At 36.7% G+C, this 53,871-nt stretch overlaps 3 protein-coding genes across 4 annotated transcripts; 1 reads left to right on the forward strand and 2 right to left on the reverse strand.

Annotated features, from left to right (window-relative positions):
* Window positions 1-6,367: 6,367 nt before the first annotated feature.
* On the reverse strand, window positions 6,368-11,832 carry ghrhr2 (growth hormone releasing hormone receptor 2; the record flags this gene model as incomplete). The annotated part of the gene is made up of 13 exons (XM_079389089.1): window positions 6,368-6,460; window positions 6,552-6,593; window positions 6,945-7,074; window positions 7,198-7,289; window positions 8,330-8,396; window positions 9,028-9,088; window positions 9,185-9,338; window positions 9,453-9,585; window positions 9,743-9,840; window positions 10,473-10,582; window positions 10,706-10,804; window positions 11,537-11,654; window positions 11,779-11,832. 13 exons carry the CDS (start codon window positions 11,830-11,832, stop codon window positions 6,368-6,370), a joined length of 1,251 nt encoding a protein of 416 aa, XP_079245215.1.
* Window positions 11,833-18,512: 6,680 nt separating this feature from the next.
* Window positions 18,513-21,391, forward strand: LOC306852345 (myosin light chain 3, skeletal muscle isoform; the record flags this gene model as incomplete). Its single annotated transcript, XM_079389090.1, has 6 exons — window positions 18,513-18,803; window positions 19,914-19,941; window positions 20,021-20,170; window positions 20,887-21,060; window positions 21,194-21,271; window positions 21,363-21,391. The coding sequence occupies 6 exons, from the start codon at window positions 18,513-18,515 to the stop codon at window positions 21,389-21,391; spliced, it is 750 nt and encodes a 249-aa protein (XP_079245216.1).
* A 14,956-nt stretch (window positions 21,392-36,347) lies between these two features.
* LOC306851953 (macrophage-capping protein-like) lies at window positions 36,348-49,953 on the reverse strand. Of its 2 annotated transcripts, XM_079388496.1 has the most exons (10): window positions 49,927-49,953; window positions 49,453-49,476; window positions 43,276-43,469; window positions 39,814-39,968; window positions 38,991-39,152; window positions 38,731-38,880; window positions 38,193-38,279; window positions 37,870-38,002; window positions 37,071-37,162; window positions 36,348-36,871 (listed from the first exon to the last, which is right to left on the reverse strand). In XM_079388496.1, the coding sequence occupies exons 3-10, from the start codon at window positions 43,466-43,468 to the stop codon at window positions 36,806-36,808; spliced, it is 1,038 nt and encodes a 345-aa protein (XP_079244622.1). In that variant the 5' UTR covers window position 43,469; window positions 49,453-49,476; window positions 49,927-49,953; the 3' UTR covers window positions 36,348-36,805. The 2 variants fall into 2 exon arrangements, with proteins under 2 accessions (XP_079244622.1, XP_079244621.1); XM_079388495.1 differs by lacking the exon at window positions 49,927-49,953 and having other exon boundaries at window positions 49,453-49,539.
* Window positions 49,954-53,871: the final 3,918 nt, after the last annotated feature.

The raw sequence follows: 53,871 nt of genomic DNA on the forward strand, positions 1-53,871 counted from the left end.
CACACTTCTCTTCATTTGAGTGATCCATGCAGTGCTTTTTCAGATAAATGATACTCAGTGGCTGGTTTGGCTGCAAAACACAGATGCAAGAGACAATAATCCATACCGTCTTTTCATGTACAATTCCCTTGAAAAATATCTGGACACCTAAGCCATTCTTAAAATTGCACAGATTAAAAAAAAAGGTAACAGAAGCACACCATCAAGTAAAATAATTTAAACAAATTTGTTATGGTATTTATGGCTTATATTTATGAAAACAAAATACCCTAACACTAGCGTTCTTTATTCCTTTTCTATTCTATCTACTTGTTTTTTTATTTATTATAAAAAATGACCCTCTAACACTGGCGTTCTCTGTTCTTATTTAGTGTATCTACTTGTTTTCTTTTTATTATTATGAAAATTTCTTCAGTCAAGCAGTGGTTTTAATCTCGCATTTGCTTTTTTGTTGACTGTTTGTTGATCTTCACAGTGTGTGGACCTTTTTGTAGCTTTTCCCCAAAATGAAAAATATGAACATGAGAGGAGTTAACTTCATTTTAGACATCTTTTAAGATCTAGCCTATACCAGACCTAAACTGACCTGAATCACTTCTTTCCCAAACCATTCCAATGAAAAAATGAATTTTCTTTAAAAACAAAAATAAAGAAAACCCACCCTGAGACAGACCTGTTAAAATTAGACTTGAATCAATCTCATCGGCAACTATTTCTGAACTCGACTTAAACCTCGCGTTCAAAGTGAAGACCCCTATACACACATTTTTGCCTAACTGCAAAAATTGCTCAATTTTTTTGTTTGCAATAACACTTTGTTTTACACTTCATACATATTTAGAGCAGCTTAAGTGTCCAAATACTGTACATGGGCAACCGCTTGAGGTTTTAACACATGATCAGCGTTGGCTCATAAAGCAATGTGTTACTGACTGACATCCAAAGGGAAAATAAAAGCCTATTTTTACTTTGCATCAGAGCACATGCATTGACATTCAGCTAAAAAGGTGAATAGGTTCAGATGAATTACTTTATACTCTTAAAACTATATAATACATCTTAAAACTATATAACTATGCTGACACAACTGACAGACATTCAACATTGCAAAACACCTCTTTATTTCACTTTAACATAATCCGCAGTAGCTTGACTATATACATTCATGACTTCTTGACCCCCTATACTTATGCGGTAAGTTGTAAACAAATGATCAGCAGTACAAACAAGGGATTTTATGAATATAGTGTGATGACATGAGGCGTGCTCTGGGCCTATGTCTTCTTAAAGGGTTGTAAACCATGCCTCTCTTTAACACTGCCATGTCCACTTAACCTTTCTCTCTGGTCTCTGTAAGGCCTCGTGTATACAGCCCTAACGTATGCTGGAGCCTTACTTGCAAAGATCCACTGCTATCAACAGAAATAACTATGTAAGATTTAAAAGGTAAATCATTTCATTCCAAATATAAAAATTATTCATCTTCTAGAAAGGCAATGTACGAGTATTCACTAAAATGTGGAACTGTCAAAAGCATCTTTGTACGTTTTGAGGAAATAGTAAAAGGTCTATAGCAGAAAGCCTCAGCATGTCATGCATACGAGCAGATATCATTTACTCCCGCTCATGCCATTTGAAACCAGTACAATCCCCTGTCTTCTGTCCAACTCTAAAGGAGATATTTTGTCTAATGTATAAGCTGCTTATTTATTTACAGTGGACAGTGACCAGCGGCTGTCAAGCTCCAAACAATACAAAAAAAGCATACTCCATATGAATCATTCATAATATTTGAAGTATTCTGAAGCCATAGCTTTCTGTGAGAAACAGACTAACATTTAATTGTTATTAGCTGAAAGTCCTCCCTCCCCTGTAGCTCTCAAATCACATTTACACCTGTATCCTTCAAGACACAGCAACTTTGAATTTATATTTGAATGTATTGAACAACGTGATACAGAGGAGAGGTAAATAAATATATGAGCCGTAATTAAATTCAGGTTGACTCTATAAACCACATCTCTGATTTTGATTGTGCTTTTTTGCCCTTTTTGACTGGCATTCAGTTTGCATCACAGCAATAAGAGCAGTGTGGACATTCTGTAAAACAGCTTCTTTTGTGTTCCACAGAAGAAAGAAGTTATAGCACTACAGACTTGAAACAACACTGAGTTTTCTTTTTTAAATGAACTAGTAAATAAAATGAAAATTCATTGAGACCAGGGGTGTTACTATAGACCCATTTTCTGGAGTTTACCTAATACTAATCTGAGAATCATTTTCTCTAAAAATACTTCAGGAGTCATGTTGTGTCTTTTCTATCCGTTGTTTCGAATCAGAACTAAATGCCAGATTTGTGAATAAATTCCTTTTTTGATCTAATCTTATTAGGTTTGCAAAATTTGTTTGTGATTCGGTTGGATTCATTCACACTGAATCGTTTTCAGGAATTTCTCACTCTGAAATAGCAATAAGATATTTTCAAAATCAAAAACATAAAAGCAATAGATAAGATATTTACCTACAATCCATTGCAGGAAAAGAAACCTGCAAATATCTTTTAACATTTGTCAGCAATGAAGCAGCTTGACTGCAAAGCCAATTTACATAATTATACCTGTAACAGTATCCAATGGGAAAATAAAAGATATTGGGACAATTTTTGGATGGGGGCTACTAACAGCCCTAATCAACACATCTCATGTGCAAAGATATCAACCATCACGACGCTACAAACTCCGGATGCACAGAAGTGTGTGGTGTCAATGAAACGGGTCAAATTTATGTTTGCACCTTCAACACTGATTCCCCTTTTGCACACATTAGGAGAGTGCTGGTAGGGGGATCGCCAGAACATCACATGGTTCCACCGGTGAAAGAAACCTAAAACCAACACCTTCTCAAGAACATGTGATACCCAGTTCTCACTCATAGAGATGCACACACTCTAGACAACACATCCTCTAATTCAACAAAATCCACACCAAATACCTAGTATGTCGCTGAATGATGGCGTGGATAGTTGCTCCATCCATATACCCAAGATCATATCATATACATGATGGCGTCACCATTTAACTCCAAGCATCCTTCCTCACAAGGTCCGACCTCATGTCTCAATCTTGCCCTTAGAGATCAAACTAAAAACAAGCATCTCCTTTTATTTCAGTCTCAAGCAATAGCTAGCATTAAACCTTAAATTTAGCTAGCTGGCTCCTCTGTGAAACAGTGCTATCTACATGAGACAAAATCTACTTCCACCACCTCTGTGAAAGGCAAGAGCATAAAACTGAAGGGGGGTTAAGCAAAATCCGATCTGACTGAGTGCTTTTGACAAGCATCTTGGGAGCAACAGTCCAAAAATCTCCATCATCCTACACCTCTGATCAGGGCAACATGGATTAACAGGGGAGGAATGGTAGGGTACAACTGAGCACTACGAGCATCATAAGCCGAGCCCTGAAATGAAGACACAAGCTATATTTAACTCTGACTCCATACGCTGTTGGGATGGGAAAAAGTGTACGGCTACATGGTCAGCATCTGCTGGAACAATAGACCTGACACATTAGACATAAAGAAATGTTTTGCGTACAGTTCAACTTTACATTTGGAGGGTAAATGTGCATGACAGTGATAAAGATAAGACTGGAAAATGCGGCAACACTGCCAATATCATTTAGAAATCAAATCTTATACCTTTTTATTACACAAATGCTTACAAAATATATAAAACAGGCATGTATTTTGAATTGAGTTTATTTATTTTTGAATTATTTCATTTTTTTAAAAGAAAAGCCAGAGCGTGATTTTGGGAAACAGGAAACAGTTTGCCTGAGACTATGGTCAATTATACAATTAGGCTATTATATATTTAGTGGTCATTATACAAAAAGATTTGCCAGCTGAATGACTGACCAATCAGAATCAAGTATTTTAGAGAGAAATGTTTTCAAATCTTTCTCACTTCCCATTTTACTGACTTTGTGAAATCCTAATTTGAATTTTCTGATAATCTAATGGACCGAGGCTGCAACCTAAATTTTAAATCAAGACAAATTAATATTTGTGACCCTGGAAAACAAAAGCAGTCTTAAGTCGCTGGGGTATATTTGTAGCAATAGCCAAAAATACATTGTATGGGTCAAAATGATTGATTTTTCTTTTATGCCAAAAATCATTAGGATATTAAGTAAAGATCATGTTCCATGAAGATATTTTGTAAATTTTCTACTGTAAATATATCAAAACTGAATTTTTGATATGTAATATGCATTCCTAAGAACTTCATTTGGACAACTTTAAAGGTGATTTTCTCAATATTTAGATTTTTTTGCACCCTCTGATTCCAGATTTTCAAATAGTTTTATCTCAAATATTGTCCAATCCTAATACACCAAGACCATACAACAATGGAAAGCTTATTTCATCAGCTTTCAGATGATGTATACATCTCAATTTCGAAAAATTTACCCTTATGACTGGTTTTGTGGACCACACAAAATTTTAAATCATAATTCCTCAACATTCTATTTTATATTCTATTCATATCAAGCTTCTTATAAAGCTAGAAACTTATGTCAAGACATGCTCAACAGCATATAAAATCAACTGTGAAATCAAAACATTTGGGGGCCAAAATGAATCCTGCAGCTTTCCAGATACAGACACAGCATTGCCTTTAACCCACGGACCTATTCGTCATGCAGTGCTCTAGATCACAGCTTTACCTGTCACAGTGAGGTAAATATTTCCACAAAACCCTCAGTCTTTGGTCTTTCTTCGAGCTGAAGTCTGTCTATCTTACCCGGGGCCAGCGCGAGCTCCAGGACAGCTGTTGCTGACGCAGAAACGTCTTGAATGAAACCTGAGATTGAGCCGCAGGTATAGAGGATCATCACTGGAAAACTCTTACATACGAGGGTCCTGAAACATTAAAACTCTATTTCTACTTTACCATTCCTGGACAGATGCTTTTATTGATTGTTTTACTGTATAATAATTTCTGTTTCGCCTATGGAGAAGGGTTTTCCCACATACGAGTATTTAAAGCTTTTAACATATCCTAATGTAGCTGGAATACGAATGAGTATATAAGCAGTTTGTTTTCTTTATTTCATTTAAATTATTATCGATTTTACATGCTAAATAATTAGTTATGACTAAAATAGGGCTAATAAATAGTTTTAAGCTTCAGGCCCTCGAATACTTTATATTCATACACAAAACATATTTTATAGGCTATAAAATAAATATAGCCTATATAACTCTTTCTCTCTCACACACACACACACACACACACACCGACCGTTTAAATTAGGCAGCTGAGCAGAAATCTAATATACTTGATCACTCCCACTGATAATGTTGCAGATGCTTGGAAGGAACACTCCACACACTAACAACAATATTATTTTCATAAAAAAAAAAAAAACTTTACATCATGATTTTCACACTGTTTAATACTGAATGTTTAATATTTACAGCATGTTACTGTACGTGCTGACTGCAAAAGAGCTCATATTTGAAAACTGATAGCCTATTGATGATGCAATACATCATGTTGAATATATTGAACATGTGGCGCCATCCTCTGGTGTCATATGTGACCCTGGACCACAAAACCAGTCATATAAGGGTCAATTTTTCGAAATTGAGATCATCTGGAAGGTGAATAATCTTACGATGTATATGGTTTGTTAGGATAGGACAATATTTGGCCGAGATACAACTATTTGAAAATCTGGAATCTGAGGGTGCAAAAAAATCTAAATATTGAGTAAATCGCCTTTAAAGTTGTTCAAATGAAGTTCTTAGCAATGCATGTTACTAATCAAAACATTTATGGTAGGAAATTTACAAAATATCTTCATGGAACATGATCTTTACTTAATATCCTAATGATTTTTGGTATAAAAGAAATATCAATCATTTTGACCCATACAGTGTATTTTTGGCTATTGCTACAAATATACCCCAGCGACTTAAGACTGGTTTTGTGCTCCAGGGTCACATATATTTCAAAAAACAAAAAATAAATAAAAGTCAGCATTATTTTCTATTTTAAAATGACAGATATATGCAAATAAGATATTAACATCTGTCAACATGCCAAAACATTTCGTCACATGTTAGACAAGTGCTGCAGTGAAATAAAATACAGTGAGCCATGGATGTCATTGCATCAGACAAAATATCAAACTAGGAGGCAAAATATGAACCAAGTGCCATTTCTCACACCTTTTTTTTTTTTTTTGTGATGTGTGATATTAACACAATTATTCATATTTAACACAAAATATTAACACAATTATCATCACAGTGGTTATAACAGTATAAAGTGCAGTTGTGATACAACATACTCAAGTTATGCAGTGAAATCTTGGGTTGCCATTTGAAAAGTGTTGTTGTCAGTTCGGAACTTATATTTCCCAATTTCTTTTCTTATTTCATTCTGGACCTATAAAAACAATTAATTAATTCTAATCTTATCGGATCATAAAATGCTACTTTATATTTTCATATGCAATTAAAAGTTTATTAGATCTTACCTCACAGTTCAAGAAGCAGTATAACAACGCCACAATCAAACCCTTCAAAGAAATATCGCAGTTAATATTTTGAAATCCGCATTAGCGAATTCAGTCAAGTCTTTAATGAAACTTTATGGATTTGTTTTAGTACTTGATTAGTATATTTCTGAATTTAAGATAAAATTATTATTTTTACTATTATTAATAAAGGTGACAATATGTCCAGATAGCTTTTGTATTCCAAGTATATTTACAGTAGAGGGCAGAGTTTCACTTATGAACAGGCTCCATAGACGCATCTCTTAAACTTCATACCTCTCAAATTAGAGAGATAGGATAATACAGTTCATTTATTAGACGAGCATATGATTTCATGTTCTGTATTGTACAGTGTATAATAACAGTTGTTACCTGGAAGGAACCTAGCACGAGTTCAAAGAAGAGTCTCGCTTCTAGACCCACATGTTCAGGAAACAGAGCAAATATGATATAATGCACTCCGAAAAGAGGGATGAGCAGAAGAGTTGACTTTGCCAGTCTCCTGAATGGTAGATAAAAGAGATCAGGGCACCGTTTGTATGCAAAATGATGTATTTGTAATACTGAAAAGACACCAAAAATAGCCATAAAGTTTGATTGTACAATTTGTAATAACAGATCTCACCTGTAAGGTTTCCTGTCTCCTCCATTTGATTCTGGGGTTTTTGTCTTGACAACGATAATCCTGCTTATGTTAACAAACACCAGAAAGTTCACCTGTAAAATTTAAAAGCACATTATTTTGGTCCATAATCAATCATGCTAAGAAATTTAATAGGGGAAAAGTGACTTTAGCTGGTTTTATTCAAGTAATATAATAGCAGAGCTGGGTAGATTACTTACAAATTGTAGTCCGTTACAGATTCCAAATTACATTTATAAGAAAAATTGTAGTTAGTAACGTAGTGCATTACGTTACACATTTTAGGTAATATGATGATCAGACTACTTTTTGGTTACTTCTATATTACTTTTCACCTAACTCGTTTAACACATTGATTTTAAAATATAATCTTGTACCAAATCGATATAAAAAAATGAAATATATTCCATTCGCTGTCATTAACAAAATTAAGTGCATTAAACATTACATCAAGGTTTCCCAAACTGTGGTTTGTGAAGGACCTGCAGGAGGTTTGTGATAATTATCATAACAATACAACATTAAAATAAATCATTTTAAAATAACATCAATAAAAATAAAACACTTACTAAAAAAATGAAATCTGTATTATTTGTTTACCTGCATGTCACGTGAGCATTAACTAACATCAGAGAACTGTGAACTTCCAAATGCATTACTTAATTATCACCTTAAAATATCAAGGGTACTTCAAGAAAATATAGATGAAAGATTTTCAGCTGATGAATAAATTTGGGAATCCCTGCATTACATGTAAATAAGAAATGACGTGAATTTGTGCATTTTAATGTGTTTGAAAGACAAAAGCCTTCAAAAGACACATGTAAAGCGCTTTGGGTGTACGGCAATACACAATAAATGCGCTATATAAATGCATCATTCATTCATTCATTCATTCAATTGAATAAAAATGGCATGTCTTATAGTGTAAAACAATAGCCACAGATTTTTCAGGCAAATGCTCCAATTCCTTATAGTTTTCATTGCATATACTGACATAGGAGAAAGTATTTTAACAGGAATGAATGAATCAACGAATGAAGACATCCACAATACATCAATAAACACATAGTCTGTCTTGAACAAACAGGTATTGTATTCTGCATTTACATACAAATACAGAAAGCAAAATGGGAATTTTGATGATCCACCAGTAGCCACTGTCCAGGTCATCCCAGCACCTACCAACACATATAAACACTGTCGTTTGTGATACACTCATGCACATAGATACCTTTATTGTAACTGTTAGCTCCATATCTTGTTACTGTGCTTCCCATATAGAGTTATGTCATGACACCTTTGAGAGTTTTTGCATGGTAATATACATGGCAATGTTAATGTGTTTGGTCTTGGAGGAATAGATCTGCTATGCTGCTATGGCATGAGCAAGTATAAGACTTGCTACTGCCATTAAAATCCACAGACATATTGCTATGAGCATGTAAGAAATACTGCTGCTGTACATATAAAATTATATTATAACCCTGCATACATACGTGAAATTACTCAGAAGCAGAACTATACAGGTGGAGCTGGGGAAGGTGGAGGGTTTCTGAAGCGTGCTGCAACAGAAGCAGAACTATACAGGTGGAGCTGGGGAAGGTGGAGGGTTTCTGAAGCGTGCTGCAACTGCTACAGCAAGCACTAGACAAGTATTTGAATCTTGAGCAGCAAGCTCATTGGCTACTGATGTGTAAGAAACCAATCAGCTGTGCCATGTGAATAATCATATGATTATTTCATCTAGAGTTTCATGACAGAACTTTATATCAATTGTCCAACTGCACTCCACAATAATCTCATCCTCACCCATGATTGTCATATTTATGTTTGAGGAATGTCCAGATTACTACTGTGACAGATGGCATTCCTGTAATACAGAGAAAACAATCTATGAGCATTTAAGAATAAGTTATATAATCAACAGTTAATGTTAACTTTCTGTAAATGCAAAATGTTGTTTTACCCCAGCCAATAAGAATATAGCACCAGAAAAATGTTCTTGTGTGGGTAAAGGTGAATGATAGCAGCGTCTGAAGATAAAGTCCCTCAACGAGCAGCCAGTAGAAATTTGATAACACACAATATTGGAAAAATGTCACCACAGCCTTGCACAAACCCTGGCAGATGAAAAACAGCAATCAATTACAGAGGTGCAGATGATTACTTTAAAATATGATTCATGCTATGGCATTTTTGTTGATCTTATCAGTCATTTCTTTGGTGTAATGAACCGTGGAGACTGTGCAGTGATTGACAGTCTCATCGGCGAATAGCACTGCATCCTTTACAAACACAGCCAAAGCCCGCATGATGAATGAGGAGAAGAGGTTGAGGTGGATGTAGGTCCGTGTACACAGAAGCTTCCTGTGGGATTAAGGAAAATCTGCCAGTATTATATGATACAGTATAAGCATTCTTTGATGCAAATGTTAAAAAATGTCTCCACAATTGAGTTCCAGCATGCATCGGAAACAGTGAATGAGTAAAGGCATTGAAACAAGTAGAGAATGTTTAATCTTACCTAAACGTGCAGAAGATGATGATTGCAACACAGAGAGAGCCAATAGACACGCCGTACCCAACTGTGTATATTAACTTCACCTTGGCAAAGTACTCTCGCTACCACAGTAAAATAGAAAATATCAAGTTTAGATACCACTCGATTCATCTGGGGGCAATTTCATTCAGTAAATTAAAGGTGAGGTGTGTAAAAAAAAAAAATCAATATTTAAATTCGTTGCTTTAACCAATGGTTTGAGTAGGAACATGTAGCACCATTTGGTGTCAAGTATTTGTTGTTTTAATATTAACAGGATCATTTAAAATGGTTAAGTATAGGATATTAAAATGTGTCAACATGTCAAAACACTTTGCCACAGAGTAAACACAAAAAGTTTGGAAAAAGGTATACAATGAACCCCAAAAATTATTTGGACACATATGCACTGCATAAAATGGTGTATGGTTGTGAGATAAAATATCAAACCAAGTGGAAAAATATCAACCCATAAGCATTTCTCGAGCCGCACTTTTTTAAGTGAACTGGACAAAGGGGAAGTGTTGAGGAAACCTGTTTGATAACAGATCATTTTTACATTTGGTAACACTGGTGGCGCAAAAACTATAAACATCATTTCCGACAAGACAATACAATACAGGAACCTAAAACCAATCCAGAAACACTGGCATTATTGTCCTTTATTTTCAAATAATATCAAATATTGCCATAAGATTTCTTCAAGGTTGCTTACTCTGTGTCCAGTCTCTTCCTGCTCTGTGCTGTTGTCCTGAAAGCAGGCATTATAATAAGACACACTCAGCCTACTCCATCCCTCACTAGTGCAGGTGCGGGTGATCAGCTCTAAAGATGTCAAGCAAAAACACTTCTTTTATATTTATGACATAGCATTGAACTTCTATGGCCACATTAGTAAAAAAAAGAGTAGGAATTATTTTGTTACGATACTGTTGCGGTTGAAGTTACCATGGGACTTGAAGACAGGAGGTGGGCAAGACACTGACACTCTCTCTCCTACACTGACTGATGGCCAGCAGTTCACACCGTCCCACTCAACCAGACAACCTGAAGACATCCATAGTGGTACAATTAAAGGTTACAGAATCTTCTTCTTAGTCAAACTATTGATTACAATAAATTGATAGTAACAAACTTCATCAAATTATGACAAAGCAAAATTCTGCACTAAAGCAGCTACAAAAAGGCAAACGTATCATTATTCACTCCTAGTCAGAAATATATGTTTGAACCTGTGAACTCTTCTAAGGTTAAAAATGCAAAAAACATTATGTAGTCTTATAGTTATATATCTGTACGGATGTCACATTTAAAAATAAATGATGAAAATGAATGGACTATGGCAGTCAAGCAGGATTTAGAGTAATGACTTGAATTTTAGTCTGTTCTTAACACACTGTTCTTATTTATTTTTAGTCGGTCCCATATTTGCATTTTATTTGCAACGGAAAGAGATAGTTTAAAACTAATAATAGAAAAATGCCCTCATTTACTCACCCTCTGCTGAACACAAAATAAGATATTTTGAAGAAAGTCGGTAACCATTTTGGATATACTGACCTCTATTGTATGGAAAAAATCAACACATTTCTCAAATTATATTCATGTTCCACAGAAGAAAGTCAGTCACACAGTGTTGGAATGGCATTATAGGGTGAGTAAATGACAGAATTGGCTGAACTATATCATTAAATAATCAAATCAAAGGTGTGCAATGACATCTGGGTGAAATGTAATTTCTAAGGTATTGAGTATTAGTGCTTATTTGACTAAGCTCACCTGTATTTGTAGCACTATAGTTGAACAAAGACTGAGCTAAACTAATTTTGAGCTGACATTCAGCTTCTTTCTCTTGTAAATGCAACACTATAGAACATTCAGGATGAACTGTCTTCACCTGGAAAACATATAAAAGTGCATCAAAACTTCTGCAAACATTGATCTTTTGCAATGCTCTAGTTTTTTTCCATGCCTTCAATGAAAATAGCACCAACAACCAAAAAAGCATGCGCATAACATACCTCTTCACATGTAACCATAAGAATCCAGATGATGAAGCCATGAATAAGATCCATGATGTTTGTTCTTACATTTACAACATTCACATCACAGGTGCAAACAATTCTCAGTCAAAAGTGTTCACAAAAAGTGTAGCTCTATGTCTTGTTGTTTGTCAGAACAAATATGCTCATTCACAGTATTTATCATCTTTCTCTCCAACCTGTTTAATGCAGCATATGGTAAGGTGTACCCTGATGGTACAGCCCATTTTTCAGGGTGTGCAGGGACCTCATCTCACACCAGTATAGTGTCATTGTTACTTTAAACAAAATTTATAATAGTTATTGAAATAAGATTTATTTTATTTATCTTTACAATAATAACATTCTGCGTCTAATAGAACCTTGATTTTGAAATGATGTCCTATGTTGATTCTGAAAAAGAGCTGTGTGTGTGTGTGTCTGTTTGTTTTGACCTGCTTACTCCATCAGGGAGGTTAAATGAGTCTTTTATCCAGCACTATTTACTGCATGAGTGAACATAAATCACTTTTTCTGAGTTAAAAGGATGTCATTACTTCAGAGGTATGCAAATGACTGTCACTCCAACCACAGATGTTTTTTGTTGTAACTAAACATATTTTGAAAAGGGTTAATTAACAAACAATTATGATTTTAATGCAGCTTATTGTGCATTTTACAAGGTTTTGGAATTAAAATATTAATTTGTCTCTTATGTGGACAGTAATGTTTATTCTATATGGTGCATATGGACCATGCCACCCCATCCATCCATTTTTAAAGCCTGTCCTTCCCCTGAGGAGCTGAGGTTGGTGTAGACTAAAATCAGACAATCTCAAGCAGAATGATGCATTCAATATTCAGTGATGTTTAAAGGAATGAAAGTGAGAATTTGAAAATATTTTCATAACAGAAAAGTTTGAGGCCACAATTTGATTAAACAGTCTTTGTATGACAAGCCATCAATTAACCGCAAAACTGTTTTGACTGAATAAATCTGACAAATGTTGATATTCAGATGACAATTAAAAATAGTGTAGCCATTCATCAAAAGTGCTGAGATGAGATTTTGTGCCATCTATGGTCAAGAGAAAAAAATAAGATGGGGAGTCACCTTACCCCTGTTTTAATTACTGTATTTTTGTGGTTTCGGTAGAATTGGTGGATTGTAGATTACTTGGTCAATAACTATTTGTACGTTTTTTATAGTTGTACATGTCTGTCCTGCACGTGTCAGTCCTCTGTCGTGTGTGTCGTGTTCCTGCCTCTTGTGTCCATATTTGGTTTGTTTCCTGTCCTTGTTAAATGTAATGATTAGTTAATTCTTGTCCAGCTGTGTTTGTCTCGTTATCTATGATTTACCTGTGTATTTATAGTCCTGTCTGTTCAGTTAGATTTCTGAAGTGCGATATCAGTCCTCTATGAGGAAGTATTGGCATAACTGTCTTTTTTAGTGTGTTTGTATTGTCTGTTTCTTGCTAATGGACCTTGAGTCTGAAAATAAAGTTGGAGTAATATCACCAACAGCTCAAAGTTGCATTTATGTTTATACTGGTAACTTTTACACCTTAAGGACTAGAAATTAAATTAAAAACTTATTACTGTACACAATTAAAATATTACTGTTTTTACTGTAATACTGTAATGCAACCTTACTAAACTTTTGACAAGTTTTTTTTTCCATTTATTTATTTTTTTTACTTTGTTAAATATTTTTCTAATGAGCTGCGTCAGTATCCATAAAGCGTCAGTATCCATAAAGTCAGTATCCATAAAGGTTTGCTTTTAATTAATTCAATGAATCAATTAAAGTAATTAGCTCAATAATAATTAATAATAAAATACAGAAGTGAATAATTGCTATAAAATCTTAAGTGTTAGAACTTGTGTTCTGAAGTGTTAGAGCTGTTTCATTGCTTGTGGTACTGGGCGATATCACTCGATTGAATGGCCGTTATCAGTGGTTATCAGGTCATACACAGATATGGGCCAGAAGAGCCCTACTGCTCCTACTGGTAGGCTGAGAAGGCTGGCATCATCGATCCACAAGGTTAATCCCCGCACGCATGTATGAAGGTGAAGTTACCACTGGAGTACCAGCAGAGGCGATCGTTTCCCCAACGCCAACAACTGCACACGGACCAAAGACCAGCGAAATAGTGCATTAAAAGATGGATTTAGATGACTTCAGGACACATATACAGGTACAGTCTCGTAAAATACTCAATTGTTCCGTTTATGAAAGAAGTTATTCATTTAAAATGTGCTTATGGTGGGAAAAGGATCATGTAAAAAGTCCACACATTTACCATATTTTTACCATAGTAACTGTCGCTCGACCATGTCATGTGTAGTCAATGCACAGTAACCACAAATATACCATGCTTCTCCCACCGTAAACGTGGTTTTACTGTGGTATTTGTAGTTAAAGCAGAATAACCTCAATATTTACTATGGGTTTACCTCAGTAACCGCAGTTTTACTGTGGTATTTGTAGTTAAAGCAGAATAACCTCAATATTTACTATGGGTTTACCTCAGTAACCGAAGTTTTACTGTGGTATTTGTAGTTAAAGCACAATAACCTTGATATTTACTATGAGTTTACCTCAGTAACCGTAGTTTTACTGTGGTATTTGTAGTTAAAGCAGAATAACCTCAATATTTACTATGGGTTTACCTCAGTAACCGTAGTTTTACTGTGGTAGTTGTAGTTAAAGCAGAATAACCTCAATATTTACTATGGGTTTACCTCAGTAACTGTGGTATTTGTAGTTAAAGCACAATAACCTCGATATTTACTATGAGTTTACCTCAGTAACCGCAGTTTTACTGTGGTATTTGTAATTAAAGCACAATAACCTTGATATTTACTATGAGTTTACCTCAGTAAGCACAGTTTTACTGTGGTATTTGTAATTAAAGCAGAATAACCTCAATATTTACTATGGGTTTACCTCAGAAACCGCAGTTTTACTGTGGTATTTGTAGTTAAAGCACAATAATCTCAATATTTAATGCTATGAGTTTACCTCAGTAACCACAGTTTTACTGTGGTATTTGTAGTTAAAGCAAAATAATCTCAATATTTGCTATGAGTTTACCTCAGTAACCACAGTTTTACTGTGGTATTTGTAGTTAAAGCACAATAATCTCAATATTTAATGCTATGAGTTTACCTCAGTAACCACAGTTTTACTGTGGTATTTGTAGTTAAAGCAAAATAATCTCAATATTTGCTATGAGTTTACCTCAGTAACCATAGTTTTACTGTGGTATTTGTAGTTGAAGCACAGTAACAATACTTATGTTTTTACCACAGTAACTGTTTTTACTGTATACTATTTTTAAAGCACAGTAACCACAACGCTTTCCACGCCTTTAATATGTTTTTTTTAAGTAATTGTAATTTAATATTTTTTATTCAACTCTTTTGAATATTAATTAATAGCGGATATTGTCCTAATTCAGCTCTGCATGAGTTGTTTGGGGTCGTTCTGTGATTTTTAAGATGTTTGTACAAATTTGGGTGTGCATAATTTAAATTTCTTCTTTTTCCCATTTAGAGAAAAATTGGGTTTTTAGAGGTCCCCATATCTCACTGCCATATAGTGCAATTGGTTCGATTATTGCTTTTAGGATTTTTAGCCAGGTTTGAATTGGAATTTCATACTGAATTGTATTTTTGATCATATAGAAGACTCTCAGTGCCTTTGCTTTCAGTGCATTCACAGCCAGATTGAAGTTTCCTGTTGAGCCGATTTTTAGTCCCAGATAGGATAGTGTTGGAGGACCTGGTTTCCTGCTCTGAAAGTGTATTTATTTTCCTTACACTTGGTTCTCGTTTGAAAAATCATGATTTTTGTTTTTGTTCGATTTATTCTAAGAGCCCATGTTTGACTGAATGTCTCTATGATGTCGAGGAGCTGTTGTAGTCCCTCTTTTGTTTTTGACAGAATGACTAAATCATCTGCAAAGAGGTGACATTTGATTTCTGATTCAGTTAGGGTTGGGCCAGGGGCAGTCGAATTGTTTAATTCTTTGGCTAATTCATTTATATAAATGTTAAACAGAGTGGGGCTCAATGGGCAACCTTGTCTAACTCCTCGTCGTTGAGAGAACAATTCTGTTTGGTTGTTCCCTATTTTTACAGCACATGTATTGTTTTTATACATGGTACTGATTAGATCGAAAGTTTACCCTCCAATCCCGTTTTCCAGTAGTTTTAGAAAGAGTCCTTCATGCCAGATTGAATCAAAAGCTTTTTCAAAGTCAATAAAGCAAGCAAAGATACACACTCTCTATCTTTCTCTCTCTCACACGCACTCTCTCTATCTCTCTCTCTCACACACACACTCTCTCACTCTCTCTCTCCTATTTTTCCAAACTGTAATCCGTAATTCATTTACACATATTTTGCTCTCTCTCTTTCTGTGGTTCATCATGACATATTTTTTAAAAGTTGTGACCAGTTCTTTCAGAAAGCTGCTGGAATTAACAGGGAACTTGAAAAAAAGTCTGAGACATTTCTCAAATTACCTTTTTTCATATTTCACAGAAGAATGTAAGTCATAAGGTTGTAATGAGTAAACCATCCCTTTAAATGACAAAACCAAAGGTATAAAAGTGTGTGTTGACATCTTGATGAAATGTGATTTCAGTGCTTATTTGTGACTAGGCTCACCTGTATTGGTACCAACAAACACTGCATTGACTTCACTGACAGTCAGATTCTTTCTTTTGTAGATGCAACAGAACATTCAGGATGAACTGGAAACATAAGTATTGTACATGTGCATCAATGCAAAGAATTTTTTCTTCAAATGTTCTTTAGTTTTGTTTTGTTTTTCTTTTTCATGTCATTTAATTGTGTTATGTGGTAAAGACATAGATGTAAATAATTCCCGGTCTAAAGTAGGTCAGTTATGTTGACCAACATAAAGTGTACCCCATTGCCTTTTGTTTTTGTGAGTACACACATACTATATCCCAGTGATCATTCACATTTATTCTCATCTGTCTCTCCAATCTGTTTAATGCAGCAGATGGTGAGAAGTACCATAAAGCCCATTTTTCAGAGTATAGTGTCATTGTTACTTTAAAAAATATATATAAAAAAAAGTTATTTATTGGTTTCTTTCCATTATCTTTACAACAATAACATTCTGCATCAAGCAGAACCTTGAAATGGGCTGTTTGTGTGTGTGTGTGTGCGTGCGTGCGTGCATGCATGCGCGTGTGCGTGTGCGTGCGTGTGTGTGTGTGTGTGTGTGCATGCGTGTGTGTCTACATTTGCATTCATTCTACTTGCCTGCTCTATCACACTAGGGAGGTTAAATGAGTCTTTTATCCAGAACTATTTACTGCATGAGTGAATTTAAATAACTTTTTCTGAGTTAAAAGGATAACATTACTTCAGAGATATGCAAATGTCCAAACCACAGGCTGTTTTTTGTAATTGTTTATTTTTTATTTTTTTGTAGTTGTAATTAAACATATATTGAAAAGGGATCAATGATTAACAAACAATTATTCTAATGCAGCTCATTGTGTATTTTACAGGTTTTGGGAATTAAATAGTTAATTTGTCTGTTATTATGTGCACAGTAGTTATGTTTACTCTATATGGTGCAGATGGACCATGCCACCCCATCCATCCATTTTTAAAGCCTGCCCTTCCCCTGAGGAGTTGGAGTACACCAAAAGCAGACAATTTTGAAAGATAAATTCATATAGTATTCAGAGATAGAGATATGTCTGAAGGGATGAAAGTGATTTGAAAATGACAAAATGAATGTGTGTTTATGCGTTGTTGTGTCTAGAAACTGTTGGGGCAGCAATGTCAGTCATAGATTCACAAGTGTGTGGGTCTTTCTTCAACTTCAGGCACTATATCCCATGGATTGATTTTTATTGAAATGTACAGAAAAAAAAAATTATATATATATATATATATATATACATAAACTAGATAGATAGATAGATAGATAGATAGATAGATAGATGATAGATAGATAGATAGATAGATAGATAGATAGATAGATAGATAGATAGATAGATAGATAGATAGATAGATAGATAGATAGATAGATAGATAGATAGATAGATAGATAGATAGATAGATTTACCTTAACTGAGTTTCTATCAAACTCAGTTAAGGTGTAATTTCCTCTTAGCACCAGTAAAGTTTTATTAAACATTACTGTAGTTTTTAATGGATAATTTGTGAAAAGAGGGTGAATATATTTTCTAAAAGATCTCCGGGCCAAAAATGTCCATAACTGAAAAAAATATGCATATGTTTTGGAAAAGCAGAGCAGGTGTGAATGAGGTGTCATTGTTTGGGGGAACAGTTAAGCTGCAGCATTAGCCCCGTACAGTATCCCTACTATCCATACTGCTTTAAATGTCAGGATGATGTCAAGTAGCAGAACACAAAATGTCAAATCCATCTACCCATTTATAGTGCCTAATGCAAAATATTCACAGGAGAGATGTGTATGATGGTGCTGTGAACAGAAAAGGTGACCATATTTGTATGCTGTGAAGTACAGTAGACCCACTGGAGTCACAGCATTCTTTCCTTTTTTAGAAATGTGAGTAATATTGGGGAGGTGCAGCAAATTTAGGGAGATGGAGGAGGGTATATAACTCCAATCCATACCAATTAACAGCAGTCAAACATTTGAATAAGGTTTTCACTTTTGCCAATTCACTTGTTGTGATTGCACCACTATGGCTTCACAAAAGCCAGTGCCCAAAAAAGAAGGAAAGCCAGCCCCAGCTGCAAAAGAAGAACCAGCTCCTGAAGCAGCAGGACCAGCGTCAACAGCCGATCCTAAACCAAAAGCGCCAGCACTGGAAAAGGCTGCTTCTGCCCCAACTACAACACCAGAGTCAGCTACAAAACCTCCTGAAAAAGCCAGCCCTGCACCTGGAGCAGCCCCGGTGGCAGCAGCCCCAGAACCAGCTATAGCACAGGCTTCTCCTCCAAATCCAGCTTTTAAGTATGATCTTGCCGCTGCAGTAAGTCTCTGAGTAATGTAATTTAATGCTTTATGTTATATGTTATATAATAATGGTTGACGTGACGACGTCTATATTAAAATGTGTACGTACAGTAAAAAGACTAAATTATAGATTCTAAATCAAGATTATCACTTTATTGACAAGCATTTGGTAATCAAGTTCAAATGAGGCACAATGATAAAATGTTTTCAAAATGAAAAGTCCACGTTTAAAATTGAGATGTACTTACACTGGAATTCATAGGGGAAAAAACACTTCACTAAAGCTTAAATAAATATTACATTATGATATACAGCAAGATTAATACAAGTTGGCCTCTTTTAAGAAACTCACTCGTATGCTTTTAAAGAGAAAGCGCACTTAAATCACTATTCAATTAATGCCGGATGAACTTTTAAAAGAAGGAAACAGTTAAATATCTAATATTGGTCTATAAATGTTCAATATCAGCCAATACAGAAAAAAAAAATCCTTGTCAATAACCAAAATGGTACAGACACAGCACAAATCCGCAATACAAAAGCTATTTCATTTCAAATATTTTCATTGCTGGATCATTTCTATTGATTAAACGGCACATTTTGTAATTGCTTGGACATGTACTGTACAATACACTGCTTCATGGCTGAATTCCAGTTATTTTCATGGCTCTACACACACCTGCTACTGAGCTATGAGGTCTTCCTTCTCACCACTGTATTCATATACTTCCTAAGTTAGACTCCCCAGGGAGAGAGATATGGATGATATGATCTCATAAACAGACTGTGCGCTTTGAGAGGAGATTATTCGTGGTGCCTGGAAAAATGATGGCAGAACAACTGCCAGACTGTTATTAAACACATGACGCTAACATCTTTGCAGTAGTACATGGTAGAAGATCATGAATGATCAAAAATGAATGAATGATCAAAAATGCATTTCATGTGTGAGTCAGCACTAAATGACTATGTTTAATTTTTATATATTTTACTGATGACTGCAAATCTCATGTAATGGACACTCATGTATAGTGGACATACTTGGCCGTATGTCACTTCGCTCACTTTAATAAATGTCTACAAAAATCTAAAAAAAAAAAACAACTACTCTTGTTCTGGGTTTCAGGGTAATCTCAGTGCTGAACAGATTGAAGGTAAGGAACAGCCTAAAAAGATCATCTGATCAACTTTTATTGAAAATGAACTCACTTATTGTCATTTCATGTTATACAGAGTTCAAAGAAGCTTTCCTGTTGTTTGCCAGGACTCCCTCGGGGGAGATGAAGATTTCACTAGCTCAGTGTGGAGATGTGATGAGAGCTTTGGGTCAGAATCCAACCAATGCTGAAGTTTTGAATGTTCTTGGGAAACCAAAGCCTGAAGGTAGTCTCATAGTTGGGGAAAACCCAGCTGTTGTGACTTTTAAACTCAAAAGGTCTGAAACGGTTTTGTCAAACAAGGAGACATGCAAAATGTGCAGTGTTTGGAACTCTAGGAACATGGTTGAGATCCACAGGTCTGTAAAACGGCCCAACTATTGCTTTCCCAAGTCCCACTGGATCCTACAGGAGCAAATCAAGGGAAAGACTTAACACATAAGTCACAGAGATTACTGGGGTGTTGATTGTCACAAATGTCAAACATGTCAGTGGCAGTTAAGTTCTCTGGGACATTTGCAAGCCATTCTCTGAATATTGAGTTCCAGTTAATTCTCATTATAATGGCTCACAAAGTCAAAGTGCCATTCTAACCACAGTAATGCATTAGGACACCTCAACACAACATAACATAAACAAATTCTCATGTTGACAAAGCACACTAACTAAATATAACATTTACTTTTTGCAACTGTGTGCTATTGAAGCTTAAAGGGATAGTTTACATTCATTTTCATGTTATCCCAAAACCTTTATTTCTTCCGTGGAACCCAAAAGAAGAAGTGTTTTTTTCCCCCTCCATACAATGACAGTCAATGGAGGCCATTTGGATTTTTCAGTTTTGGGTGAACTATCCCTTTAAAGAATTAAAGAAAAAAATTATTTATAATTACTATAATTTAGTAAAATTATTTACTAAACTATTTAAATTGTGTCATTCAGATATGGAATCCAAACTGATCGACTTTGAGACTTTCCTGCCTATGTTTCAACAAGTTTCAAAGTTTACTGAAAGGGGCACATTTGAAGATTTTGTGGAAGGCCTTCGGGTCTTCGACAAAGAAGGCAATGGAACAGTCATGGGGGCTGAACTCCGCCATGTGCTCGCTACTTTGGGTATGGAATTAGGGAGAGAAAATGTGGCAAATCCAAAAATAGATATATTTGACCACTGGTTGTGGTCAAATGTTGAAAAAAGTATATTTTTTTAATTTTCATTTTGCTCATTGGAACCCTTGCTCAATTTCAGGTGAGAGATTGTCTGAGGGTGAAGTGGATCAGTTGCTGGCAGGGCAAGAGGACACAAATGGTTGCATTAACTATGAAGGTAAGAGCAGTTACTCAAGACTTCCCTCTACTGACAGAATTAATGACACGAAGGTTCTCATTGAAATTAATCTTGACCTTCTTTATCCAAGCTTTTATAAAACATGTCATGACTGGCTGAGGGGACTCTTCTGGTAAGTTCATCTAAATCAGGGCTTTTGCTACATTTTGCTAGTACATTTTAAACTTCAATTTACAATACCTATATCTTTTCTGTTGGCCTAGGTACAGTAGCAGCCTCACATGCATGTCAGCGGTGGTTCGCTGAAGGTCATGTGTGAGAATTGTCATCAGTGATTCATGATGTCATCAATGAATCATAAATAATGCAACATTTTTTTTTTGTCAAAATTATACAAATGATTAAAATCAGTCTGTTCTTCAACCAACACTGAGAAGCTGTTTTATATCAAGAAAAATCATCTGTGCAACAAGAGGAGGCAAAATGCTAATTCAAACTCTGTATAAGTCACAACGCAGTGCTCGGCTGAAAAATTTAGTCTGTTCCAAGAGAGGATCAACACAGCTGTCAGCAGATAAAACTTTGACTTTGGTTTAGCTAGTGTACCCGGTTTGCTCTAATCCCCAAATGTCAGGAACTTTTACCAGGCACATGATAAACCCAGACTCTTTGTCACTAGACCTCTCTCAAAGGACTTTACTAAGAAAAACCTTGTGCTCTTGCCAAGTGTTACATTCACTAAAAGGATGCAACATTGAGCTGAGCTGATTTACAGCACCTCACACTGAACAAAAGTATTGAGTGTCCAGTCAAGTAATTACTGGAAAGATATGAATCAAGTCAAAAAGTTATTTGTGAGTATGTTGTAGGGAAAATACCAAAAATTGTGTTGTGGGGATGTTACGCCCCGTCCAGGGGTAAAGGACGCAACATGAAAAAAGAGATTGGAAGCAAGGAACCTTTTTGGGAGTTTTAATGGTATAAACAAAAGGAAAATCCATCACGCAAATATAGGGAAATTTCTTCAGGAGCTGACACAGACAAAACAACTTTCTTTTTTAATAGCCACTTTCCTAAACCCTCACAACAGAAAATAAAAATACAGTATACTACACTAATAATAAAAAAGAAAAATATATATATATATATATATATAAATAAAACTACCACACAAAAACATTTGTTTATTCAATACAAACAGGTGTTTACTATATTTCTCTCTCTATATTCTCAAAACACTTCAGCATTCTCACTGCTACCCAGACTCACCAGAGCAGCATGTCTCTTAGTACAACTGAATAAAATTAAAATTATATGTCCAGACTCCAGGGTATATGTAAAGTATACTGGCGAACCAGGAAGAACCATCTCCATCTACAGTGGTGGCCAAAATTATTAGAATAGTATTTTCACCAGCTGAAAATGGTTTTGAGTCAGTTATTTCTATCTTTTGCTGTAGTGTGTCAGGAGGAAATATCAGTTTACATTTCCAAACATTAATTTTGCCATTAATTGCAATAATCCAGTGAGATTTTTGTCTTGACAACAGCCAGTGGTCCACACAGAGATCTGATCTGATCATCATCCAGTCTGTCTGGAATGACATGAAGAAACAGAACAAACTGAGACAGAAAAACTCCAGAAGAACTGTGGCAACGTCTCCAAGATTCTTCAAGAAACCTATTGGCAAAACTACAGTACAGTTAACCATTTTAGGCACTTGTGTAAAAATGCTGTAAAATGAGGATGCTGTCATAAATATTGTCATAAATAGATTTTCTTTATCAATTAACTTCTATTAACTAAATTAAATCAGCATTTGGAGTGACCATCCTTTGTGTTTAAAGCAGCCTTTGCCCTAAGTGCACTTGCGCATAGTTTTTCAGGTAGCTTTGCAGGGAGGTCTCTTGAAGCATCTTGGAGAAAATACTAATGTTCTATAATTTTGGCATTGATGGAGCTGAAGTGGAGCACATGGCTAGCTTCAAGTTCTTTGGTGTCCATCTATCCCAATAGCGCCTTTACTTACTTAGGAAACAAAGTCCCCCCACATCCTGCTAAACTTCTACCGCTGTATATTGAAATATGTATATCTGGCCTTATTTCAGTGACATTTTTTTTTCTTTCTGCAAAGCACAAATAAACCTTATTTTCTCAGAAATACAATCTCGTATGCATGCTGATTACATTTTATTGTAGCACAGTTTGTGCTGATTACGGTGTAATCCGGCTTTAGCCATTAATATGTTTAAAAGACACTTAAAAAAAACACACCCCACAAATTTCAGTGCAGGTCAAAACTTCTTCAGGTCCCCCAAACGCCCTCAGACCCCAGAGGGTTAAAATATAATGTATTTATATGGTGCAAAAGCAGAATTTTCATCAGCCCTTGCAACACTCTTCGGTGTCACATGATCCATTCAGAAATCATTGTAAAAATCAGATTTTTTTTCCAAGATTCTTTAATGAATGAATAACTAAAATCATTATTTTTAATAAATGCGTTTCTTTTGAACTTTTTATTAATCAAAGAATCCTCAATAAGCAGGTTCCAAAGTAACATTAAGCAGCACAGCTTTTTCCAGCATTGATAATGAATCAGTAGGCTATATTATAATGATTTCTGAAGGATCATGTGACACTGAAGACTGGAGTAATGGCTGATGAAAATTCAACTTTGTGTTACAGGAATAAATTAAAATAAACGTGTCCAGATCTATCTCTGACACATTTGCTTAAAGTAGCTGTACTTGGCAACAGTATATTTTACACAAAATAGTGTGTAGCCTATTGAGGGTTGCAGAAAGTGTTGTTTACATGAAATAAGGTGTTCATCAATGTTGTTCAACTGATGTTGTTTATTGTCTGTCGGAAGTTTTACCGCACAAGTAGGAATATTGTGGAGGTTATTTTGCACTAGTCTATGGCAATACCACAATTATCAATTAAATCATTTTATAATTTTAAAAATAACCAGAGAAAGTAGCCTGAAATTAAAGAATGTAATATACATAAAAGCCTACTAATATTATAAACTTATTTAAACAACGTGTTTATGGACAACAAAAAAGTAAACAATAATCTCAACTATAACAGCAAATTTAAGTCATCCGTTTTTCATTAAAGATTGGGTTACATGAAAATAGATTATAATTATAGTAGATGAAAATAGATCGACTAATGATGAAAGTCTAACCGGCATGCACTGCGTCGACGCAATCGCCGATTGGTCTGCGTAGCCGATAAATAGGCCCTGCTGTCTTCCTGTACAAGTTTGGCCTTGGTTCTTGTTTGCGCTGGAGGTCTATGAGGCTTGATTTTCTTCTTCTTCTGGCTTCATGACATGTCATTATCTCGCACGGCCCTGAAATGAAGTGGAACATGAGTTTTAAGATAATGATAGCGTTACTGATAAATTGGGAATTTGTAATATTGACATTAGCCCATCTTAACAAAGACGATGCAGACGTCGAGACAAATCGATCAAACGAGTCGCTCAAAGCACAGCAGTCTCCCGCAGACTTGGACAGGCTTTATTTGAGAGCCGCTGATGCTCATGAAGATGACTGTGAGCGATATCTCAACTCTTCAGCGTTATCAAGTGATCCACGCATGTGAGGACCACAGTTTGGTTAATAATGCGGACCAAAACAGAGCGAATGTGAGCGAGATTCTCAGAGGACCTGTGACTTCACGATTTTTGAGTAAGAAGTTAAGCTGCTTATAATACTATTGGTGTTTCAAAATGATTTTTGTTTTACTGACTTATAATAAAATCCGCTTATTCGTTCATCAAGGAGATCAACAGAATTTGAATGGAGTCTTGGTGTCTGACGACTCTCAGCCCGTGTTTACTTGTGGCAAGGAACAGCTTTGGGTCAAGTTTTCCAAGACGCGGCACTCAAATCCACGCTTGATTACCAGTGAGTACTCCTGAATATTTACTCTGAGTTAAAATGAGGCGAAGGGAAATCGATTTGAGATTTGCTGTTTTTATTTATGTATCCTATTTTTAATTCATTTTGGTCTTAAATGGACCCTATATTTCCACTTTCTTCTGTTTGAACACAAAACAAGTTTTTGAATAATGTTACTAAACCTTGATTTCTACTGTATGGACAATTTCTTGAATTTCTCAAATTATGTTCCACAGAAGAAAGAAATTCATACAGGTTTGGAATGACATGTTGAGTAAATGGTGACAATTTTCCTTTTTGGATGAATCTCCCTTTAAGAACTTTATTATTTGTAAATAATTAACACCTACTTTTTTTTTTTATAAGACACTGATATTTATCTTTAATCAGGCCCTTATTGAATTAACATTTTACTTCAATTAAATTAATTGGCACTAAACATTTAAAAAGTTCTTGTTTAGAATCCAGAGTTTAGCTGACTAGTATTATGGTGGTCACAAGAAGTAAAACCATGGCCCTCGTTACCATGGTGTTATGCTTTTTAAAATAAATAAGTAATAACAATTTGTAATAAAAAAACTAAACATGAAGAAACTACAAAACACCTTCTAAAAGTAAAATATTTCCCAATATGTAATAACAGTAACAATATTTGTACATTGTTAATAACGTCAAGTTAAATTACTATGGTGCTGAACTGACGTTTTCCAATATACCTCATTGTCTTGGCTGTTTTCAGCCAACATCACTACAGAACCTTTAATGTTCTCATATCACACGACTGTATAAAAATAATTCTGTCACATCTGAATGGATCAAGCGACTTGCACTGTTTAGCACGTTCGTCAGCGCTGTGTGAGAGACTGCTTTGACGCATGCATCGGGTAGCGTTTTTTCACACTTTTGGAGTATTTGCTTTAAGCGGTTTCGCATGATATTGGGGAGGTCTCCCTCGTGAACGGTGATCGGCCCACTATTCGAATGGAGTGTCCCGGTGCTCCCGATACGTCAGTAGGCGATCGCGGGCCCCCCAGACCTCTGAGTCTGGGCCCTATGCACACTGTCACCCTTTTCCCCCCACTAGCGACGCCCCTGCGGATATCGGTCCGATTTGTTAAAACGTTTCCATTTACACTTGGCCACATAAGTGTCTTTGCAAAATGGATATAAATCCGATCTTCAATTCCCGCACTATATGCAAATTTAATGCAGTTCACGTCAATGAAAGCAATATGTGCTGCATTTGATTCATTATCAGCTAATTTCAATGTGAGAGACAGCAATTGATAGTTTTCAGTCACGTGACCGGCTCGAAGACTTGGAGGGCAAAATGTAAATAGAACTCAGGGCTCTCAAGTTATAGCAAAAGTTTAGCGTGAGATTAGGGGAGGGGCAACGCAAAGGGGAGGAGTCACTCAAAGGGGAGGAAAATCAGACATTCATTTTAAAATCAGACATTGCATTACCATGGAAATGGTACATAAAAATCATGTTACAAAATGTTTTCGTTCATGAAATATAAAAATTTAAGTTTGAATAGTGCTCTATAATGTCTATGTTCAAAACTGTGAGTGACACTTAAGGGGTTAAACATGAGTTTAATTGGATTGACTGTGAACGTCGCTTCAACTGATTAAACTAATGCTAGACCTACCTAAAAAAAAACCTGAAAATCACTGTTTATTTTATTTGTATCTTTACTCTATTGTATTTATTTGTGCTTTTGCTTGTAGTTGGATAGTTTATTCTTATTTTCTTTATTTTTACTGAACCGTACCGAACCGTGAAAGTTGAACCGTTCCTCACCTAGTCTATATATTAAGACTTATTGTACTGCACAGATCTAATATAATGTTACACATCAGAAGTGTTTCCCCAACAGTTCCCTTAACGTTCACTTGAGACATAAGATTGTTTGCGTGAATAGCCTACTGAAATGCTGCAATTCTGTGCATACAGTAGGGGTGGGCGATATAGCCTCAAAAGTATATCACGATATTTCTAGAATATTAGCGATAACGATATTTATGACAATATACAAAAATATGGAACAATATTTTATTGGTCATTGCAGCGGGCAGGCAGCAGCATTTATTAGTGCAAACACAATGAAGGGTATTTTCCATCCTTTTCCAATGAGCTACTGTCATTGATGACATACTACCTAATTCGAAGTGTAAATCTATTGTCATGAGGTGGCAGAAGCAGCGTGTTTGTAACTGTAATCTTGGGGGGTAGACCCGTTTAAAGTAATGTAGTCATCTGGTTTTAGCTAGGTTTCTGTCAAACAAAGCACATCTAGTTTATGGTCAGTGATCATATCATTTACAAAAAGTGCTTTTGTAGAAAGGGATCTAATATTCAATAAGCCAAGCTTTATCATTTGTTTATCTGTATCTAGGTGAAAGAGTCTCTATGTGCTGGGAATTAACTTGTTTCTGTGACGTGAGGCGGCTAGCAGACGGTCGGTTTAGCCAGTCTGTCTGCTTCCTGACCTGGGCCCCAGTTAGTCAAGTACGAACTCTAAGACTATGTGCCATATTTCTAGAGAGAAGAGCGGCACCACCCCAGGAGGGATGAAGACTATCTCTTTTCAACAGGTCAGGTCTGCCCCAAAAATTCTTCCAATTGTCTATGAAACCTATGTTATTCTGCGGGCACCACTTAGACATCCAGCCATTGAGTGACGACAGTCTGCTATGAATCTCATCGCCACGGTAAGCAGGGAGTGGACCAGAGCATATTACAGTGTCTGACATCGTACTTGCAAGTTCACACACCTCTTTAACATTATTTTTAGTGATCTCCGACTGGCGAAGTCGAACATCATTAGCGCCGACATGAATAACAATCTTACTGAATTTACATTTAGCATTAGCCAGCACTTTTAAATTTGCCAAGATGTCAGGTGCTCTGGTTCCCGGTAAACATTGGACTATGGTGGCTGGTGTCTCTCTTTTCATGTTCCGTACAATAGAATCGCCAATTACTAGAGCACTTTCATCAGGTTTCTCAGTGGGTGCGTCACTGAGTGGGGAGAACCTGTGTGATGTTTTGATTGGAACGGATGAGTGGTGTTTTGACCCACAACTAGGCCGCCTCACAGTCACCCAGTTGCCCTGCTGCACGGGCTCTACTGGAACTGAACAATGTACAGGACATCCAAAGCAGTATCTACAGCCCTCACATTCTTACTGTCCTCAACTAAAGTTTGGATGCGTGTCTCTAATTCTGAAATCTTCTGTCAGCCTAGAGAGATAAATTGTACATGTGGCAAGCAGTACAAACAACAATAGCAGGAGAAGAAGCCATTACTCACCGTGATTGAAGAATGATTAGTTTACCACTGTTGTTTGAACTTGTGAAAAACGGAGCGAGAAAAAAGAAAATGATAATAGGCGCGAATAGAAACACGAATGGAACCGCGAGTGACAAGCTAACCGGCTAAGAATGCTAACGCGCTGCACTCGCGGTTTTAAAAAGCGAACCATCAAATTAGTTAGATTATATAAAGAAATAATACCAGAAATATGGTGGGAATTAAGTTATATACTACCACTTTAAACAACAGAGAGTAAAAGAAAGATAGAGATTCAACAGAAAAGCGAAGCTACACGGAGCTACAATCGCAAACCTCTCAGCAGCACGACAGACAGAGACAACAAGTGGTTAAAGTGCAACTCAGTGGTCAAAAAAAAAAAAGAAGCTGCAAATGCTTTTTGCAGACGTGGAACTTGCAGTGGTAAAAAGATCATTCTAGTTGTCTACCATCTGTCATTGAAAATCTATGGAATGATTTCAAGCGGTATGTCCACGGCCATCAAACTGGCAGGCATTTTGCAGGAAGAATAGTCCAAAATACCTGCAGTCAGAATTCAAGGCCTTAATTGGCTAAGAAGTGTCTACAGGCTGATATTTCAGCAAAAGCTGTCTCTTCAAAATATTGGTGATTTATTCCATTGGGATGCCCAAATTTTCTCCGATTAAGTCTCCGATTAAGCGATTTGAAGGGTTTAGTTGTTGGATGTAATAATGAATATAGCAGTCGTCATTTACTCCCGACATCTGAGCTGCTGACGACGCAGAGGATTCTTTACTTTCGCTTTGAAGTGAATGAGCCGATCCCTGATCCACATAAATGCGTCTGTTCGCGCGAATCATTCGTGATCCAGCTTTATCTACAGAAGTGAGTATAAGGGTTTTTAAGAATCTTTGCAAATCGCCTTTCCTGATAATGTGTTAGTTAGCCAGTTTCGCGGCTTTAGTATGCTCCATAGATATATATACCTAGATTCCTCATTATGGACTGTTTCTATGGGCCACCATACACAAGCCATCTGCCATTTTTGAAACGGTCTGCAAATCTTTGAGCGCATTGACTGTGTGCATCTACAACAGCAAGTTATACACTTGTATATCTTTGAATATTCATTTATTATGGTGAATGTGACTCACTAATTTTATTTTTATTTTCTAATTTCTAATTTGCACATACTTGACCTGTACATACATAGTTGTCTATATTATATATTGTGTTTTTGCTGCTTTGTACATTGCCTATTTGGATATTATTCTTTTATTATCTGTGTCCTGTCCTGTTACTGTCTCTCTGTTGCACTGTGGAGCTTCTGTCACTATAACAAATTCCTTGTATGTGTAAACATACTTGGCCAATAAAGCTCATTCTGATTCTGATTTTTAATGTTAAACATAATTTTTATCCCAGACAGAAAAATGGGTCATGTTTTATGTTTGTTTAAAAATCTTATTCGGACGCAACAACCTAAACTTGTAGAATCAGAAACTAAACAGACAATTATCCGTTTGTGAGGTATTCCAAATAAAATGGAAAATGAAAGTTTGAAGCCACTTTATTTTGGTGCAAAATGAACAAAGAACTGCAAACTGTTACACGGATCAAGTGCGTGTGTGATGCACAAGAAACAATGAGGTTCGTTCTTGCACACCATACATGTAAGTTTCATATAGATGTTCAGTGGATGGACAAAAATGATAAGAAGGACAAAAATACTCGAAGAACCACTTGCACTGTAAGCAATGTGATGTTGGTGTTTGCAGTTTTGTCAACTTAAGTATGGTGAGCATGACTGAAGTTTGTAGTGCAATGCTCATTTGTTGTTTAAATTGGGTATAATAGATGGTCTGGCTTAGCACTGCTGTGGCATAAATTTGGCGGTAAATAAACATTCTTTTACTAGAATAACCAGCGCTCTCTCCACCTTTAATACCACGGCTGAGGTGAGACCCTTGAGCAAGGCACCGAACCCCCAACTTCTCCCCGTTAAATGCAGAGCACAAATTCAGAGTATGGGTCACCATACTTGGCCACATGTCACTTCACTGTCATTTTTTTCACTTGAGTCCAAGAATCCACTAGTAGAGTGGGTGCCGTGTGCCGCGCACACGCTCAATCTTGTTGGAATAAATAGTGTAAACTGCTGCACAGAAACTGCTGATTTTTTTAACTTTGTGCAAACTTTGTTCAACTTCTGCTCCAAATCTACAGTAAGATGAAACTGCAGGGTTGCAGCCTAATGAAAACCATCGCATTGAGACACTAAAAACTCTCTCTGACACCAGGTGGGCTGCACATGCACAGGCCACCAAGGCACTGTGCAGAAATTATGCCAATATTCAAGAATATTCAGAAATCAGCACACAGAACCTGACAGTACAAAATGATGCAAGGTCACTGCATAAAAAAATGAACAAACTAGAGACTGCTTTTCTTTGCACTGTGGAATCATGTTCTCCAACGCTTTCAGGGGACAAGTGTTGCACTACAAGCTGTGGATCTTGACCTGTGCAATGCTGTTGATTTGGTGAGATCACTGTGAGAATATATTGTAGGTTTGAGAGATGAATTTGATTTGTTTGAGGCCCAAGCAAAAGCAATGTCTCCCACAGTTTCAGCAACGTACAAACAAGACACACAAAGACCAAGAAAACGCAAGACTCATGTGGGTGAGTCTGCAACACCTGAGGCTCACTTGTCAGGACGAGAAAAATTCTCATCTGGTGTGTTTTTAGTTGTGATGGACAGGTTGCTGGCAGAACTTGATCGCCGCTTTAAATCCTATAATGACCTCAACGTCTCCTTTGGTTTCCTGAACAACATATCTACTCTCTCTGCTGAACATCTGTGTGAAAAAAGCAGCAGATCTACAGAGCAGGTACCACACTGACCTGGAAAATGAATTTTGTGAAGAAATCATCCAGTTCAAAGAATTCATCTGCCATGATGAGCTATCATCTGCAAGGGAACATTTAATGTCCATTAGGAAAAGAAAACTACAGAACATCTTCCCAAATGTGGATGTTGCTCTCAGACTTTACCTAACATTACCAGTCACAAATGCAAGTGGGGAGCGCAGTTTCTCCAAACTGAAACTGGTAAAAAATAGACTGCGATCCACAGTGTTACATCAGAATTTACATCATCTTACTCTGATGTCAATTGAGAGTGATCTTCTACGTAAAGTAGATTTTACTGATGTGATCAAAGACTTTGCTGCAAAGAAGTCCAGAAGATGCCACTTTTAACTATATAGTAAGACTCCATTCCATTTTTTTTTATTAAATGAGATTACATAGTGCATATAGTACATGCATCGTCAAAATCTGTTTGCCTGTTTCTCTCAGCTATGTTATTGCTTTAAATGATCATACTCTGAATTCTGCTGTTGTATGTCCTGCTTATTTCAGCTGTGATCAATGTAATATTTTTATATATAGTTTTTATTGTTTTTGTGAATAGTTTTGATGTTTTTCAAAGGCAAATAAAACTCAGCTACTTTCATACTCAACTCTCTCTTTAATACTCTTTCTCTCTCTCTCTCTCTCTCTCTCTCACTCACTCACTCACTCTTGCACTTTGTTCAATGTGTTTTGATATTTTCTTGCAACTGAGAGCACTGGCTTTATTGCATTATAATTGCAGACAGCCCTTTATTGTATTATAATTGCATATTATCCATGTAATTTTAATTGAGCTAGGCATGTTACATATTATTGATTTTTGGATTGCTACACTGTAAAAAGATGCAAGATGTTTGTCTTGTAAGATGTTTTACAAACAATGTTGTTTACAAATTAGACTAAATTATCCATTAAGGTTTCTATAACAATTCACTGTTTTTAATTCGTAAATATACATAAAATTGATAATGTGGTGACTTAACACATTCTTTTTTTTCATCCAGTAAAAAAATACCTCAATGACAAAGTAATTGTTGTTTCAGTTGCTGTGAAAAAAAATTTTCTATTAGCAAAATAGGACAATCAGCATTGCATGAACAAATGCATTTACATTTGCTAAAATTCTTTACTGCAAAAAAAACTGTTGAGAGAGAAATGAAAGTCTAACTGCATGAAGTTTCCTTTTTTTTTTTTACTTTTTCAACTACTTATTTTTTTACAGTGTACAATAGATATTATACTCTAAAATTGTTTAGATGTACTCATACATGTATGTGAGTCTATACTATATATTATCTGGATATGTATACAATCTGTAAAATATCAGCACTTGCACACTTATTTTTTTTAAGATTAATACATTTATGTTTACAAGTTACTGAAATTCTTTGACTGCAACCTTATGATTTTGCATGTTTTCCCGTACATGTAAAATGTTGTTATTTTGAGATCATTCTGCCAAAGAAACTGAATTTTGTGCATTGCAAAAAATACATGATCACCGTGGTCATATAAATAAGTCTATTTAGACTGAGCATAATTGTTATAGAGATACATAGCTCTATCATACATGTTGTGTGTAGTGTTTGTTGGGGGAAAATTACACCACAAATCCCAATGCTGTGTATCAGTTGAGCTTTGCTGATATCTAGTGGACAAAGTTAGGTACTGCACCTAAACAAAATCTCAAAGCTCATTTTTTTTAAGATATCAGCTCAAATGTGGAACATATAAAAACGTTGTCAAACTAAAACCTCTATAACATTTCTGTTTCGCTTTAACGTTTTTCAGTTCCACAATGAACTGCCAAGGTTCTTCCTTAAAATGGGAAATGTTACATTTTCTTATTTCTGGCTCCAAAACTTCCCATTTTTAATCGAAGCTTTATTTGACATTGTTGTCCACTAAATACCTGTTATTTTTTTTAACTGGCTCTCAGGGTTAAGGTCATTTGTAGAGTGAGTAGGGGCCCGGAAATGACTCCCCACGATGCTAAGTCCTGCCCTGGCTGTCCATATGTGAAAGAGTTCACTAGAAAATGATTATAGATCATTTGATCCAGTAAACTGATCTATTTTTTCTTACCTTAAATTTTCGAAAAGCCAATAAAAGAAGGGTCATTCTTGGGGTTCAGTAACATTTCAATTTGGATATATTTTTTTCAACTACATACGATTCATTTTCTAAATCATTTGGCACATATCAAACCTCTAAAAACCCATATTTTCCCACCTCAAGCATTAAAGACATTTTATTATTTTCAGGGTTTTTCAGATTTAGACCATTTATTCTCAATCCCGTAACGGACCAAATGGGATTGGTTTAAAATGGATTTTACACAGAAACACCTACTTACTGCTCTCGTCTCCCTAATAAAAATGTATTGACAAATGTCACATTTATAATAATTTTCAAATTTTTATAAGACTGAAGTAAAAAAATTGATACATTTTATGTGTTTGTTTGTGTTTAAGGACATGGTTTTGGTATGTGTACCGAAACCATTATTATTATTATTTTTTTTTTTAATAAATTAAGCAAATAACTCAACGTTGTCACAAGTTCACAACCCCGTAACAATGAAAAATACATATTTTTGTGACAAAGGTGAGTTTGACGGTTGTGGTTTTTCCACTGCTCCTCATGTAGACCATATAGCAACAATAAAATAAGTACATTGTATACTTAAGGATTCAAATCAAACAAAAAAAACTCTAATTAAGAGACCCAAATTATGACATTTCTGGTCAATTATGTCATATATGGGTGGAGTCTATTATGGGCGCAGAATGGACAAGGTTGAATTCAGACTGGGGGACATAACTTTAAAGTCTGTTTTTTAAAAAATATCTTGCTTTTTTTCACATTTAGGCATATTTTTCACAAGGAACACAAATAAATGCTTACATTATTGCCAAAAAATTATAGACACTGCACATAATTTTCTAAGTACAAACTCAGGAACGTGACAAAATGCTCATAAGACATTATTTTATGCTAAAAATGATTATAACGCAACAATTATTTTTATTCATTATAAGGGGCGTATCAAAGTATATTAACAGTCCTGAATCCCAGAAATGTATTCATTTCATGACAGTTGATCTAAATAATTTCTCGTTGTTTGTTCACCAGCAAGTACCTAGGCTATATAATCACAGCCAAAATATGTAGGATAATGATAATGGCATGTTGTGTAAATCACGTTTGACCATTTCGGGGGAAATGTTGATTATCTGCTCAAGATACGGCTACAGCTGATGGCGTGAACTTTATCCTATTTTTGCATCTTCAAATGACATAAAGATGAGATGGTAATGGACATTTTCCATCTTTTAATTCATGAATCTTAAAAAAAAAAAAAAAAAAGGTAATTTTTTAGCATGTGGACATCTGTAAAAATAAATGTACATGGCACCTCAGTGATAAAATGTGTGCATCCGAATTGCACTTTCGTCTCTTAATGCGCTTGAATGGTTTAAATCGCTTAAATGTTTAAATTGGCAAGAATAAAAACCCATGCAAATGATCAACTGCAATCCTATGGAGCTTATATGACAAAACTATTTGAATTGTGTACATTTGAATTATTGACAAGTGTCATTTAACAAAACATTTAGCGTAGTTCTGTATTAGATTTTTTTAAATTTGAATAATGAACATTTGAAATGTAACACAATTGATTTTTTAATGGCAGTTTTTTTAATAGACGTATTTTCAGACAGCGGATTTTTTGTTCTGAATTCTTAGACTGCAAATATCCAGTTTTTAAAAATACAGCTTCAAGTTTAAGATGAAGAAGAAATTCGGAACATTTAAATTCAATATTTAAAAAAGCATTTCAAAGCGCAGAAATTCAGATCTTACAGAAAGTAGGTCAGAGGTCATCCACAGGGAAGAGTAGATGATCTCCGAACAGTGGAGTCTGTGACCGGGGGAGACATGTTCGGTTCACTTAGGCTAGTTTGTCCTGGCCGCAATATATTAACTCGTGGGAGCGTGATTATTAGTGGAAGTGTTTTATGCGGTCTCGGGCCAGACATTGCCATAGTTACATAATTTATTATGCGTGTCATTTGCTATTTCTCATTTCATAGGACTAGCTATAGCGTACTTTTTATGTCACACAGTTAACTGACACTTTACACGTAATTGTATTTTTACCTGGCAAACCAACTTGTACACGCATACTCTGGATTTTTTTTTTTTTTTATATCTAAAATATGTCTAAATATAATATAAAATCCGCTGTCTGAAAATACGTCTATTAAAAAAAAAAAACAAAAAAAGTCGCCATAAATTCAATTGTGTTAAATTTCAAATGTTTATTATTCAAGTTTTTAAAAAAATCAAATCCAGAACTATGTTAAATGCCACATAATAAATTAAACCTATACAATTAATCCAAAATGCATCTGCAAGATTAATCTTTAATGAGCCGAAAAGAACGCACGTCACGCCTCTGTTCATCAATTTGCACTGGCTACCAATAGCTGCTCGCATTAAATTCAAAGCATTAATGTTTGCCTACAGAACCACCACTGGCTCTGCACCCCTTTACCTAAATTCATTAATTCAGACTTATAATACAGATATAATACTTACAATACAGGGGGAGTAATACACACTAACATTGACTAATGAGAAAAGTTGGTGAACATTTTCTGAAGCCATGAGAAATGTTATTCCTCCATCTATCCAAAGTTCAGATTTATGAAGCAAAACAAAGAAAAATAAAGCTTTATAGTTCACACAAAAATGATAATAAAAAGGCCTCATAACAGAGCAATTTACAACGAAATGAAACCTGAAGTTGGTAAGCTCGGAGTTCTCGTAACATGAGTTCATATGGTAATATGCCCTGATTACACATGACCCTTAACTGCCGAAATGTCCGTGTCATCTTATCTTACCTGTCTAAAGGGGATTTCCGTGGCATTCGCAGAAGAGCACATCTGAAAAATAATACCAGAGCTCTCTGCAGTTTTTGCATATGCTTGTTTATTGCCATGCTCCAATTACATACACAAAATGAGTAAAAAAAAAGAAAAAAGCAGTTTGTGAAATTGCACGTTGGCTTGAAAAATTGTTAGTAGCATTATTCTGTTTTTAAAAGCAGAAGTGGTATCTACACAGGGTTTTGTGGCTATCAAGCTTGCAACAGTTTTAATTTCGAAATAAAGTAGTTCTTCTAAATGTGTATTTATTAATATAAACCCCTTTTAAAATCATAAAAATATGGTAACAGACAACTAGTAAAGCCTCTCACACTCATATACATAATTACTGAAACCCTCCACGAATAAAAGCTGATCTGGTTTAATAAAACTGTACATTTGTTTATAATGTAGCATCTCCGTGATTTTACTGAAGTAAGTTAGTCTTTTGACAGCTGGTTGAGTGCAGTTTATTCTCCGATCGTGCAGTAAAATGTGGTTTAATTCCAGTTTTGGAAGAACTGTTTGAAGATAACCGTCTCTCTGCCCTGTGGTAAAATCTCCACCTTTAAGACAAAAATCAATTATAGATTACAGATTTATGGGTGAGGGGTCATGTTATAAAGTCAAGATTTTTAATTCTTTTGCATAATACCTCAAAAGACAATGAACATAGATTATGCATGTGTACATAACTTGCATAACCAAACAGAACAAAATCTGTTTGTTTGCTAAACCAAGCCAAACACAACAACATTAGCTGACCTGTGTTTTCATCTTGGGGTAATTCATTTGCTGAATGAAGTCATCTGCCATTTTCAGAGCAGCCCTCTTCTCTTCTGCATTGGCTCCACTTCCTGACAATGAAAGGGAAAAAAAAAAAAATTCTCAATGTTTTAACTTATTTTCAATTAAACATCCATGAAATTGTGTGTATGAATACATTCCAAAGTGTAGGACTGGTAAGTTTTTTTATTTATTTACTTATTTTTTTAGAAAAGGTGGCTCTTATGGTCACCAAGGCTACATTTATTTGATCAAAATATCACAATTTAAAATACCCGTTTTATTTTATTATATTTTTAAATGCATTCAACTCTGCATTAAATGCATTAAATCCTCATTTGTAAGGATAAGAGCATCTGCTAAATGAATAAATAAATAAAAATAAAATAAAAAATGCAATTTGTGATTGCAAAGCTAAATTTGCAGCAGCTATTACTTTAGTCTCCAGTGTCACATGATTCTTCAGAAATCATTCTAATATTCTGATTTGATGCTAATATTATTAGTAGTATTATCAAAGTTGGAAACAGTTGTGCTGCTTTAATTTTTTTATTTCGGTTTTTTAACTGATACATTTGTGGGGGATTCTTCGATAAAGTTCAAAAGAACAGCATTTATTTTGTAACAATGAACAGCATTGAGCAGTCTTTACAGTGTCACTTTTAATCAATTGAACATCCTTGTGGAATAAAAGGTATTAAAAAGACACACACAGGCCAAACTAAACTATTTTAGCTGCATTCTAAGTTATGACACACACACACACAATTTTTCTTACCTTTCCAAACAAAGATTTTTCCATTGGCCCCATTGTCCAGGATAAAGCAGTCATCACGTACCAGCAAGTCCTTGGCTAACGGGCTTTTCTCTGACATCTTGGTCAACTTCATCGACCCCGTTGCATCTGAAACCTATGCAGAATTGACCATTTGTCCATATTAGATACACATAAAATGGAATGACAAGTTACGTAAGACTTTTTAGGACTTTTGGATCAGATAAACGGATGTGCATAATAGGTATGGGTGAGATACCTAACATCAAAATACATATGTAATCCTTCACAATTTAGATTAATATATACATAGCTAGTTGTGGTACCTTGTAGAGGGAGGCAGAATTGGATGCATCTGCTTGGCTGTCCTCCTCTGGAGTGCTCTCTTTCAGCTCTGGCATTGGACCAAGTACCTTTTTATTGTAACAGAAGAAAGAGGATTTTTGCCTTTTAATTTGAGAGCAAAAAAACACTTTCTGATAACACTGCTTCTAAACTTATACTTAATTTCAACAGCCTTTATGAGCATTATACATTTATAGCATACATTTAAGCTGAGATTTTTAAAAACTCTACAGTCTCCGGCCACCAATATTTTAATGTTTCAGAAAAGATGATTCACTGTCGGGCCTGAGATTTTGGTATGGAGATAGAGGTTAGAAACGTGACTTTGTTAGTGTACCAAATGTACTTTAGCGCCATTTGTTGTTTCCATATAGGTACTGAAGGAATTTAGACAAGGCAACTGTGACAGGAGATGTCAGACTTATCAACCAGGGACTGAACTAGGATCCTAGAGAACTGTAAAGCTAAAGAATCAATGAAGGGCAGAGTTCAACAATAGGCGTTTTGGCATGTTGTTACCTGTAGCATTTCCTGGGTCTCCTCTCCCTCATTGATGTTAGTGATCTGAGCTTTGCCGTGTCTGTCTGTGTCTCTGATCAGAGTGGCGATCTCTCTCACCTTCTGCTTCTCAAAGATGTTTGCCTGAGATCCTATCCATGACACAATCGTCTGCAGAATAAAAACATTTAGATGTTCATTTCAAATTAATGCTACATTGAGAACTTGCTGACCCACAAATTTTTTAATCAAACTGTTCATACAGAGCCATATACACACACCTCGCCCAGGTCAAGTATAAAGCAGTCTCCTTTGTTAAAGCTCTGCCAGCTCAAATCGACTTCTTTGGCTCTGATGTTACGCTTCCCTTTGATTTGGTATAACCTCTGAATGGGTCCAGATCCAGACTGTGATTTTCTGAAGCCAGACTCCACACCTCCCTCCTGCAGAAACAAGAGCGCGTTCTTTGATTTAATTATGCATACAGTATAACTGTAACCATCAGTTTATTTTTTCATCTCAAGTCTGTTTGTATACATGTGCACTTTTAGAGACTGTCATTGGGTACCCTTTTCAATTCTAAGTATTATGTACACTTTAGGTTTACATTTAAGACCGTAATATAAAAAGTAAAAGTAAAGTAAAGTCGTGACGTATTGTCAAGTATGGTGACCCATACTCGAAATTGGTGCTCTGCGTTTAACCCATCCAAGTGCACACACACAGCAGTGAGTAGTGAACAAATCTACACACACACAGTGAACACACACCCGGAGCAGTGGGCAGCCATGCTGCGGCGCCCGGGGAGCAATTGGGGGTTCGGTGCCTTGCTCAAGGGCACCTCAGTCGTGGTATTGAGGGTGGAGAGAGCGCTGGACATTCCCTCCCCCCACCTACAATCCCTGCCGGCCGGGGGCTCGAACTCGCAACCTTTCGATTGCGAGTCCGACTCTCTAACCATTAGGCCACGACTTCCCTTATGTACCTTTTAAGGGTAAATAAGGTAAAAAGGTAGCTTTTTTACCTTAGGGTACCACCCCATTGGCAGCTTTATACCTTTTTTTTCTGTGTGGTTGTGCGTGTTCACATGATCTCACATCTCACCTTATAGCTGACACCTCGGGGGAAGAGGTTCATGAACTCTGGGGACTCATAGCCTTGAACTTGCCTGTGCTGAACCGGATCTCCACCCAGGAAGTTATCCAGCTGTGTAGCCAACATGGCACAAGCTACCTGCTCATCACGAGACGATTTCTCTCCTAAAAATGAGAAAGACTGAACATGAATATATATTCAATGTTTTCAACATACGGAATTCACAATTCATTTTCAAACTTCCTCTTTTACATGGCAAAAAAAGTCAGCAAAAACGGATAAGTGAAGGCAATTAGAGATAACCGCTAAATCATTCTGTCAGCATGGTTGTCCCTGGAAATGCTGTGCATGTTAACACTAGCACAATTTTGCACAGTTCTGCCCTTTGTGAGATGCCACCAACGCAACCCACTTCCTCTATCTGCATAATAGACTTTGAGCAACAGTTTTTGGTCTGATAAGCCAGATGCTGAACCGTTTGACCTAAATGAAAAGCACTTTGTGGTAGGACTGGGTGTTTAACCAAACTTTATTTTCAGTCATGAATTTGGCTTTCAACGATTATGATGAAAAGATAATCAATACATGGTTACTGTGCTGCATTCTGTTTAGCAATGATACTCTTGTTTTGTCTTGTGTTAAACCAAGCACCGCCCTTTCCTTTACAGTGGTGAGGTTTTGCCCCCTCCTAAATGTTTAAGTAGTTTTCAGTAAGTTGTGGAAGTGCCTTACAAAAAATATATTTTGATCTCATTTATTATATTATCCATTTGAATGCACATACATTATTTTTAAGCTTTAAAAAAAAAATTAAATGTTGAATTACAATCTCAAGTAAGCTTTTAAAATGACAACTGTTCAATAAAAGAATGAGGCTTCAAAAGAAATTGTGACTATATAATTTAATTATTTTTTTAAACTTTTTCATGTGAATTATACTTTAGATTCAAGGAAATATGCTGTTGAAAAAGTTTTTTATTTAATACATTTTAGATTTGCAGGGGCAGGCAACGTTGGTCCTGGAGTGCCGATGTCTTGCAGAGTTTAGCTCCAACCCTGAAAAAAAACCTCACCTGTCTGTAGCCCTAGTAATTCTGAAGACCTTGATTAGCTTGTTCAGGTGTGTTTGATTAGGGTTGGAGCTAAACTCTACAGGACAGCGGCACTCCAGGGCCGAAGTTGCCTACCCCTGAATTAGAGTTATGTTTTTGTCCAAGTTTTCATTGTGTTTTCAGTTGGCCTGTTCCCGTGACTTGCTAGTTTTCCTTAGTTTCCTTTTTGTCATTGTGTCATTCTTGTCACACCTGTGTATGTTTAACTCGCCAGTTCCTTTGTTTGCTCCCCTTCTTAAACTAAAAGATTTTGAACTGCACCTTTTGTCATCATCTGCCTTACTACGATATACTGTAACAGAAGAACGGACCCACAAAGAATGAACTGGGCTGAGGATATTCTCCTGAACATCCAGCAGGATGGATTGTCTTTGGAACGATATGTGGAGGAGTTTCTGACTGTTTTCCATCTGGTGAGCTGGAGAGATCATATGCTTAATGCTTGCTTCCGGGTGGGACTCTTTGTTTCGATTTCTGTCTTCTGATGATTGCTATAGACCTGTAGCAGACTTTAATTACGACCTCGATTTAAATGGCTATGAGTTCCTTGTTGATGAGGAGGATAGTGGTCCTGTTCCCATTCGGAAGCAGGTGGGCGCTTCAGCTCACCATCTACCAGCACCCTCCACATACCGTTCCAAAGAGCCCGATCCCTCTGTTCCACCCGCACTTCCGAGTTCTCCTGAGTTCCTCTTAAGTCCTCAGCCCAGATACAGCGGCTGCTCCACTGTCAAGCACGCCGGTCGATTCACTCCCCAGCTCTATGAAGACAGCAGCAATCTCCTTAACCTCAGCCCAAATGAGGAGAATGAGGAGGAAAAGACTGTTGGCTCCAGCCCCTGACCAGAGAAGAGAGATGGCTCCAACCATATGCCAGTGGCCGAGCCGGGTAACCTGGACAAGGCCAAGAAGGCCCATTCTCCATGGCCTCCCGAATGGTCGGCACTTACATGGCTCCCTGAACTGCTAGCACCTCTATGGTTCTCCAAACTGCCGGTGCCCCCTTGGCTCCCAGACCCTGCGCCCGCCCTCCCTCCCTGGTGGAACTGTTACAGCGTGGGACGCGCCTTCCGGGAGGGTGGAGTAATGTTAGAGTTGAGTTTCATTTTTTTCCTAGTTTTCATTGTGTTTTCAGTGGACCCCTTCCCCTGTGACCTAGTTTTCCTTAATTTCCTTATTGTCATTCTGCTCACCTGTGTATGATTAACTGTCCGTTCAATGTTAAGTCGTGTGTACCTTCACCACTCTACCTAGGTTTACGATTAAACTAAGAAATTTGAAACTGCACCTTGTCATTTGCCTTCCTACGACACACCGTAACAAAGCTGTGATGTTTCCAAACTTTACACAGCGGCTAAAACAACTGATCAACTAAAATAATCTTTTTTTTTTTTTACTACACAAATACATTGTCATCCAAGTCCTCAAGTTGTGCCAAATTTCTTCTGTTAAGCACAAAAGACACTTTGAAGAATGTAGGTGTAAATGTAACCAAACAGTTGATGGTAGCCATTGACTTCCATAGTATTTTTTTCCATACTACGGAAGTCAATGGCTACAGTCAACTGTTTGGTAACCAACTTTCTTCAGAATATCTGCTTTTGTGTTTAAAAGAAAAACTCATACAAGTTTGAAACAACTTCATGGCGAGTTCACTTTTGGATGAACTATCCCTTCAAGCACCAATCTTGTTGTTTGTATTGTTGAAATGTCCAACACTGAATAAAGACATTTATATAAAAATGTAAAATTCTCTCATCATTAATCATCCTTCATGTCATTCCAAAACCAGATGGAAATTTGTTCTATAGAACAAAAGACTTGAAAGAATCTGTGCATTTTTCCCCATAAAATAGCATTCATAACAACCAGGTCTTTCAAGCTTCAAAAAGGAAACACTATTTGCTTAAAAAAATAATAAAAAAAAAAGCAGTAAAAACATTCTGAAGACTAAAGCAAGCACATTTTTCCATAAAACAACATTTCATAGTGACTGTTTTTCTATAAGCAACATAAGATAAGAGCATAAGAGAATTTAAGAACGTTTGTTTTTTTTTCTTAAAACAATAGTTCATATTGACCATGTCTGCTGTCAAAAGTAACAAAAAAAAAAATTCATACACGCATAAATCAATCATCTTTAAGGAAACAAATAAGTGTTGAGGTGCTTGTGTGTCCCTTTAAAACCATTATCATCAAAAAATAAAATTAGATTTAGTTACAGAACTCTACTAGCCATAAGATATTACTAAAAGTATGAAATAACGTCACCCTACATACTGAAAGTGTCTATCATGTGTCTTTTCAGCACATGAAGTGACAATGAACCGAAAGAGAAAATCAGCCGCAATCATCTCACCGATCCACATGTGGAGGTCTGCTCCCTGGTCACCCCGGTTCTCCAGCACAAGGTAGGAGTCACCGTTGAAGAAAGCCCCCACCTCAGCTTGGGCCAGAGGAACAGCCTTCATCTTCTCCACTCGCCAACATCTCAATCCTGGCTGCCTGACCTCATCGCTAAACTGTCCTGGAGCGGCCTGGAATGAGAGCATTCTGCAGAGAAACAGAAAAGCGGTGAGAAAGGGAGGATCAAAAAAGAATGACAAATTTGGTGATGAGTTTTTGGCTCAAGGTCTGCATATGAAGTCACACCAGAGGTGTTCAGCTGGGATCAGGACTTGGCTTTCTGCAGACCAGTCAAGTTCTTCCACACTGACTGAATCAATCATGTCTTCTTGAACAGTGTCTTATACACAGAGGCACTGTCATGTTAGAATAGAAAAGGGTCCTATTCAAACTGTTGCTATAACATGAGAAGCACACAATTCCCTAGAATATCATTATGCGCTTAAACATTAAGATTTGTACTCATACAAATTACTAAAGTAGTCAAACATGTTCATTAGAAGGGGGTGACCCAATACTTTTGGCAATATAGTGAATGTTTTGAATGCTGACAATTGCCTGTGTTTCCCAGCTCCGCTCCTAGAGTACTCCAGAGAGGAGTACACTAATGAGTGGATGAGTTGATTCAGGAGTGTTAAAAGGTTAGGAAACACTGGTCATCTTGAAGGATAGAAATTGGAATAGCATAAAACTAGCATACTTCTGCCATATAATGATACACGCGAGTAGCCTTCAGGACTCATCTTAGAAATAAAATGGATTTGTTCTTTTTTAAACAAATTCTGTAAAAATAAATTTAGTAAGAACTTAGACTCTTACGTGCACAACAGCTTCATTCATTTAATTAAAAAACCAGTAAAAAACGTAATTGGTTAAATATTTAAAAATTATTTTCTATTTTAATTTTGAAAAGCCATTTATGCCGCAAAACTGAGTTTTCAGCAGCTATTACTCTGTGTCACATGATCTTTCAGAAATTCCATGCCGATTTGTTTTTCCAAGAAACATCATAATTATCTTGTTGAGAAAGTCATGCTGGATTTTTTTTCTTCATGATTTTTGATGACTATAAAGTTCAAAATAAATAACAGCATTTAGAGTTTTGTAACAATGTACAAGTCTTTACTGAAACATTTGAGCGTCATTGTTGAATAAAATGTCTAAAATTAAAAAAAATTACTCAACTTAGATGGTAGTGTATATTTAAGAGTAAGCAAAGCATATCCATTAAACGAAATGTAAAAGAACAAAACCTACTGCATCGGTTTCTTTAACAGGAAACGTTTCTTTTCACACATTGATGTACACAGTCTTACAGTATTTAACAAACAAATTCACAGTACTGTTTGTTTTTAGTCACTGTTACAGTATTACTGTCTTTTAAAACAAAAAAAAATACTAGTCATTTGGCTTCTGACCCGGTGGCTACTCCACAGTAGCTCTACTCCTCTCACTATTTTACTCCTCTCTAATTTGCCAACAGAGCTATCAGTTAAAGACTGTTGTTATCTGATTGGTTCTCTGACCTGTCAGTAACTTGACTGCCAAAACACACGATCTGGATTCTGGAAATCTGTTTGTTTAGACACCACAGTGTAATGGCAGTACGCATGAAAACATATGTAGATTCCAGCTTACTACTGCCAAAGAAACACTCAAGACAGGGATGTACCAGCCTGAGGATGAAGGCCTCCACAGCAGAGTTTGGTTCCTCCTAAGTTTTCTTCACTTCCTTCCTTGGCATTATACCATTTTTTGTTAATCTGCTTAAGCCAATAAAGATGGCTTGATGTGTTATTGCTCCCTTAATATTAATGGTCTACTAAGCTTATAATCTTAGCAAATGTTTTAATTAGAATGCAAACCAAACTAAATCAATCATTGGTGATATTAGCATACATTTAAAAGTTATGTGGATTTACAACAAATATTGGCTTTGCAAATGACTTGGCATGGTACACAAATGAAAAAAAAAAAAATAAAAAAAATAAATAAAAAAAAAAAAGTCTAATTAGGCTCTTGTGGTGATCTGACACTGAGAGCTTTAGAACTGAGCTGCATTACTTCACTCATGTAAAGAAGAGGTCTCAGAGGCCCATGTTATCTTATGTCACTCCAAGACATGCCATAGAGAAAGCCAGACACATCCAGTTTCACAATATCAAAGAAAGAATACACTCACATTGTCACTGTTGTGAACACAAATAGCTGTGACAGAATTAAAATATGCAACTCCTCCCTCTTTAGCTGTTCATTCGGTGCAACAGTTTCTGTTTACTCACCATTCGGGCATGGCGACTCAAACTACAAGTAAGCAATAACAGAGCACTACCACCTCATAAAATGTTATGATTCAGCTTTGGCTTCTCCTAGTTCATCACTTTGATACAAATTTTATGATCAGTTTCAAGAATTTACAAAGATGCGCTACATTTAAATCCACTAGTCAGGTAGCAATTGTCATTTATAAAGATAGATGAAGAAATGAGAAAAGAGCAGCGAGCCAAACAGTTTCAGTTTTAAAACATCAAAACCTTTTCAAAATGATCATATGATGAAGTGTGGAGCACATATTAACTTGCTCATTTGAGAGAGACATACATTAAGTTATTAATCTGATTAGACAGAAGTTATTTGTGCCCTCCATGTCATGAACAAACAAATGACATGTTGTCTTGAGGTTGACACCTCACTGATCAACCAGCTCCACCTCATTGAGCGCTTTAACACCCCACCCTCACAGTACAGCAAAGTGTAAAACAGGAATTAATTCTGGCTTCTCATGTAAGCAGATGTGAAAGTGTCTCAGTGAAAAAAAAAAAAAAAGGGTTTGACAACTATAGTGAGTCATGCAAAACCACAGGCCGAAGAACATGCAAGCTGACACACAAAATCTCCAAAAATAATAATTGGGAATTACTTGGGCCTGATCCGCTTTACTGTCTGATTTGAAACAGGATGCAACACCCATTCAATTATAGACACGGACCTAATGATCCCTTTCTGTGGTTACTACCACTCAGAATCAATGTAATTAACTCGAATCATAACCTCTAGAAAAAATATAAAATACAGTGAGATATAAAACAGGAAAGTTAAACATTCGTTAACAGTGACGTGTCATTTCTGCACTAGCACCACCAAGTGGAATTTCAAAAGTAATGTGAAAAATCACATACGGTCTCCCTGTCTGAATACTTCCATTAATAAGTACGTGAAAAATGGCAGGTGAAAAGTACCACGATGATTTACTACTTCCGGCGAGATTTCAGAAGTGCACGGCCCTGTCCCATATCGCACCCCAAGTCCACACTTTCGTGACGTAATGCTGCTTTGACTGTCGGGTAGAAATCTGCTGTGGAGGCGGAGTTCGCCTCAGTGCAGGCATGGAGGGCGCATATCGGCCACAGATGGGGCATTTGCAAGCAACACTTCTAAAAGCTAAAATAACAAACGGGACAACCTACGGTCTCATGGACTTAATGGACACGCACATGGGGCGGCCGTTGTAAGTCCGCAAAGCTGTAAGTGCACATGAAGTATGCCATTTGGGACAGGACCATTCTTCAATATGGAAGTTAGCCTATGGGCGAGACTTCCGGTTCATTAGCCACTATATAGGAAAATAACGAGAAGTATAACAAATGTGTAGTAAACAGTAAAATTGTTTGCACTACAAACCAGTGTGTTCATAATTAAGATACTACATTAAAATAGCAAGACACCTATTTGCTATATACAAGCAGCAAATTAGCCGTTTGTACAGTTAAAAGTAGCTGGACGTGAATGAGACCAGAAGCCAGAGCCACGCCCACTCTTACAGGAAAAATAAGATGGGTATCAAATGGAGACTTTACAATCCCATGAGGCCACAGTAGAAGATTTGTGAATAGCAGTGAAGCTGACACCTATACGTAACATGACAACGACAACATGAAGGATGTACATACAATTTTTAACAATTGCGAAGTTGTACAAATGTAGTACAGTAGTACCTATTCAGACAGTATGCAAATTCAGACACAGCTTCAGAGTACGCACTACGGTTTAGGTGTAACTACATTGTGACTTTTAAAAAAAACGTTATAAAGTATGCGTGTGTGTGTAGTTCGAATGCAATCCAGACGTACTACGTCCACCAGGTTGCCAGTGCAAAGTTGTCCATTAAATGCGCACTTTGGCCTAAATTGGGCATACTAATTTAACACTGCTTTTCATTTACTATAGGGGAGATATGCGTGTTCAGACACTAGGACTGTTTTCAGACTTTTTTTTTTAAAAACACTCCTCCCGTTTTCCCATTGGTCAATAAACAATGCTTCCCCCTCTGCCACGCCATTGGTTGACTGAGTGTCGCTATTGTGAGCTAGGCGTGATGCATAAAGCTTCTGTGTTACACAGAGTTAAATTCAGCCTATAAATGTTTCACTTGTTTTCTCTATGTATTAAGTTGTGTATACGTAGATTGAAAAAAAATAAAATTTTAGATTTTTAACAGTGATCACTAATATTGGGACAGTAGTATGCCATCTGCTACAGAAGAGCATGAAATATGACAAACATACAGGTACAGCGCAGGATAGTTGAATGAGGGCCCATGCGCATAATGCGAAGACAGCAATGGCAACAGAAGCTCAGTCTCCCTTGAGAAGTAAAGAGAAAGAAACACTTGTCCACTTAACTGTAAAACTCCTTCGGCCTGCTCCGGCATGCTTTCTGAGTCCGGCTCCATTCTGCCTGTTCCAGTATGTGTGTGAGTTTACCTGGCCTGGTTAGCTTATGTGTGTCCAGTAACTGGACACGGGGGAATAATCCGAGCGGCCCTGCCGAGGACGCCCCACAGCTAGGGGAGTCGGGTTGCCCGACAAACGCTAAACACTAGCATGATAATTACTGCAAGCACCATCCATCTTTCCTCCACTCATCAGAGGGAGTTGGAGGAAACACCGTAAAACATGGCTTTTGTTTCAAAGACAAAAAGTTGGAAATTTCAGCAACTTTGAACCAGTGGTAGAACCATACACAACTATTATCAAGTCAAGACAGTTATTCACTCATTTCATTTTAAGTATGATTTATTAGTTTTGCCACCATTTTTTGTGGCTCATATTGATTAGTTGAAATTATATATACTTTTCTTTTATTAAAGTCTCTGTAATGACTTTTGATAAACTGTAGGCTAATAGCAGCTTGGCCTACTGGCAAATAAATTACAAAACATATGCAAATGACCAGTTAATGTAGACCACAAATTATGGTTTCCAGAAATTATGAATCAGTATGCAAAACTATTACCAAGTCAAGACAGTTATTCATTTTTATTTATGGTTTATTCATTTTAAAAACTTTTTTTGTGGCTCAAACTAATTAACTGAAAAAAATAAAAATAAAAAATAAATAAATAAAATAAATTTTATTTATTTATTTCCATTTTAACAATAACTCTTAATAAAATGTAGGCCTGGCTGGTGGTATTTAAGTTACAAAACAAATGCAAATGATCGGTCAGTGTAGCATATTTAAATTATCACAGCATTATTACATAAAACAAATTAAGATAAAGCAGTTAACTAAGAAGAGCGAGATGAAAAACAGATAGGATTGATAAGGCAAACTGATAAATGATCTGTTATATAACCTATATCTTTCTTTACACAAAGACATGCAAGTAGATCGTGAACAGATTGCAAGAGACAATAGAGGAGCCATAAAAAAAACATTCAAATTATTTCTTAGAAGTGCAAGCAGTGTAATCAAATAAGTCACTCAATTGAGTATATTTAGTGTACAAGAAAATAAACTATTTCTATAAGCGTATTTTAGATGCCAAGTTCCCCATTTTAAAAATTCAAGTCAAGATCAGCAAAATATTTGACTAACAGTGTCAATGAGCAGCAAACATGTTTTCAAATCTAACCCCTTAAGTGCACATTTACGTTTAGAAATAAGCAAGACGTGAGCCTAAGGACTAAGGTGTGGAGCTTTGGGAGTGTCTCTCTTGCTTAAAGTTCTCACTGCTTTAAGTTCCTTTGCTCTAAAATGAATTTGGCAGAACAGTTTTGGCACAGCCTGGCTTTGAGGGTTATGCATGTATAATTTGTGAGTTTCTGAGCAGATTTACAGGGCTTACCTTGCTGCTGTTGAAGTTGGAGAACTGTGTAGAATTTCAAGAAAAGGAAGAGAATGTATAAGAGAAAGTGTACAAAGTCACTTCCTGCATTACTTCTGGCCCATCCCCCTTGAATACACCCTTGCCTAAACAAACAGATGCCAAAAAATTTGGAAAAAAGGCAAAGGCACAGTCTCAGATTTGTTAATAGTTCAACAGAAGCGTGACCTGATTTGACTGAATTTGACTGCAGGAAGACCTGGACTGTGTAGATTGAAGGAGATGAAAATATCTAAAAATCACATTTAGCCAGAAGGTTTTCTCTTGTAAAACACAAGTCACACCCAGTCAGCCACAAAGCATTCATGATCACGTCAGGGCTTACCCATGAAAACAAAACAAATTAATGTAATAGAGAAGCCATAGTCATAGCTAAAAGTTATGTCCATTTTAAAAAATGCAGCTAGGCATGCAGGCTTATTGGCTGTGACTTACTGTGTTCGCTCAGACTTTCAAAAGAGCACAGGAAATCCAGGGGCTGGATTATGGTTTCGGTGGTTTATTAAAAACAAGAACCTGTGAGGTGTAAAACGCCTGTAACTGGCTCAAGTAAATTGCACATCATTTAAAAACTCAATATGGGACATTTGATAATTAGACGTACAAAAGAGGTCTTCAACCCTGCACCTGGGCACCCACTCTCCTGGAATTTCCAACCGGCTTCAGCACACCTGCCAGCAATTTTCAAGCAGTCTTGAGGAGCTTGATTGGCCGCTTCAGGTGTGTTTGATTAGGGTTGAAGCTAAACTCTTCAGTATAGTGGGTCCCCAGAAATAGGGTTGAAGACCTCTGCCTTAAAGGTTCTCTCATTACTCTCCATCATGTTGTTACAAACCCTTAAGTCCTTTGTTCATCTTCGAAACACAAATCAAGATATTTTTGATGACATAATACAACGCATGCACGATAGATATTTGACTGCACTGCGCCTTGTTTTCGAGCAGAATGCAAATGCAGAAGAATTGAATAAAGTTTTTTGCGCACAAAAAGTATTTTCGTAGCTTCATAAAATTATAGTTGAACCACTGATGGATTTGAATAATATTATGTTTCTGTGTCTGGGAACATTTGTCCCATTAGTCTAGTAGCCAAGTAGGTGAACCCGGAAATGTTGAGTACACCAAAGTTTTATTGCAGAAATGTGAAGTATGGGTCCCCAGCATACAGAAACTACCGGATGCTAATTTGCATATGTTGAGCAATTTGCATAATTAGCATTATTAGCTTAATCGTCCATTTTGACCACATATTTTGCACTGAATGGCCAATTTCTACAATATGTGAGTGGTTTTAGAGGTTTTAGAGAATGCTGATTTCATTTCTGGCATTTTCGGATTTCAAAGAGCTAATTTTAGTACATATTTTGATTTATTTAGGCAAATTTTGATTACTTTCAGTCATAATTTTAGGTTATTTTTATGGTAAACAAAATATTTCAGAATCATGAGTGCTCTTGTGAATGTTGATGCATTGTTTTCAGGGTGTAGAGAGGCTGAATCCCCTCCTGACACTTTTGAAGATTCAAAATTGCTTTTTGGATAAACAATGAATCTTTGTTAGGCTGAATGTTATGCATTTCTGGATGAAAAAGCAATGCGGGTATTTGACATAACTTGGATCCTGCAACTGTACGATACATATTAATGGGGTAGCTCTTTAAGACACCCAATGAGATGACATCACCTAAGCCCATCACCATGTGTGATCAACGAACTATGTTCAAATATACACTATATACATGCCATATAAGACAGGCCCTGCAAGTCGCTAGGGCAACGGCCGAATGGCAGAAGGGCTGCCCAGGTTGGTCCGCAAGTCGCAAGATCCAACGGGGACCCAATTAAAACTTCGCCAGGCGCAAGAGTTAAAACTGAATCTGGGCAACCCGGGTCAGCCCGCCAGACGCAAGGCTAACCAAGAGGGCTTCACCTTCGCACCACGCCAAACATGTAAATATTCAATATATACATGCCATACAAGACAGGCCCCGCAAGTCGCTAGGGCCATGCCAGAATGGCAGAAGGGCTGTCCAGGTTGGTCCGCAAGTCGCAAGATCCAACGAGGACCCTGTTAAAACTCCGCCAAACGCAAGAGTTAAAACTGAGTCTGGGCAACCCGGGTCAGCCCGCAAGACTAACCAAGAGGGCCTCACCTCCGCACCACACAAAGCACACACTGGCTACCACCTTCAGGCAAACTGCTATGCCTCACAATTAATTAACAAAACGCAGCCTCATCATCTTCACTATCCTCTTCTGTTCTGTCATCATCTTCTCCAAACCCTTCATCCCTCTCTTTGTGTTCTTGGTGTTGTGTAAGTATGTTGCAGCATATACCATCATTGCCTTTGCAGGAACAATAACTGGTACAGGCCAGACCTGCAGCTGCACTTTGCTGATGTGCAAGGTTTCAACCCGGCTTTGCAACCACAGCTGACAACATCTAACAAAGCAGGAGGAGCAACTGGACTTGAATCCTGGGTGGGCATAATCACTTCCTCTCCTTCCTTTAGACCCATCTTCTTGTCCCATCCAAACAAGGTGATATCCACAGCCGGTGGATCAGGCTGGTCAGCTGCTTTCCATAGCAGCACCTGTAGGTGGGCACGTCTTCCATGAAGGCGCATATTGCGCTCTGTAGGAGGTAGTGCCTTCAGTGCTGGGGGCCTTTTGCGCTTTTGGTAAATTTCATACCGGGCCCCATCCAAGGTTACAGAGTTCCTCTGATTGTACAGAGCCAGAAAGAAAACCCTTGTTGCTTTTGTGATCTGTAAATCTGTGGCTTCTGCCTCTCCAATACAGTGGAGAAGCTTACCAGGTACGACTCTCATGGCCTTGAGTGCAGACACCTTCCCCTTCCCGACAGGATATGAGGTGGTATCACATCCCGAAAGAGCATGCATGGCCAGAATGGAACTACATTGGTCACCCAGATTCTCTGCAGTTGCATTTATGCTGAGAACAGTGCCATTCCATTTTTCCATCTGTAGGTTAGTTGTGATACCAGCCTTCCAACACCAATAAACCATAAGCACAAAGACATCTGTGTCATCACTGAGAATGTGAACAGTTGAAGCCCCATGTCTGACAGCATCTAACATGTAAGATATAAGTGATATATCGGCCTCATCATGAGTGTCAATGCTGTCAGCTTTACTGACCATCATGATCTTACTTCCTACATTGAAAGTACACAGGAGTTCGCTCAGCCTTTGTTTGTTGTGCTTGTTTTTCAAGACTTTGTCTCGACTAGGTAGAGGTGTAGTCAATGAGAGCTTGTACTCTGTGGAGCTCTCTCCTGCTCTTCTATGTCTCTCATGGTCCTTGGCAGACACCTGCAAATATCTGTCAAAGATGACAAAAGTTTGGGTGTCGTAACAATTAAGCCGACGTCCCATGCTGGCTGCAAGATCTGCCATTGTCCCAGACAATGGCCAAACCACGTGATAAATGAGCTGGGATGCATCCACAATGACAACATCTGGTGGCTGGGGATTGCAGACTGGAAATCGCAAGAAGTCTGAATTTTTAAAAACCATTTTAAATTATGGTAACTAATTTTAGAACACCAGATTCACCCACAAAATGGATCTGAATAGAAATTCACAATGTACTGAACAATACTGTCATTATAACTCTGTCCACCTTTTATCTTAATGTGAAAACATAAGTAATGCCAACATTAAAATGTCAACATTAAATCCCTTGACTGACTTTTGTACGAATATTAAGGCGATATAAGAATATAAAAATATTTGCAAGGTGAATTTTGACTTTAAAACTAGACTATAACTACAACAGCTCACTGCTACAGCTTATTTGCATAAAAACATGACTGGACCTCAAGAAATGTAAACAAATTGAGGTTATCAACATTCACATCAAAGAGCAAGAGTTCTTGTGATTCTGAAATGTGAGAATATTGTGTTTACCATGGAAATAACCTAAACGTTTGTCCGAAATTAATAAAAAAATGTGTCTAAATTTATCCAAATTTGTTATAGAATTACCATTTTGAAGTCTGAAAATGCCAGAAATGAAATCAGCATCCTCTAAAACCACTCACATATTGTAGAAATTGGCCATACAGTGCAAAATATGTGGCCAAAATGGACGATTAAGCTAATAATGCTAATTATCCAAATTGCTCAACATATGCAAATTAGCATCCGGCAGTTTCTGTATGCTGGGGACCCATACTTCACATTTCTGCAATAAAACTTTGGTGTACTCAACATTTCCGGGTTCATAATGGGGCTCTATGGGCTGGCTACTAGACTACATTACGGTTTATGGAGGGTCAGAAAGCTCTTGGATTTCATTATGTTTTAATTTGTGTTCCAAAAACGAACAACAGTCTTACAGGTTTGTAATAACATGA

The sequence above is a fragment of the Barbus barbus genome, assembly GCF_936440315.1.
Source record: "Barbus barbus genome assembly, chromosome: 32".
Taxonomy (NCBI): domain Eukaryota; kingdom Metazoa; phylum Chordata; class Actinopteri; order Cypriniformes; family Cyprinidae; genus Barbus; species Barbus barbus.

Coding starts and splice junctions, on each gene's coding strand:
- LOC306851953 (XM_079388496.1), bottom strand. CDS start 43,468: ATGCTCTCATTCCAGGCCGCTCCAGGACAGTTTAGCGATGAGGTCAGG. Junction 39,153..39,813: donor CCCGAGGTGTCAGCTATAAG/GTGAGATGTGAG, acceptor TTGTTTCTGCAG/GAGGGAGGTGTGGAGTCTGG. Junction 36,872..37,070: donor ACCCCAAGATGAAAACACAG/GTCAGCTAATGT, acceptor TTTGTCTTAAAG/GTGGAGATTTTACCACAGGG.